Raw genomic sequence first — 61,889 nt, 5'->3', positions numbered from 1 at the left:
AGCTCGTCCTCCCAAAGTTCTGGGATTAGAGGCATCAGCAACCATGCCTGGCCATTTTTTTTTTTAAATTTTTGTGGGTAGATAGTAGGTGTATATATTTACGGGATACTTTGATACAGGCATGCAATGCATAGTAATCACAGAGTAAAGGGGGTATCCATCCCCTCAAGCATTTATTCTTTGTGTTACAAACAATGCAATTAGGCTCTTTATTTTTAAATTTGAGGCTGGGCACAGTAGCTCACGCATGTAATCCCAGCACTTTGGGTGGCCAAGGCAAGCGTATTGCTTGTGCTCAGGAGTTTGAGACCAGCTTGGGCAATGAGATAAAACCCCGTCTCTACTAAAAATACAAAAAATTAGCCTGGTGTGGTGGCGCATACCTGTGGTCCCAGCTACTCAGGAGGCTGAGGTGGGAGGATTGCTTGAGCCCAGGTGGAGGCTGCCATGAGCTGAGACTTTGCCACTGCACTCCAACCTGGGTGACAGAATGAGATCGTCTCAAAAACAAACAAAAACAAAGTACAATAAATCATTGTTGATTGTAGTCACCCTGTTGTGCTATCAAATACTAGATCTTATTCCTTCTAATTACATTGTTGTATCCATTAGCCATCCCTCCCAACCCCCACTACCCTTCCTAGTCTCTGATAACCATTCTTCAAATCTCTACCTCCATGAATTCAGTTGTTTTAATTTTTTTTTTTTTGAGACGGAGTCTCACTGTGCTACCCAGGCTGGAGTACAGTGGCACGATCTTGGCTCACTGAAACCTCCGCCTCCCTGATTCAAGCAATTCTCCTGCCTCAACCTCCCAAGTAGCTGGGATTATAGGCACCTGCCACCACACCCGGCTAATTTTTGCATTTTTAGTAGAGACGGGGTTTCGCCATGTTGGCCACGCTGGTCTTGAATTCCTGACCTCGTGATCCACCCCTCTTGGCCTCCCAAAGTGCTGGGATTACAGGCGTGAGCCACAGCCTGGTCAATTTTTATTTCTGAAACATTTACTATTAATGTGGTAGGAAAATTACACGGAATATATGTGCATTTCTTATAAAATTAAGTCTTCCAGAACCTGGTTTAACAAAAAACTGAGGCTAAATTCAGGTCTCAAATATAGAAACTTAAACTTTTCTTGAAATCCAATTAAAAATGTAGATCTAAATAAAGTCAGTTTTTTAAGAAAAAATCACACATTTTAGCTTCAGTCAGATTTCACTTTATTTGTATCCATGACAATATTAACTCTTCAGATTTATAAGATGACAAAACTTGATAATTACCTGGAAACAATTTATTATTAACTAGGTTAACCCTAAATCTATCGAGAAAAACCACCTAACATATTCAGTGTTAACAAGAGACATTACGACCAGCCTGACCAATATGGCAAAACCCTATCTCTACTAAAAATACAGATATTAGCAGGGTATAGTGGCGCATGCCTGTAGTCCCAGCTACTCAGGAGGCTGAGGCACCAGAATCGCTTGAATCTGGGAGGGAGAGGTTGCAGTGAGCTGAGATTGTGCCACTGCACTCCTGGGCAATACAGCGAGACTGTCTCAAAAAAAAAAAAAAAAAAAAGACAATAATGAGACAGATCGGCACACAGCACACATATGCCCTGAGAAATAAATCAACAGCTCCCAGTAAAATTCCCAATACCCTAGAGAGATTTACAAGTACAATCTGGTACTTTCATTCATTTTTTTGAGATGCAGTCTCGCCCTGTTGGCCAGGCTGGAGTGCAATGTGCGATCTTGGCTCACTGCAACCTCTGCCTCCCGGGTTCAAGCGATTCCCCTGCCTCAGCCTCCTGAGTAGCTGGGATCACAGGCATGCACCACCACACTCGGCTAATTTTTTTATATCTTTAGTAGCGAAGGGGTTTCACTATGTTGGCCAGGCTGGTCTTGAACTCCTGACCTCATTATCCGCCCGCCTCCACCTCCCAAAGTGCTAGGGATTACAGGTGTGGGCCACCACACCTGACCCTAATCTGGTACTTTCAATGTTGCCTATAAACAGATTTCAGCTGAATCCCAGATAGTATGGTTAAGATGCACGGAACTGCAATCAATTGCCTGGGGAGTGGGACGGATGGATGGGCAGGAGGGTTGGAAGAGTAGTAATCCCATTAGCATTGAAAATGAAAGACTACCAATTTGGAAAATCGAATGTCTACGATCATTTTCTTCCCTAAAACAGGGAAGACAGTGAATGTGGAAAATCCAATTTTCAGCAATATTCGCAGGACCTAAGGCAACAACCACATGCCTGGGGCAACTACACTTTCCAAATCCTGAATTCCTGAATATTAAAAAGGTTTTCACATGGTAATAATCTTACTTATTTTTTTTGAGATGAAGTTTCCCTCTTGTTGCCCAGGCTGGAGTGCAATAGTGCAATCTCAGCTCACTGCAACCTCCGCCTCCCGGGTTCAAGTGATTCTCCTGCCTCTGCCTCCCGAATAGCTGCGATTACAGGCATGCACCATCATGCCCGGCTAATTTTGTATTTTTTTTTAGTAGAGATAGGGTTTCTCCATGTTGGTCAGGCTGGTCTCAAACTCCTGACCTCAGGTGATCCTCCTGCCTTGGCCTCCCAAAGTGCTGGGATTATAAGCATAAGCCACCGGGCCAGGCTAATTGTGTCCTTTTTAAAGGAGCAAACAATTTGACTGTTGTGCAAATGAGGCTCACCTGGTCTCAATATGAAGCACCTGCCCTGGGCTGCTGTCTCAGGGCAGGAAAGTGGGGTGGTCAGGAAGGCAGCCAACACTGTTTCTGCTGCCACTGTCACTAAGCCTGGAATGCCTGTTTTCAACTGCAGTGATCTGGTCCCTAACATTTAGCCTAAACAGTGAGCTGGTAAACAAAGCCCCTGCCAGCAGAGAAAAGGGGCTCTAGAGCTGTTGAAGGATTGGCCAGGCCGGTTCTTTTCTTATCTCTGTTGTTCTCGAGGAAATTCCTCTAAGGTGAGCCAAGGTCAGTGACTCATTTTAACTTAGAGTAACTCTCTGGGGTTCTAACCAGATTCCCAACAGTGCTCTGAGCCCCTGTTTAGTAAGTTCCCAGGGAAGCAGATGAAACTAATTAGGACATGGCCCACCAAAGAAGACACAAGCATTTTCCCCGCTGTGTATAGAGACCTCCCCACAACTGGGGCAAAGGCTGTGGAGGAAATCTTTCAAGCACAGAGGGGTCCACGGTCACTGTCCCCACCTTCAGCTCTCTGCCCTGACAACCTCAGCCTGTCTTCACCATGTTTCTTCTCCCCAAGGCACAAATATTTCTTTTTAGCTTATTTTTGTGATGTACCCAACTAACCACGAAGCCAGCCAGGCCTGCCGGGATAGAGGGTATAATCAAATAAACAATCCTCTCAACATCCAGGAAACGGCTGCTGGGCCTTCTGACGTCATGAAATGCCAGGGCCAGCTGTGCTCTTCTACGCTGGGTCCTCTTCGTCCATTGCCACGTCGCTGTTGGTCTTCTTCTTCTGCTCAGCCTCTGGCCCTGCAGGCAGAATGCTGGTGACGGTGTGGAGAAGAGCTTCAATCTGCTCCTCCGTGAGCCGCTCTTCACTCTCTTCCACCATCTGCAGAAGAAAAGAAAATCCTCCAGGGTTACAAATGAAACTCACAGTCCTGGGCAGCCCTGCCCACTGTGCTCACAGTCTCAGCCCGGCCTCCTGGCACACAGATCTCACGGCCTGGGTCCTCGTGAGTCCTCTCCATCTTCCAGATGGAAGAGTGGAGCCAACTCACATCCTGGACTGAGCCAATGCGACTGATCAAAATGGGTCAGTAAAAACTGAGTTGTAGGATAGCATTTTTCTTTAAAGAAAAGGAAAACCCCCGGCCTGGGCAGCATAGAGGAACCCCATCTCTTAAAAAAATAATAATAATAATCAGTCAGGCATGGTGGTGTGTGCCAGTAGTCCCAGCTACTCGGGGGTCTGAAGTAGGAGGATCACTTGAGCCCAGGTTGAGCCAAGCACTCCAACCTTGGGTGACAGAGCAAGATCAACTCTCAAAAAAAAAAAAAAAAAAAAAAAAAAGGAAAACGCTAACAGTTATACAACCACCAACACGCACAGAGAGAAGTCAACAGGTTGCATATGCATCTCTGAGAAGTTATATGGCACTTTATGTACTTTTATATTTCACAAGCACATCTGTAATTTTTTTTTTTTTTTTTTTTTTTTTTTTTTGGGGGATGGAGTCTTGCTCTGTGCCAGGCTGGAGTGCAGTGGCACGATCTTGGCTCACTGCAACCTCCGCCTCTCGGGTTCCAGCAATTCTCCAGCCTCAGTCTTCCAAGTAGCTGGGACTACAGGCGCAAGCCACCACGCCCAGTTAACTGTTTGTATTTTTAGTAGAGACGGGGTTTCACCATGTTGGCCAGGATGGTCTCAATATCTTGACCTCGTGATCCACCCGCCTTGGCCTCCCAAAATGCTGGGATTACAGTGTGAGCCACCGTGCCCGGCACACAGCTGTAATTTAATGAACATCAACATAGTTGATGATGCCCACTGTGTGCCAAATGGTTTGGAGCCTTCTTTTTTTTTTTTTTTTGAGACGGAGTCTCGCTTTGTCGCCCAGGCTGGAGTGCAGTGGCCGGATCTCAGCTCACTGCAAGCTCCGCCTCCCGGGTTCACACCATTCTCCTGCCTCAGCCTCTGGAATAGCTGGGACTACAAGGGTCCGCCGCCACGCCCGGCTAGTTTTTTGTATTTTTTTAGTAGAGACGGGGTTTCACTGTGTTAGCCAGGATGGTCTCGATCTCCTGACCTCGTGATCCGCCCGTCTCGGCCTCCCAAAGTGCTGGGATTACAGGCTTGAGCCACCGCGCCCGGCTGGAGCCTTCTTCTAATCCTCACTCCCACTAGCAACAGCCCTGCGGGGAGGCCTCCTGTGTGCCTGGAGCTGCATCTTGCACTTCCCGTCCAGCATTTCCTTTCATCCTCTCAGCAATGCTGCCAAGAGGTAGAACTGGAATCCCCAGCCAGGCCTGCCCAGTCTAAAACCCACAGTCTCCCACACTCCACACCACATTGCCCATCAAAGGTCCACGCAAAACCTGGTTTCTGATGTGGTCCCAGAAATCTGAATCTAGAGATGATACCCACAGCCTGAGCCCCTAATTCTAAGCAGAATTAGGTCGTCAGCTGCCTTTTTAAAAGCAGCATGCAGGCAGTCAAGTTACTTAACCCTGTTTGCTTGGTGGCATCAACCATCGATCACAAACACCTTTCTCAGCTCAAGGTGGCCAGGTCCTATTCCACAGCATTCCCCACAGCAATCTCTGAAATTCGGCAAATGGAACCACAGGGAGTTCCAGAAAGAAATCCTGGCAGACTGAAGTAAAACAAGGTAATAGGACAGGCCTGCAATCCTGGAGAGGATCCCAGTCTGACCACCTCACTTTACAGACAACAGCACAGTTCAGGAAGTCATGTGACATGCCCAAGGTCACACCACGAACTCCTGGCAAAACCCTGGTCTCTCCACTCACTTCAGCCCAAAAGTGTTTCTGCAACTAGATAATAATTCTGGTGTCCCAGGATGGGGTGGGGGGATCCTGAACGAATCAATGGGGGCTACTCCCTATGACGCTGTGAAATAAAATAACCATTTTCTAAAGATTCCATAGCTCAGGAAAATGTAAATTCTCTTGGGAGAACGAAACAATCTTCAACCCCCGCCCCCCTTTTTTTTTTTTTTGAGACAGTTTAACTCTTGTTGCCCAGGCTGGAGTGCAATGGGGTGATCTCGGCTCCCTAGTAGCTGGAATTACAGGCATGCACCACCACGCCCGGATAGTTTTGTATTTTTAGTAGAGACAGGGTTTCTCCATGTTGGTTAGTCTGGTCTTGAACTCCTGACCTCAGGCGATCCACTAGCCTCGGCCTCCCAAAGTGCTGGGATTATAGGAGTTAGACACCATGCCCGGCCAAAAAGCCATGTTTAAAATTAGACATGCAAAGTTACAGTCTATAAAAAGCAGTAATCTAACATGTACTGCCCCCAAAGAATAAAGCAGAGAAAGGAGGAAAATAGCCAAGATTTGGTTATTTAATCCAGAGAAAAGATGATCTCCGTTTGAGGAAAGAATGTGCAGAAAAAAACTTTGCTAAATTCACTAACAGCCGAACCTTTTATCAACATCCAATCCTCAGGGTTAATTATAGTCAGGACCTTTTGTTTTTCAACCTAAGGTTCCCAGTCACAGGAAGAAACCCTACACTGCATTAAACTAAATGAAATATAAACAAAAAGAAACTTTCAGAAATAAAACACTAGCACCTCTTGGATCACTAGCATAAATGACAATGCCTACATTATCCCTCACCCCCGCCTTTTCTTTTCCCAAAGAGAGTGGGTCTTACTCTGTCACTCAGGCTGTAGCATACTGGCGCAATCGTCACTTACTGCAGCCTCAAACTCCTGGGCTCAAGCAATCCTCCTGCCTCAGCCTCCTGAGTAGCTGGGACTATAGCTATGTGGCACCATGTCCAGCTAATTATTTTTTATTATTTTTTGTAGAGATGGGGTTGCCCAGGCTGGTCTTGAACTCCTGGGCTCAAGCGATCCTCCCACATTAGCCTGCCAAAGTGCTGGGATTACAGGCATGAATCACTGTGCCTGACCCTTCACCCTTTCTTTCCAACAGAGGAGAAACATTCCAAGAGTAAAGTTCAAAGCACCATCTCAAGGTTCTCAGATACCAATCATTTCAGGTAGTTCAGAACATAAGGACAAATAAACGTAAAAGTCTGAAGTATCGACAGCTGAGTTAACACAAATGACAAACTTTCATTATTTCAGTCCCAGGAGCATCAAACTGGGTCGCTGATCTCCAAAAATGGCAACTCGAAGTTGCCAAACCTCATGTCCTACTTTCCTCAAAATGAGTCAAAGATCTGAGAGCAACAACGTACACTATTAAATATTTGATCCAGAACAGTTAACTAAACCTGGTTTTCTAAATTTCAATTTTCTCTAATGTAAAATGAAAGTAACGCCTACAGCAAGGACAAAAGGAGAACATATGTAACAGTGTTTTACAAGCAATAACACTCTATATGAGTCCAGACTTCATAATCACGAAATTACTAACAGGCCTAGATGGTAGTGCTGTTCAGGACAGTGGCCTGTGAGGTCACAGGATTCACTGACCTCAGCCCAGAGGGCTCACAAATCATTCCAAATCAATACACAACTGGGCACGACAAGTCCTAAGCCGGGTGGCCACCTCATTTCCTCACTGAGCCTCTGAGTCAGCAGGCAGTCATCAGAGGGCCACGGCAAATCACGGCTCAGGCGTAACTGAAGAGGTGAGGTTTCAGCCTCCAAAAGACACCTGGCTCCCAAGTGAATGGTAATAAATGTCGGACACTGGGACTGTTTTCTGGACCCAGGGAGAAAAAATGGCTCTAGTGTCGATATAGGGAACTTCTCACTCAAGTCCTTTGCGCTTTCCACTGTAAGTGAAACCTTTATTTCTTTTTGTTTTCTTGAGATGGAGTTTCGCTCTTGTCACCCAGGTTGGAGCGCAGTAGCTCAGTCTCGGCTCACTACAACTGCTACCTCCCAGGTTCAAGCGATTCTCTGCCTCAGCCTCCCGAGTAGCTGGGATTACAGGCTCATGCCACCACACCCAGTTAATTTTTGTGTATTTAGTAGAGACAGGGCCATGTTGGCCAAGCTGGTCACAAACTCCTGACCTCAGGTGATCCACCCACCTCGGCCTCCCAAAGTACTGGGATTACAGGTGTGAGCCACTGTGCCTGGCCATTTGCTTTTCTTTTTTTTTTTTTTTTTTAAAGACAGGGTCTTGCTTGGTCACCCAGGCTGGAGTACAGTGGCACTATCATAGCTAATTGCAGCCTTGAAATTCTGGGCTCAAGCAATCCTCTCACCTTAGTCTCCTGAATAGCTGGGACCACAGGTGTGCGCCACCACACCTGGCTAATTTTTTTTAACTTTTCGTAGAGATGGGGCCTTACTATGTTGCCCAGGCTGGTTTTGAATTCCTGGTCTCAAGCAATCCTCCCACCTTGGCCTCCCAAAGTGCTGGGATTACAGGCGTAAGCCACCATGTTCAGTCAAAGCTTTCATTTCTTATTTACTCTCTGGTGAGAAGAGATACTGCTACAAACCTTGGTAAACAATTTGCTACCTTTTGTAGCCAAATTCCAGAGTGGGAAGAATCTGGGTTTAAAATGGTTCAACTGCTGAGAAACAGCAGTTTCTACCAAGGCCTACATACTTTGTAGAAAGGAGAAGGAAACCATCTTAGGAGATGTCACACACATCTTTCGTCTTATCAAGCACGAGTACCTAGCTTGGAGGAGCAAAGTAAAGCTTCTGAATCAGAAGGTCTCAATCAGCCACTCATCAGCCCTCTGGGCTAAAATGGAGAGGACACTTGCCCCCTTCCAAGACTGTGGGGAGGGCATTCAAAGTGACAGACAATCACAGGCGCCAGGACCAAGGTCTGGCACACCCCACGCACTCTCTTTTTTTTGAGATGGAGTCTCACTCTGTCACCCAGGCTGGAGTACAGTGGTGCGATCTCAGCTCACTGCAACCTTGGCCTCCCGGGTTCAAGTGATTCTGCCTCAGTCTCCCGAGTAGCTGGGATTACAAGTGTGTACCACCATGCCCAGCTAATTTTTGTACTTTTAGTAGAGATGGGGTCTCACCACTTGAGCCAGGCTGGTTTTGAACTCCTGACCTCAGGTGACCCGCCCACCTTGGCCTCCCAAAGTGCTGGCATTACAGGCATGAGCCACTGCGCCCAGCCCACCCCAGGCATTCTCAATAGCAGCGAATTTTCCCCCAAGTAATGATAGCACTTTCCACAGGCTCTGGCTGAGGTCACGCTAACCCTCATCTCTTCTCTCTGCCTGTCATTAAGCCATGGGTAACATATGTTGCTGATTAAAGCTGGAGGAGACATGACATGTGATCTTTAACCCAGAGGGACAGGGATTCGTTTCTTGCTGTTCTGTTTGTTTTTTCTCTCCTCTAAGCTCTAAGTTGAAACTCCAACACAGCGTAAAGCATGAAAATAATCAGGACACATGAGAAAGGGGTTTCTATTTAGGCTACAGGCGGGTTCCCAGAGAAAAGCACCCTTCATGGAAGGAACTGTTCTAATTTAATTTTGGGTACATTCTGAAGGACAAAAACAATCCTAGAAAGACAATGAACAGCTTCTTTTTTTTTTTTTTTTAACTGGCAGTTAGATGGCCTGCTTGACACTTGTCACGTACCGATGCTCTCTGCCCTGTAATAAGAAGGCAGTGGCCACAACGTGCCCAGTGGTGGCCTGGGTATCTCCCTGGATCATTTCCCAGGCCCAATACCCCATCGCAGGCCCTCTACTCTGGCTGCCTCCTCCTGTTCCAAAGCCTATGCTCTCAGTGCAAAGCAGACTCCGCAAGTGATGAGGCTGCACTAAATAAATGGTTTCATGCAGGGAAACGGGATCACATTCATCATTTTAGATGTGATCTCTGACGGTGATGTGGGAGATGGACTTGGGGAGCCAGGGAGAATGGGGAGAGGACAACCACAAGAGCCGTGTAGAGACATAATGCAGAAATCAACGCAGTACAGGAGGGAGAGAAGCAAGAACAGAAGACAAAAGCAACAGAACTTGGGGACTCTGTGACTATGAGATGAAAGGAAGAGAATGGCTTGCAGGTTTCCAGCATGGGAGGCTAGGCCAGGAGATGAGCAAGGAAGGGAGCCGGTGGGACAGCGCACACATGCTCCCCTCACCCAGAAGGAGAGGAAGCAAGAGTGGGGTGAAGGGTGGGCGTGGGGGCAGAGAATGTTCACCAGAGACATGCTGAGTTTCATGTTTTTATGCAACATCTGGTTGGCAACAACCCCTACAGGGAAGCAACGGCCAGAATGGCCTGGACATCAGGGGAGACAGAGAGCTGCCAAGTCATCAGCCGAAATCCTAGGGGAGGAATGAAATCTCCTCCAGTGTTTTACGGTCCCTAAGTCCACATTAACTAGGATCAAACTGGCAAGGTCTCCTTTTCCTTAAAAAATGGGGTGGTTGGGCAGCTTCTTCAAAAAAAAAAAACAACAGTTCCTAGCTTGTCCACCACAGCCTTTCTACATCTCAGACCCACAGCAGCCTCCCCAGCGCAGGCGCCCTTCACTCACCAGCTGGATCTCCACGGCGGTCACAGGCCGGTGGTTCAACAGCTGGAGCTTCTCAGCTCTGTGGAGGGAAAGTACAGCGTTGAGAACTCGCATAGCCCTAAGTCCTGAGTCCTGACTGAGCTGCACAGAGAATACTTTGTCAGATAAAAAATGGGAAAACCACTGGAGTGTGGCTCTCAGTTCCTTCAACTGTAAACCGAGAGAATGGGAATAGGAGCGTGTGTGTGAGTGACTCCCAGCTCAGGGTACGAATGGGTATCAGAGGTGTGATTGTAGGAAACAAAGCAGCAGTGCATGTACCATTTTAAAAACAGGAGGGTCATTTTCTTTTTCCTTTTTTTTTTTTTGAGATGGAGTTTCGCTCTTATTGCCCAGGCTGGTTTGCAGTGGCACGATCTTGACTCACTGTAGCCTCCACTTCCAGGGTTCAGGCGATTCTCCTGCCTCAGCCTCCCAAGTAACTGGGATCACAGGTGCCCACAACCATGCCCAGTTAATTTTTTGTATGTTTTTAGTAGAGACGGGGCTTCATCATGTTGGCCAGGCTGGTCTCGAACTCCCAATCTCAAGTGATCCACTCACCTTGACCTCCCAAAGTGGTAGGATTACAGGCATGAGCCACCGCGCCCGGCCCAGGATGGTAATTTCTATCTGGAAAATGTGAAGAAAATAATGCTTTCTTCATCCAAATTACAGAAAGTACCAACTAACAAAATCACCTTGGGCCAGGTGTGGTGGCTCATGCCTATAATCCCAGCCAAGTGGAGGCCAAGTGGGAGGATCCCTTGAGGCCAGGCATTCCCGATCAGCCTGGGCAACATTAAAAGACCTTACCAAAAAATTAAAATAAATTAGCTGGGCATGGTGGGTTGTGCCTGTAGTCCCAGCTACCTGCAGTCCCAGCTACGGAAGGCAGAGGACAAGGGGGTGAGGCAGGAGGATCGCTTTAGCCTGTACTCCAGCCTGGGTCCCAGAGCCACACCCTATCTCTAAAACTAAAAAATTAAAACACACAAAATCATCTTGTGTGGCCATCTCTTAGAAATGGGTGAATTCCTTTTTGAGATTAATATTTCCCAGATTTGACCTATTATCTTAGTAAAGAGGGACTAAAAGAGGTGGGAGTTGGCCGGGCGCGGTGGCTTAAGCCTAATCCCAGCACTTTGGGAGGCCGAGACGGGTGGATCACGAGGTCAGGAGATGGAGACCATCCTGGCTAACACGGTGAAACCCCGTCTCTATTAAAAAATACAAAAAACTAGCCGGGCGAGGTGGCGGGCGCCTGTAGTCCCAGCTACTCGGGAGGCTGAGGCAGGAGAATGGCGTAAACCCGGGAGGTGGAGCTTGCAGTGAGCTGAGATCTGGCCACTGCACTCCAGCCTGGGCGACGAGCAAGACTCCGTCTCAAAAAAAAAAAAAAAAAAAAAAAAAAAACTAGCCGGGCGAGGTGGCGGGCGCCTGTAGTCCCAGCTACTCTGGAGGCTGAGGCAGGAGAATGGCGTGAACCCGGAAAGCGGAGCTTGCAGTGAGCAGAGATCCTGCCACTGCACTCCAGCCTGGGCGACAGAGCGAGACTCCGTCTCAAAAAAAAAAAAAAAAGAGGTGGGAGTTAATACACAGAAATACAAGGTACAATCCCTCTGCCCTGAAAGCACTTAACCCTGCTGGAGAAAGAAGGCAAATACATGCAACTTTTCACAACAAAAGATCTGAGTGACAGTTAGATATAGTGATCATCTACCTCAAAGAAAGACACAGCTCATTGCTGAAAGGGGGGCTGAATCGTGTGGACACTGAAAGACTACAGAACTTCGAGGAGATCAAACAACTGCAACGACCACCCCCGTGCAGGTGACAACTTCTATATTTCTCTCTCAATTTGACTCTGGGGCTGCAGATCCATCTTTCCAATCAGCTCAGTAAGTATTTATTGCGTTAAAGACCTTCTGGAGTGAAAACATGAAGAAGCCACGACTCCTGCAGCCATGTGTTGGGGGAAGCAGAACAATTACCCACTCTCCCTGAGCCTCAGTTTCCTCGTCTGTGAAATAGGAACGATAACAGTACTTACTATCTTATGAGAGGATGAAGAGGGATGAAAATCTTCCCAGAGGCCACCGCTACCATTTATTGCTTGTTTTCCATGTGGAAGTACATTGAATCCTCAGATTTCACTGACACTGAGATAGTAATTAACTTGTCCACAGTTGCAAAGCTAGTAAATGGCAGAAAAGCTCCTGTTCTTGGCCATCTGCTTCTAGTGTACATGTGATAATGGATGGAAAGTGTCATAATGCAATCTGTCCCACAATAATTTCTCCATAAATGGTAATCATTGTTAGGGCAGCTCTAGTCAAGTTCTACTGCTTGTAATCCCCCAAACATTTACTCTAGACTCAAGAAGGGAGACTCCACAGAGATGACACTTGCACTAGACCCTGATGGCTTTTCAACACAAAAGGGATGGGAGGGACAGCCAGCCAGGGCAGGAACAACACAAGGACATGCCCACAGGAAAGAAAGCTCCCGGAGTTTTAGGAAACAGCTAAAGAGGGGTGAGACATGGGGTGAAAGAGTCATTTGGGATAAGATCAAAAAGGGCTCTATCAAGCAGCTGGGTGTGACTTGGTCAGTACAGGAGAGCAACCAAGGAAGAGGGGCATGCTCTGGCTGGTGCTGCCAGCGATTCTGGAAGACCCACAAAAAATGGACGTAGATAGTGAAGTTATAAAGTTGGCCAGCAGCAACAGGCATGCCAGTAAGCACATGTGAAATGCTTCCCATCACCCTTAGGTAAAGTCAACAGTACTTTACAACTGCCTAGATTGGGTGGGGTGGGGGAGGAGGAGTGAGGGAATAGAGAGAGTCAAGGTTAGGTTGTTTAGAAAAAAATACATTATAGGCCGGGCGCGGTGGCTCAAGCCTGTAATCCCAGCACTTTGCGAGGCCGAGACGGGCGGATCACGAGGTCAGGAGATCGAGACCATCCTGGCTGACACGGTGAAACCCCGTCTCTACTAAAAAATACAAAAAACTAGCCGGGCGAGGTGGCGGGCGCCTGTAGTCCCAGCTACTCTGGAGGCTGAGGCAGGAGAATGGCGTGAACCCGGGAGGCGGAGCTTGCAGTGAGCTGAGATCCGGCCACTGCACTCCAGCCTGGGTGGCAGAGCTAGACTCTGTCTCAAAAAAAAAAAAAAAGAAAAAAAGAAAAAAAAGAAAAGAAAAAAATACATTATTTAAAATGAAATTTGAGTTTATAGTACCTTTATAACTCTGAAGAGGCTTCTGTCAAAAAGTGTGTCTAGTTTGGTCTAGAACTAAAGGAAAAAAACCAGCACTAGCTTTATTTGCAAGGAGTTACATGAAACCATGGAGTGGATATTATGCTCCAGAGACCAACTGTGGAGTGAGTGAACCAGGACAGAACACCATAAAGAGCCTCCATTTAAGGGGCCAGAAGCCAGACGCGGTGGCTCACATCTGTAATCCCAACACTTTGGGAGGCTAAAGTAGGAGGATCACTTGAGGCTACGAGTTCAAAAACAGCCTGGGCAACAAACTGAGACTCTGTCTCTACAAAAAATAAAAATAAAACAATTAGTCAAGCATGGTGGCAGACACCTGTAGTCCTAGCCACTCGGGAGGCTGAGGCAGGATTGCTTGAGCTCAGGAGTCTGAGGCTGCAGTGAGCTATGATCACACCACTGCACTCCAGCCTGGGCGACAGAGCGAGAAAGATAGGTAGACTGTGTCAATGTAGAAGTCACTGGATTTGCCAACCAAGAGGTCATCAGTGGCCTGCGCAGTTCAGTGGAATGACAGCTGTGCTGACAACTGGACTCTCGGGACTGAGGAATGACTGTGGAGGAAACAGCCTCTTGATAACACAGAAGTAAAAAAGCAACTCCAGCCGAAGTAGGGAGGGTCTGGAAGGAAAGTAAAGAATGGCCACCAGCTGGGGAGACAAACATGTGGAGAGGCTGAAATTCCAGGAGGGAAGAGTAAAGACCCTCAGAAACTGCTGCCCAAATCTCCAGCAAAGGGTCTCATGTTCCACCGAGACCATGGTGAGGGGAAAGCAGCGGCCAATTGGAAAGGAGATGAGTTCCCATCTGAGAGGTCTCCACGTGAAGAGGGAGAAGAGGGACTGCAAGGACTAAAAGCTACAGGGGATCTGGTAATGAGACGACCAGAATTAAGATCAGCAACGACATTCACAACCGCTCCCTGAAAAACTCCAGCTCGAGGTCGAACCACCAAGCAAGTTCTCTGTCCTACATCCAAGGAGCTGAGCACTGCTGTGGTCACGGCAGGCCCCCACACACTGCACACTCCAGTCTGGGGTATTGGGGCAGTTAAGGGGGTTGGGACACAAACATTCCCCGCTGGCTTCAGAACCAAGCCTCTTTCATTGTGTCTACTTTCTCCCCTTGCTTCTCAACTCCCCACACCCTAGCTCTTGCCCCAGTGATCACCAAAACTGTTCTTGCTTCAAGGGCCTGGTGTCCTCCACACATAGTGGCTGCTCCTCGGTCCCACTCCATCCTGTTGGTGACATGTGACACTGCTGATCATTCCCTCCTTGAAACTGTCTGCCTTCAGGGCTTCCATGACACCTTTCTCAATTCTTTTCTGATCCTTCCAACTCTCCCTTCTTCATCTCCTGGATTTTCTCTTCTTCAGCAAGGTTTAGGCACTCTCATGGTGCTGACTTTCATCCTCTGACCCTCCTACTGACGTCTTCACCCAGGCCTCAAAATCTCAGCTACCACTACAGGCTGTAACCAAGAAGTCCATGCTTTCTGGAGACAGACAGAGAAGAAGGACCAGAGAGTAGCAGACCAGAGGCGGGGACGGGCAGTGGGGTGGGCGAGGCAGGGGGAAGTGCACGTGGTTAATGACTATGAAAAAATAGAAAGAATCAATAAGCTCCAGTATTTGATAGTCCAACAGGGTGACTAGAGTCAACAATAATTTAATTGTACATTTAAAAATAACTACAAGAGTATAACTGGATGTGTTGCGCTCACAAATATAACAAGGGCTGCAAGTTCCCAGAGGAGGAGCCAGGCCTAGCTGCAGTGAAGAAGCCTGCCGCTCCCTCTACTGGCTGTTGGACAACACTGCCTGTAGCGTTTGCTCTTGGCAGAGTCATGGAACCAAGCTATTAATCAAAGGGTTGAAGTTAAAAGGTTTAGAAAGTCTTTTAAAAAGATTTTTTAAAATCCTCGATTTTAGGATCACTAATGGAAAAAAGGGAATCAAAATTAATCTTTCTTGAATTCTACAGTCTGCTTTAAATTTATATAGATCACAGCCAATCATGAATCGGCTTGCAAGACAATGCCTATATATTTGTAGGTTTTTTGAACAGTATTTGTCCATACTTATAGTAGAAAAGATGTTGGACTTAGGAAGCAATACATCAGCCCAGACAAAGAGCTGAAAAGAGGCCTTACAAATCAACTGTTAGCACTGCTGCTACAGGAGAAGATGAAGGAAGCCCACAAAAGCTTTTCTCTCTCCACAGATTACAATGAAAAACTTCCAGACAGCTGGGCGCGGCGACTCATGCCTGTAATCGCAGCACTTTGGGAGGCTGAGGTGGCGGATCACCTGAGGTCAGGAGTTGGAGACCAGCCTGGCCAACATGGAGAAACCTTGTCTCTACTAAAAATACAAAATTAGCCGGGCGTGGTGGCATGCGCCTGTAATCCCAGCTACTCAGGAGGCCGAGACAGGAGAATCGCTTGAACCCAGGAGGCAGCAGTTGCAGTGAGCCGAGACTGTGCCACTGCACTCCATCCAGCCTGGGTGACAAGAGTGAGACTCCATCTCAAAAAAAAAAAAAGAATCCCCAGACAAAAAACACAAAAATACCTGAGGACTCTGAAAAGCAAACAAAAGCAGGTGGTCTGGGAGGGAAACAAAACCTGAGAACCATCTGGAGTGGAGGATGGATGTGAGTTTCTTGGGGTTTTTTCCCCTCTTTTGTCTCAGGGCCTCAATCCTGGTGCAGCTGTGGTGGCCCCACAGACAGCTCCAACTCCAGGAGAAATCCAATCTTTCCGGCCAGGAGACTGAGAAAGGCTGGAGACCCAGGAGGAGCTCACAACTCAAGGGCAGCCCCCCAGGCGGGGACCAGCAGCAGGCGTAGCCTGGAAGCCCTCGCTGTCCACAGTGCCGAAGAGTCCTTTTTCCTTTTCCCTTTTCTACTTTCCCTGCTGTGCTCCAAGGACAGCTCTAGTAACAACCATACACAAGCCGGCAGGCAAACCTTTGAGAGACAATCGGAACTTGTGGCTAGAGGACCCAAAGAGGGGTATCATGTGGGCCAGAGAGTAGGGAAGTTCCAGAGAGGAGAGCTACAGAAGGGGACTCCTCCAAATTTGAATATCAATCAACACAAATTCTAGATTCACCTGAGCTATTTATGTGCAGAACAGCACCAAAACAGCAAGCATGGAACAGACCTAGAAGAGCAAAGACCCCGAATGAGAAGGGAGAGAGTTACACCACCAGTCCAGCCCCATATGCAAACACCCAGAGTGGCAGGGCAACGGTTTCAAAACCAAATAACACTGAAATCCTTGCCCCGGAAGGCAAGACTGACTTGAAGTCTGAACCTAATTGGATTGACAGCCTCCTAAAACACAAACCAGAGTTTAACAGGACCCAGAGTCTAAACAATATAATACTCAAATGCCCAGGATACAATCTACAATTACCCAGATCAGGAAAATATGACTCATTCTCCAGGGAAAAGATAATCAACAGGTGCCAAGCCCATGATACCCTAGATGTTAAAATTATCAAGATTCTAACTATTGTAACAACTGGGGGAAAAGGTAAACATCCCTGAAATGAATGGAATAATACAAGTTCTCAGAAAAGAGCAGAGTTATAACAACCAAATGGAAACTTTAGAACTGAAAAATACCCGAAATGAAAAATTCACTGGTAGGCTTGATAACGGAAGATGCCAGAACAATCTGTGCGTATACAGACAGATCAACAGAAATCATCTCATTAGACTTTGAGGCTGCAGTGAGCCTGATGGCGCCACCGCACTTCAGCTTGGGCAACAGAGTGAAACCCTGTCTCTATTAAAAAAAAGAGACAGGAAAAAAAAGAGAAATTACTCCATTTGAACTACAATTTTTTAGAAAAGGAACAGAGCCTCAAAGATCTATACAGCAGTATCAGAGGTTTACCAGTTGTATTTCTGGAAGTTGAAGAAAAGGAGGAGAAAGAGATTGGGACAGAAAAAATATTTCAAAAATAGGTGAAAACTTCACAAATGTAGTAAGAAACATAAATCTACATAATCAAGAAGCTCAGCAAAGACAAACTGGGGAAAAAAAGCTGAAACATATCATTATCAAATTATTGAAGACCAAAGACTTAAAGAATCTTTTTTAAATTTAATTTTAATTTTTTTTTTTTTTTGAGATGGAGTCTCGCTCTGTCATCCAGGCTGGAGTGCAGTGGTGCGATCTCAGCTCACTGCAAGCTCCGCCTCCCGGGTTCACGCCATTCTCCTGCTTCAGCCTCCCAAGTAGCTGGGACTACAGGCACCCAGCACCACGCCCGGCTCATTTCTTTTTTTGTATTTTTTTAGTAGAGACGGGGTTTCACTGTGTTAGCCAGGATGGTCTCGATCTCCTGACCTTGTGATCCGCCTGCCTCGGCCTCCCAAAGTGCTGGGATTACAGGTGTGAGACACCACACCCGGCCTAAAACATTTTTTTAGGCTAGTGAAGTGAAGCAGTGAGAGTACAGAGGGGATAAAAAAAAGTCTTGAAAGCAGCCAGAGGAAAATGACACATTAGGGTTAGGGTGATAGCAGATTTAAAAATTTTTTTTAATTAATTATTTTTCAAAATATAGAGACAGTCTCACAATGAAGCCCAGGCTGGTCTCAAACTCCTGGCCTCAAGTGATCTTCCTGTCTGAGCCTCCCAAAGGGCTGAGATTACAGGCGTGATCCACTGCATCTAGCCTGATCACAGATTTCTAACCAAAAACTGTGACAGCCAGAAGTCACTGAAATGACATCTTTAAAGTTCTGAAGGAAAAGATCAATCAATCCAGGGAAATTATCCTTCAGGAATGAAAGAAAATAATGACATTCTCGGCTAAATGAAAATAAGAGAATTTGTAGCCAGCAGACCTGTTCTCAGAAAAGTGCCAAAGGAAGTTCTTCCTGGTGAAGTAAATGATAAACAGGACACAGGGCACTTCTGAAATAGACAGCAAAAGAAATGATGACATTTTGGGTAGACATAAAAGACATTTTTGTTCTCTTAAGTTCTTTAAAGTATGTAAGAATATAGAAAGTAAATGTACCCTAGAACTTAAAGTATAATAATAATAATAATAATAAAAAGAAGTAAAAAAAAAGAAAGTAAATGTTAAAACACCACTAATAGTATGTAGATTATATGTTTCAATGTATGTAGTTTATATGTTATAAATATAACCATAACACAAAAAGAAGGTAAAGAGACCTATATACACTAATTGGTAAAACATTAACTCCGGACTATAAATGGTCAGGCATGCATATTATTAACCCTACTAGTAACCCAGTAGGGATCCCTAGAGTAACTACTAGAAAGTAAATAAAAAGATACAGCCAAAAGGCTACAAATCTTTTTAGCTTTATAGATATAGAAAAAGCAAGTGGGAGAAATAGGAACACTTTTACACTGTTGGTGGGATTGTAAACTAGTTCAACCATTATGGAAAACAGTATGGCGATTCCTCAAGGATCTAGAACTAGATGTACCATATGACCCAGCCATCCCATTACTGGGTATATACCCAAAGGATTATAAATTATGCTGCTATAAAGACACATGCACACGTATGTTTATTGCAGCACTATTCACAATAGCAAAGACTTGGAATCAACCCAAATGTCCATCAGTGACAGATTGGATTAAGAAAATGTGGCACATATACACCATGGAATACTATGCAGCCATAAAAAAAGGATGAGTTTGTGTCTTTTGTAGGGACATGGATGCAGCTGGAAACCATCATTCTTAGCAAACTATCACAAGAACAGAAAACCAAATACCGCATGTTCTCACTTATAGGTGGGAACTGAACAATGAGATCACTTGGACTCGGGAAGGGGAACATCACACACTGGGGCCTATCATAGGGAGGGGGGAGGGGGGAGGGGAGAGGGATTGCATTGGGAGTTATACTTGATGTAAATGACGAGTTGATGGGTGCAGCACAGCAATATGGCACAAGTATACATATGTAACAAACCTGCATGTTATGCACATGTACCCTAAAACTTAAAGTATAATAATAATAAAAATATATATATTAAAAAAAAAAAAAAAAAGAATGTTGAAATAAAAATGGCATCCAACCAAAAAAAAAAAAAAAAAAAAAAAAAAAGAAAAAGCAAGTGACAACATTCAACATCCAGTCTCAGCAATTTGAACTTCCTAAACCTGGTAAAAGACATCCATGGAAAACCTAAACTAGCATCATACTTAATGGTGAAGGCCAAACTGTATTCCCTTAATATCAGGGACAAGCTGAGGATGTCTGGTCTCACCACTCCTACTCAACATCATCCTGGAGGCCCGAGCTGGGGCAATGAAATAAGAAAAAGAAGGAAAAGGCATACAGATGAGAAAGAAGTAAAACTCTGTTTGCAAACACCATGACTGTCTGCATAGAAAATCCTAAAGAATACACTAAAAAAGTTCCTGGAACTAATAAGTGGATTTTTCAAGGCTTGAGGGCATAAGATCAATATAAAGTCAGCTGTATTTCTACATCAGCAATCAACAACTGGAAATGAACACCACTTACAATAGCATGCAAAATTATGAAATAGGTATAAATCTAAAAAAATTTGTGCAGAACCTGTATGCTACACTGTTTTCATGGACTAGAAGGTTCGGTATTGGTGGGTTGTTTTTTTTAACCTTTGACTGATCTTAAATTATTATTATGAGTTTTTTTTGTTTGTTTTTTTTGAGACAGAGTCTCGCTGTGTCACCAGGCTGGAGTGCAGTGGTGCGATCTCAGCTCACTGCAACCCCCATCTCTCGGGTTCAAGTGATTCTCCTGCCTCAGACACCCGAGTAGCTGGGACTACAGGCGCCCCCGCCAACACTCCTGGCTAAGTTTTTGTATTTTTAGTAGAGACAGGGTTTCACCATGTTGGCCAGGATGGTCTTGATCTCTTGACCTTGTGAGCCACCTGCCTTGGCCTCCCAAAGTGCTGGGATTACAGGCGTGAGACACTGCGCCTGGCCAATCTTAAATTATTAATATTGTCAAAATGTCAATTCTCCCCCAAAACTGACCTATAGATGTAATACAATCCCAATCAGAATCTCAGCAGGATTTGTTCCAGATATCAACAAGTCAATTCAAAAATGCATACATAGGCCAGGCACGGTAGCTTACGCCTGAAATGCTAGCACTTTGGGCGGCTGAAGCAGGAGGATCACCTGAGGTCAGGAGTTCAAGACCAGCCTGGCCAATACAGTGAAACCCCATCTCTACTAAAAATACAAAATTGGGCCTGGGGGCGGTGGCTCACGTCTGTAACCCCAGCACTTTGGGAGGCCAAGGCGGGCGGATCACAAGGTCAGGAGATCGAGACCATCCTGGCTAACATGGTGAAACCCCGTCTCTACTAAAAATACAAAAAATTAGCCAGGCTTGGTGGTGGGCACCTGTGGTCCCAGCTACGTGGAAGGCTGAGGCAGGAGAATAGCATGAACCCAGGAGGCAGAGCTTGCAGTGAGCCGAGATCGCACCACAGCACTCCAGCCTGGGCGACAGCGAGATTCCATCTCAAAAAAAAAAAAAAAAAAAAAATTAATTAATTAAAAAAAATAAAAACACAAAATTGGCCAGGCACAGTGGCTCATGCCTGTAATCCCAGCACTTTGAGAGGTCGAGGTGGACGGATCATCTGAGGTTGGGAGTTCGAGAAAAATCTGACCAACATGGAGAAACCACGTCTCCACTAAAAATACAAAATTAGCCAAGCGTGGTGGCGCATGCCTGTAATCCCTGCTACTGTGGAGGCTGAGGCAGGAGGAATCACTTGAACCTGAAGGTGGAGGTTGCGGTGAGCTGAGATAGCGCCATTGCACTCCAGCATGAACTCACAAGAGCGAAACTCCATCTCAAAAAAACAGACAAAACAAAACAAAAAAAACTGGGCTAGTTTTCTTCTCATGTAAACCCTTGGTCTATGACATTTTTGATTTTAATAGATTAACTCATTCCAGACCAAGAAAAGGAAATGGACACTACAAGAACTCACAGAATACGATCAAGCCACTTTTGCCTCAAGCAAACACAAACATCGAAGGACTTCATCGATCAACTTTATAAAAAATACTTTTAACTTGTAAACCCTACTTTTTATTCAATTTGGTCTGAATTCTGGGAGTAGGGGTAATGCGATAGGTCATACAAACTGGGACTCCAAGAAAAGATTATTTATTTATTTTTTGAGATGGAATTTTGCTCTTGTTGCCCAAGCTGGAGTGCAATGGCATGATCTTGGCTCACCACCAACTCACTGGCTCACCACAACCTCTGCCTCCCAGGTTCAAGCAATTCTCCTGCCTCAGCCTCCCTAGTAGCTTGGATTACAGGCATGTGCCACCACGCCCAGCTAATTTTGTATTTTTAGTAGAGACAGGGTTTCTCCATGCTGGTCAGGCTGGTCTCGAACTCCCGACCTCAGGTGATCCGCCCGCCTCAGCCTCCCAAAGTGCTGGGATTACAGGCATGAGCCACTGCGCCCGGCCAAGAAAAGATTTTTACACCCCATTAAGATGTGTTCCTCATGGCACATGTACACATATGTAACAAACCTGCACGCTGTGCACATGTACCCTAGAACTTAAAGTTAATAGAAATAAATAAATAAATAAATAAGGAAGGAAGGAAGGAGGTCTTCTCCTGCATTTACCCAGTCAAACCAGAGTTAGTACTTGATTAATATAATATTTGAATTCTGTCTTGTTTTTTCCCCATTTCTATCACATTATCACATTTCCTTCCTTTCAAAACAATTTAACTTATTTTACTAACATTTTGAGATCAGCTCGTGACATTTAATGTTCTCAATAATTAGAGAAGAATTAATTTCATTAGCCTAGAATACACTCACTTGTGTTTCTAAATTAGTAAGCTCATTTTCATCTAGATAATGGAAGGCTAGATGGGTCCCGCTTTAAGAGTAGAACTATTGGTTCTACCAATTTTGGTTTCGAGGCACTGTGTAGGTAAGAATCAAGTGGCCCTGATCCTCAGCTCTTGGAGTGAAGTGCTCTGTAAAGTTTATCTGAATTGAATCGTTAGGGTAGAGGCAGTGTTAATAATATAGAAATGTTTGGCCCTGTTCACAGTAATGATTAATAAATAAGGTTGCATCATTTATGGCTTCTGGAGTCCAAAAAGGACATCTACACATATTATTTCCATGAAGACACCACCCTTCACCCTTGCCCCAGCCTTGTGAGTTTAGCAGATGATCCTTATCTCAGTGGTGAGGATAATGAAACTCAGAGAGGTCAAATACCTTTTCCAAGGTCATAGTGCTAGTAAGGGGCAGAAAATGGACTAGAGCCCAGGTTCCCCGATTCCAATCTTGTCATGCTGTGGTCAGATGCTAGCAGTTGGGAGTTAGCAGATATAAATAAACTGTATTTTGGCTCATTTGATTGAGATCTCTACCCATGACCTAAATTTGCCTTCTTTTCCATGAGGCATTTCCATTTCCCCTCACTCATCTTTTTTGAGAATGTAAATTATCTCTGCTAATTTTGCCGAATAAGCAGGCACACTAATACAGTATCACTAGGAGAAATGAACTTTCTTCATTGATTTAAAAAAAAAAAAAAAAAAAAAGATTTGTTCCTTACTCTAGTCCCTATGTCTAACTTTCAGTTGTTTCATCTACAATACTATAATCCTTCTTTAAATCCAAACCCAGATGAGTATCAATACACCGTAGCTTCGAATGGCTTTCCTCAGCCATCATTTCACCGTGTGTCACTCTCTTCCTACTTAAGAGATTTACTTACTTGGTCAACTTGTGGCTTTTCATTGCTGTGAGAAATTCCCTGACAATCTCAGGACTCTGGTGCCTGCATGGTGTTTTTGATATGTATTTTAACGTCTGGAAAAAAAGAAAAAAGCCAAGCATAAGACAACCCTGAATGAGAAAAAACGAAGGAAATGGCTGTAATTAAAATTCTAAAATTTTGTTTTTAAAAATCCTGTAGAGGTTGGGCACGGTGGCTCACACCTGTAACCCCAGCACTTTGGGAGGCCGAGGTGGCCAAATCACCTGAAGTCAGAAGTTCGAGACCAGCCTGGCCACCATGGTGAAACCCCATCTCTACCAAAAATACAAAAAATTAGCTGGGTGTGGTGGTGCATGCCTGTAATCCCAGCTACTAGGAAGGCTGAGGCAGGAGAAACACTTGAACCCAGAAGGCAGAGGTTGCAGTGAGCCGAGATTGCACCATAGCACTCCAGCCTGGGCAACAGAGTCTGAGACTCTGTCTCAAAAAAAAAAGGAAAGAAAAGAAAAGAAAATCCTATATAAAACAAAGAGGCATTCAGGAGAACCAATCTTCATGTAATTGGAATTCCTGAAAGAGAAAATCAGTAGCTAGAACAGGAAGAATAATTAATGAAATTTTAGAAGAAAATTTTTCTGATTTCAAAAAAAAAAAACTCAATCTGACAATTGTGCTATCATATTTTGAACAATTTTTTAAAAGAGGGGGAACCCAAAGAATAAAATAAATTGCCATGAGTCCACATGGATATATATGAGTGAATAAAATAATGGGTAGGAAGAGACAACTTTTACTTTTTTTTTTTTTTGAGACAGAGTCTCAGAGTCTTGCTCTGTTGCCCAGGCTGGAGTACAGTGGTGTGATCTCCGCTCACTGCAAGCTCCACCTCCCGGGTTCACGTCATTCTCCTGCCTCAGCCTCCCCAGTAGCTGGGACTACAGGCACCTGTCACTACACCTGGCTAATTTTTTTCTATTTTTAGTAGAGCCGGGGTTTCACCTTGTTAACCAGGATGGTCTCAATCTCCTGACCTCGTGATCTGCCCGCCTCAGCCTCCCAAAGTGCTGGGATTACAGGCGTGAGCCACTGTGCCCAGCCAGAAGAGACAACTTTTTCTTATGGAAGAATTCTAACTCATATGAGCTGGGTACAGTGGTGCACACCTGTAATCCCAGCACTATGGGAGGCCAAGGTGGGAAGATCACTTGAGCCCAGGAGTTTGAGACCAGCCTGAACAACACAGTAAAATCTTGCCTCTTAAAATAAAAAAAAAAATTGTATCTAATAAGCATAGAAAGAATGAGAAAAATTATAAATCACTCTCAGGCAATTGTACCATAGTCATAATTACTGCAGGAAAGATCCACCAATGAGTGCTAAAATTGATGGTTAAAAGCTTAAGGAAGCGTAGGCTGTTTTCATAGCCTCAAAGCATCTCCCACAAAATATTTTTTAATTACTGTGGTGGTTTTAACACACATCCACAAATTCTTTGACATCCTTCCCTTCAAGAGGTGGAGATTAACCTCCCCCTTCCCCTTGAATATGGGCGGAACTTGGTGAATCCTTTCTAACATAATATGGAAATGAAGAAACGGTAGCTTTACAGTGGAGAAACCGGGCAGATACCATCTTAACCAAATGACCAAAGTTAACAACATTAGCCATAAGAAACATCGACATCATGTACCCCGAGAAATCATGACACAAGAAGGGGAGATCACCTCTGTGGTACTCTTCCTCAAAAGCCATAGGTTCTGTGTAATCATAAGAAAACATCAGACAATCACAAATCAAGGGACATTCTACAAAATACTTGACAAGCCCTTTAGAAGTGTCAAGGTCATGGAAGACAAAGGAAGAGTAAGGATACAGATCGAATGACATTATGGAGACATGTTAACTAAATACAAAATGGTATCCTGAATTGAATCCTGGAACCCAGAAGACAGCAATGGGAAAACAAGGTATTCAAATAAAATTTTAGCTTAGTTTAGCAGTATGTACCACTGTTAATTTCTTGGTTTTGATCACTGTACCATGGTTATGTAAGATGTTAACATCAGAGAAAACTATGGGAAGGGTACATGAAAACTCCCAGCACTGTCTCTACAACTTTTATGTAAGAGAAAAATGGCTGGGTGTGGTGGCTCACACCTGTAATCCCAGCATTTTGGGAGCCCGAGGTGGGCGGATCACCTGAGGTCAGGAGTTCGATACCAGCCTGACCAACATGGAGAAACCCTGTCTCTACTAAAAATACAAAATTAGCTGGGCAAGGTGCTGCATGCCTGCAATCCCAGCTACTCGGGAGGCTGAGGCAGGAGAATGGTGTGAACCCGGGAGGTGGAGCTTACAGTGAGCGGAGATCGTGCCACTGCAATCCAGCCTGGGTAACACAGGGAGACTTCGTCTCAAAAAACAAACAAACAAACAAACAAAATCAGGTTAGAGTAAAACTATTCAGATCATATAAAAAGTGATCTTGATTTCGGCAGCCAGTCACTGGGAGAATAAACCCCTCTCCCTCAGTGGTACTTTAGGTAGGTCTGCCAGAAGCCCAGGCTTACTTCATAGGTGATGGTGTTCAAGTTCTGTTGTCCAGAGCTGTGTTTATTCTTTCCACTTTCTTTACGCTGCTCCTTCAGATCAGTTAGTAACTGAAACACCTAGAAGGAGATACAAAAAAGATGTTTATGAATACATTCGAGAAATATATCTATCCAAGGTCAGTGGTTTGGAAGGATAAACAGGAAAGTGTAGTACTTCCTTTCACCCGCCCATTACGCAGCTTCCAACTCTTGGATTTGAGCAAATGAGTCCTAGAGGCAGATGACATTTTACAAAAATGCTCTTATATAAGCCAAATAATCCAAATTCATTAATTTATTTAAAATATTTCAAGTATTTCCTATCAATATATACATCACTAATCTCCTCTGATCTCAAAACTATACTATTTGAAAGCAGATTTTCTTAAAACAAATATTTTGCTAAAAAAGAATTATGTGACCAGGCACGGTGGCTCATGCCTGTAATCCCAGCACTTTGGGAGGCCAAGACGGGCAGTTCACGAGGTCAGGAGATCAAGACCATCCTGGCTAACACGGTGAAACCCTGTCTCTACTAAAAATACAAAAAATTAGCTGGATGTGGTGGCACGTGCTTGTAATCCCAGCTACTCGGGAGGCTGAGGCAGGAGAATCACTTGAACCTGGGAGGCAGAGGTTGCAGTGAGCCTGGATGGTGCCACTGCACTCCAGCCTAGGTGACAGAGCGAGACTCCCTCTGGGAAAAAAAAAAAAAAAAAGAATTCTGCTTCTCTAGTATAAAAATCTAATATAATGATTTCTTTCTGGAAAATAAAAATTTTGAGGCAAGTGATAAGACAGAGTTTACCCCCCCAAAAAAAAGAAAGGAAAAAATACTACGGATCTTTAGAAGTAAACTTTCCCCACAAGGATAACACATACAGGCATTAGTGCTGGGGGCAGGGGGGATCTCAATCTCATTCCTGTTTTAGAGATTCTACCAGAGAAGTGAAGAAAATGCAGGCTCACACACCATTACTAGATACAATGGAACCCCTTTCGTCTGCTGTTCCTTTCAGAAATAGTGACATGAGATCAATGAATGCAATGTTTCCCCAACGGATAAAACACCCAAACACCTAGCAAAGTCCAAACTGGACAAGGAGTCTCCTAAAAGCCAAAGGCTTGGCCAATGACCATTCAACCATTTCCTTCCTGTTCTAAGCTGCAACCATTTACGATTGAGCCTTTAGGGAGGAAAGAATACGGCCAACTGTGTTTATTCTACTACCTTCTAATTTGTGGGGCGGGGTGGGGGGCACAAGGGGGAGGTTTCTTTCTTTCTTTTTGCTGTCTTCAACTCTGGGAGCTTTTTTTGGGGACAGGGTCTCAAAGGCTGTCTCCCAGGCTGGAGTACAGTGGTGATCACTGTAACCTCAAACTCCAGGGCTCAAGGGAACCTCCCCTCTGTCTTCCAAGTAGCTAGGACCATAGTAGGTGTTTGCTACCATGCCCAGCTAATTTTTTTTTTTTTTAAAGAGATGGGGGTCTTGGCCGGGCGTGGTGACTCAAGCCTGTAATCCCAGCACTTTGGGAGGCTGAGACAGGCGGATCACGAGGTCAGGAGATCGAGACCATCCTGGCTAACATGGTGAAACCCCGTCTCTACTAAAAAAATACAAAAAACTAGCTGGGCGAGGTGGTGGGCGCCTGTAGTCCCAGCTACTTGGGAGGCTGAGGCAGGAGAATGGCATGAACCCGGGAGGCGGAGCTTGCAGTGAGCTGAGATCCGGCCACTGCACCCAGCCTGGGCGACAGAGCGAGATTCCGTCTCAAAAAAAAAGAAAAAAAAAAAAGATGGGGTCTTGCTATGTTTCCCAGGCTGATCTCTAACTCATAGCCTCAAGTAATCCTCTCTCCTTGGCCTTCCAAAGTACTGAGATTATAGACGTGAGCCACCGCATTTAACCTACTACCTTCTAGACCTCCTCTGAGTCTTCCTGAGTTTAGACTCTGGCACATGGAAAATTCACAATCAAGGTAGAAATGGTTCTTTCTACACCTAGAGTTAGCCTATCAGATGGTTTTGCTAGTGCCAAATAGGAGGCAAAAATGCTGGAATATCTCCTCTCTTACCAACCTTTTTCCTTCTTTTCCTTTCTCCAGCAATCCCACCCTAAGCCCCAAAAATTCTACATTTCTTAATTTCTACTATTCAGAAAGGTGAGTCAACTAAACTCACTTTTATTTATTTATTTTTTTTAAGTAGGGACGGGGTTTCACCATGTTGGCCAGGATGGTCTTGATTTTCTGACCTCGTGATCCTCCTGCCTTGGCCTCCCAAGTGCTGGGATTATGGGCGTGAGCCACCGCGCTCAAACTAAACTCACTTTCAAAATAAGGATATGAATACCCATAAGACTATTTGCAATGTATAAAAGCATTATAAATATATAAATATATCAAGGGTGATAATTAGGAAAAAGCATAAAAAATGTAATGTGAAATTTTGCAGACAGAAACAGCCTTAAAATACTTTTAGATATTAGACATAGCTTCTATACTATGACTACATCCCAAATGATGATCTAGAATCTTTGAGATTTAAAGAAGGTTGCCACCTCTAAATTAGAGTCTTCCCAGCTTCCCTGAAGTACTATGTATAACGTATCAAGCTTACACTATTCCAAGGTCCACCAGATGGTGCCATATGTCTTGTTTTAAAGTGGAAAATCCAAATAAATTCAGTCATTTCTTTTTTCTTTTTCTTTTTTTTTTAGACGGAGCCTCGCTCTATCGCCCAGGCTGGAGTGCAGTGGCGCATCTTGGCTCATTGCAACCCCTGCCTCCTGGGTTCAAGTGATCCTCCTGCCTCATCTGGGATACCAAGTAGCTGGGACTACAGGCACGTGCCACCACACCTGGCTAATTTCTGTATTTTTAGTAGAGACTAGGTTTCACCATGTTGGCCAGGCTGGTGTTGAACTCCTGACTTCAAGTGATCCACTCGCCTCAGCCTCCCAAAGTACTGGGATTACAGGCATGAGCCAATGCGCCCAGCCTGAATTCAGTCATTTCTAACCAAAATGAATTTAACAATCTTAGTTACAAAGGGCAAACTATCAGAGAGGAAAATGTAACAGTCCAATTTACCTCGTAGTTACTGAGAAGCGCAGAACTGGCATCCTTCCTGAAAAAGAAAAGTAAGCTATCATCAGTCTGCGCTCACACCCCTTTCTGGGTATCAAATATCTGTAAAAGAATTCCTGTCAAGATGTAGTAGTCCACTTTTTGAATTTAGGGCCTACAACCTAAAATTGAAATTGAGAAATGTCTTAAGTCCAACATGGTTTAGCTAGCTGTGGGCAATTTCAGAGCAGACTTGGGATCAAAGTGCTGTCCCATCACACAGCCATGTCCTCTCCCCATTACTGTCTGCCTCCCATCAGCTACTGACATCCTGGGCTAGCCACGTCCTCCTGCTGAATCAACAGAAATGGGCCACTTAACACTAACGTCACCACTGGGAATTCCAGCCATGGTCAAGTATCCTGCCAAATATCCACTGTGCTCCAAGGGTGTTCCCACCTACATCAACTCAACAGGCAGAGTCAGGGTGGCAAGCAGCGGCCAAAAGCCTGGTTCCCTGTGTAACAGTTAATCCAGGCAATATGCCATCTTTCCTGAGTGAAGAAACACAACGATGTTACATATATTAAATCACAATCAATCCACCCTACAATAGCACAACAGAAAGCATTGTTTCAGCAGTCTGGAGGCAGTGGAGTATGACAAAGAGCATAGTTTTGAAATCAAGACTTGGGTTCATATTCTAGCTCTGCCATTTATGTGCTGTGAGAATTTTAGTTAAGTTAATTACTCCCTAAGTTTTCCTTCTACAATAAAAATGGGATGAAACTAGTATCTAAAAGTATGGCCTGGATTCTAAATCCAGCTCCTGAATTCTTTGGCTGTGTGAATCTGGGCAAGTTACTTAATCTCATTATGTTTAAATTTCCTATCTATGAAATGGCAATTATAGCATCGGCCTTGTAAGACTGTTCACAGGGTTCACTGGAAACATGTAAAGTACCTGGAACATAATAAGTGCTCAATAAGCGCCAACATTATCATTACCACTACCTGTGCAACTACCACTACCACCAGCTCCTCCTACCTCATCAAACTGTTATGATGAAGTGAGACAACAAATTTTAAAAGTTTAGAATAGTTCTTGGTACTTGTATTAACATTTCCATAATGGAAGACTATTATTTTTAAAAGATGTTATCTCAGCTAATTCTCATTAAAACCTCTCTGACGTAGGAGCTATTCATATGATCCCTACTGTATAGAGAGGAAGCCAAGGTTCAGAAATTAAATAACTTGCTCAAGGTCACACAGTAAGAAGCCTAAACAAAGTGGAAGGTAACTATGGAATTGTGGGAAATGAGACTGGACTGGATGAATGGAAATTCGTAATGCAGAATCCTGAAAAATCAGGTAGAGGGGTCTGCACTTGACATAATGTGCAACAGAGACACCTGTATTTTCTTAAACCAGGAGTGCAGCGAGATGATGCAAATGATGACCCAGGATTTCAAAAGCACGGACCAAACAGAGAGGTGATTTCCCAGCCAATAAATAAAGCAAAACCAACAAGGCTCGACCTAGGCCTTAGGTCATCAGCACAGTGATGTCAGCACTGTAATCAAATCAGCTCTGTGCTACCAGTGATCCAAATGCTACCAGTGATTCAAGCTACGATTTCACAAAAGTGCTGCTTTGCCCAAATGACCACAAACACACTCAGGTCACAGAGTATCATATTTGAAAGGAACCTAACACAGGAAGGACAATGCATAATTAGTGCATGTGATGCAGTTCATTTAAAATTGAAAATGACAAGTGAAACCACATGTCATCTTTGCCTACTTAATCAGGAAATCAGCCCACTGGCTTCCTCCTATCTTTGCTTGAAATTGAGTTATAACTTAACTCCCTGTGCTCTACACAATATGAGACATTAAGACATCTCTTCCTGGAATACTTGACTGGAGAAAAAAATATGAATGTTATTTCTCTTTGGGGCCAATGGATCCATCCCAGGTGCACTGTTACAACTTCATTTCCAAATCATGGCCCCTTCTCTGTCACTCAGAACATTCCACGCTCTGGGAAATTTGTCCTTAGCCATTCCAAGTTACTACCCCACTAAACAAGTCAATATTGTAATGCAAGAATCCAAAGAACAGCCTCTGCCTCTTCTAGAACAAATATAAAGGAGGAAAACTCTCTTTCACATAAGTTTTAATGAATCTGTGTTTTCGGATCAAGAGAACAATCGATGTTTACACACGTACTGCATTTTGCAGACTCTGGCTGACAGAAGCTGATTTATCCATTGATTTTTATCAGGAAGATAAATTGTTTTTTAAACCCAGCCAAATACTCACAGTATAAATGCCCATGTATGCCAGGCCTTTCTTTATTTAATAAAATGTCAAGAGGTACCTTATCTACCTTTTATGAAGTCCTAAACGAGCTGTATGTATGGGAAATTTTTTTAAAGGCAGTTTTTATTCTTGAGAAGTGACTGTAACCACCACTAAATGACAGATTGTTGGCAACAGGATACGGTGAAACCAGACAGACATCAACTTAATCAAGTTATCCAATTTCACAGCACCAATGATGTGACGCATGAGAAAGACACATCTCTCAGAGTAATCCAGCCCCAACATGTTTCATTCAAATCTATCCATGGGGATACAGTCAGAGAATTCCAAACTGAGGAAGAGTCTTCAAAACAACTGGGTTAGATTCAGACTCTTCAAATATCAATGTCATCTGTCAGAATGCCAATGTCACAAAAAGAAGCTAAGGAAATTTCCAGAGGAAAGAAAATTAAAGAAACATGACAACTAAATGCAATGTGCAGTTCTTCACTGGATCCTGAATTGGGAGGAAAAAGAACACTATTAGGACAACTGAAAAAATATGAGTTTACATTGTTTGTCTTAGTAATAGCAGATAAATTAGCGCTAAGTTTCCTGAGTGTGATAAGGCAATTAGAGCTCCACAGAATGCCCTGTTTTTTCAAGAAGGGGTGAAATGATCTGATATCTACAACTCTCTAACGGTTCAGTTAAGTAAGTGTGTGCACCTGTGTATGGAGAGAAAGCTTATGCCTGTGCAAAAGAAATAAGGGAATGCCAGGCATGGGGGCTCACACCTGTTATCCCAGCTATTCCGGAGGCTGAGACAGGAGGAAGCTTCAGCCTGGAGTTTAGGTCCAGCCTGGGCTCAAGTGTCTCTAATCAAAAACAAAGAAAGGAAGAAAGAAAGGAAGGAAGGGAGGTAGGGAGGGAAAGAGAGAGGGAGGGAAAAGAAAAAAGAAAAGAGAAAAAGAAAAAGGCAGCAAATATCCGAATCAAAACGTTAACAAGTGGTGACTCTAGGTAACAAGTATACAAGTATTTGTGGCACTCTTTTTGCAGCTGTTTCATAGGTTTAAAATTTTTCATGCTAAGAAGTTAAGGAATATGAAAATGTGAAACTATGGCCAGGTGCGGTGGCTCACGCCTGTAATCCCAGCACTTTGGGAGGACAAGGCGGGCGGATCACGAGGTCAGGAGATCGAGACCATCCTGGCTAACACGGTGAAACCCCATCTCTACTAAAAATACAAAAAATTAGCCGGGCGCAGTGGCGGGCACCTGTAGTCCCAGCTACTCGGGAGGCTGAGGCAGGAGAATGGCGTGAACCCGGGAGGAAGAGCTTGCAATAAGCCGAGACTGCGCCACTGCACTCTAGCCTGGGCAACAGAGCAAGAGTCCGTCTCAATAAAAATAAAAAATAAAAAAAAAAGAAAATGTAAAGCTAAAATAAAGAATGCCATAAGGTTAAAAAAAAAAACAACTGTAACTTATAATTGAGGATGTAAAATACATTTTCCCCCAAAGTTGTTTTTTTTTGTTGTTGTTGTTTTTTGAGACAGAGTTTCACTCTCGTTGCCCAGGCTGGAGTGCAATGGCATGATCTCAGCTTACCACAACCTCCACTTCCCGGGTTCAAGCGATTCTCCTGCCTCAGCCTCCCAAGTAGCTGGTATTACAGGCATGAGCCACCACACCCGGCTAATTTTGTATTTTTAATAGAGACAGGGTTTCTCCATGTTAGTCAGGCTGGTCTCGAACTCCACCTCAGATAATCTGACCGCCTTGGCCTCCCAAAGAAGTGAGATTACAGGTGTGAGCCACCACACCGGGCCTCTAAAAGTTTTTTAGAGGTACTAGAACTTACTAGACACATCTAGCAATTATAAATGTACAAGCTGTTGATCTCTACAAAGCAGAACTGTCTGCTCTACAGCTAACACTTCAGTATTATATAATATATTCACACGCAATCAGACTTCCAGAAACTGCTTACCTATACAAAAACTTCATATTCTCCTGTAGGACTTAAAATAGTACTCATTTTATTTACATGTGTTTAAAGCAAATACTCCAAATGCATTTTAAAGACTGTCTAGAAAAAAGTTCAGGGACTTGTGCTCATAGAGGAGAGACCATGTGAGAACACAGCAAGACGTATGCAATCTGCAAGCTAAGGCAAGAGGCCTCAAAAGAAACCAAACCTGCTACACCTTGATCTTCGACTTCCAGTCTCCAGAACTGTCAGAAAATAAGCTTTTGCAGTCAAAGCCACCCACTGTGTGGTGCTTTCTAAAATCAGCCCTGGCAAATTAACATGGCAATGCTTGAGTAAAAAAACAAAACAAAAACAACTGTCTAAATCAATACCACAGGCAGGCAGTTACTTAATTTCCTCAAGTAATGAATTAGATGACTGAAGCTGACGTTCTATTTGACACTTAACTTGTAAAATTTGCTTAAAACGGTGAGTCAATTAAATGGATGTAAACAACTAGTTGGGGAAACTGAATTCGAAATAAACAGAACAAAAAAATCTCTCAGTGAACTTTCCTTAGAAGCAAACACATACACAAATGGCCCATGCAAACAGTGCCTATTATTTATTTATTTATTTTTGAGACGGAGTCCCACTCTGTTGCCCAGGCTGGAGTGCAGTAGCACGATCTTGGCTCACTGCAAGCTCCGCCTCACCGGTTCACGCCATTCTCCTGCCTCAGCCTCCAGAGTAGCTGGGACTACAGGCGCCCGCCACCACGCCTGGCTAATTGTTTGTATTTTTAGTAGAGACGGGGTTTCACTGTGTTAGCCAGGATAGTCTCAGTCTCCTGACCTCGTGATCCGCCTGCGTGGGCCTCCCAAAGTGTTGGGATTACAGGCGTGAGCCACCGAGCCCGGCCAAACAGTTCCTATTAACTGCCACACAGTTAACTCTTATGCAGGCAATGATTAAAAGAATTGTTCAAATTCTCCTATGCCCAACCTATGCTATCAAGTCATGCTCTGAAAAACTAAACTCTGGTACAAGCAAACTGGGCAGCTTCTGAAATCAATGAACAAATTAACCTGTAGCATTCTCTTGGGATCTAGCACATGGGTATCCTCTTTTCAGTCCTGTTACTGGGTTCTTATAGTACCTATTACCTACCTTTTATAAATATCAGTATTTTCGGCTGTAAAAGGAAAGAAATCCTGACACTACCTCAAAAAAATGGTACAGAGGATAGTGTCCACTTTGCTAATTATACATATTATGTTCAAGAATAAAAGAGTGGACACAAACCTTTCTAGCATATCAATGATCATTTATAGACAAAGCCAAACAGCAAATACCTTATATATAGACATACCTAACTTTGCTATATAAATATTTTGCATGGTGGCGCATGCCTGTAGTCTCAGCTAGTGAGGAGGCTGAGGCAGGAGAATCGCTTGAACCCAGGAGGTGGAGGTTGCAGTGAGCTGACATCGCACCATGCACTCCAGCCTAGGTGATGCAGCGAGACTCCATATTAAAAAAAAAAAAAAAAGAAAAAATTGTAACCTTTTACTTGAGGAAAATACATTTCCAAGTAATGGTCAAGAAGTTTTTATTTTTAAATTGTCAATCAAATAAAGCATAAGTATTCCTCCCCTTTAATAAATTTCTGGGCCGGGCGCAGTGGCTCATATCTGTAATCCCAGCACTTTGGGAGGCAGAGGCGGGTGGATCACCTGAGGTCAGGAGTTCAAGACCAGCCTGGTCAACATGATGAAACCCCATCTCTACTAAAAATACAAAAATTACCCAGGCAGTTACTCCGGAGGCTGAGGCAGGAGAATTGCTTGAACCCGGGAGGCGGAGGTTGCAGTGAGCCAAGATTGCGCCATTGCACTCCAGCCTGGGTGACAAGAGCGAAACTCTTTCAAAAAAAAGAAGAAATTTCAGGTATTATTATTATTATTGGTACTATTATTATTATTCTATACTATTTACTTAGTAGGTATTTACTCAATAAGAATTTTTAAAGTAGCAAAAACTTAGGGGAGTTGTTCATTGTACCTCCTCACTTCAGGTTCTGGGAGTGTCTGATGAGGTACAATATACAGTCATCCCCTGGTATTCATTGGAGATTGGTCCCAGGACCCCCACATATACCACAATCCGAACATGCTTGTCTCCCAGAGAGCCTTGCAGAACCAGCAGCTAGGAAGTCAGCTCTCCACGTACGCGGTATATTCTCAACCCTCAAATATGGTTATTTTCATTCTCTGCATTGGGTTGCAGATTTGGAACCTGCAGATAAGGAGGGCCAACTGCATTTATTTTTTAACACCTGCGTATAAGGAGATCCATGAAGTTCAAGCTTGTGTTGTTCAAGGGTCAACTGTATCTGCAACTCAAGGTTCTGCTAAAGATCCCACGGAGCAGACTTCCAAACGCCACACCTCCTGTTGATGACCAGGTAAGGACCAGAAGTTAGGCTTCCAGACCTTTCCACTCCAGGGCCCTTCACTCCCAAATCACATGTCTATATTAGGAAACCTCATTTTCCCATGAATTACTGGCTGCAAAATTCTGGATTGGTCACCAGAAGTCACTGACTACTTGGCAGAAGTGGACAGGCTGTTACAAGAACAAAAACCCCTTGATTCAAACCATTTCACTTGGGAAAGTCAGAAAATATACACGCCTAGCAACTAGGATGCTAGCTAATGAATTCCTATACAGTCGGTCCTCCTTAGCCTCAGGTTCCACATCCTTAGATTCAACCAACTTCAAATGAAAAACATGCAAAAAAAAATTTTAAGAAAATGCTACACTGTTGCTGACATGTACTATGTAGTTAGGCCTAGGATGGCTGCCTCTGTACTAAACATGGACAGACTGCTTTTTGTCATTATTCCCTAGACAACACAGTACAATAACTATTTACACAGCCTTTACATTGCATCAGATATTATAATTTGGTTGAGAATCAAAGTTTTTCCTCTGCTCTCACCTGACAACAATCTATACAGAAGACTTCTGTGACCAGACGCGTGGGGATTTCTCTCGACCAATAAGCAGGCAATCAACTCTGCAGCCAACACCAGCTGGGTATCTTCCCATCCAATTCAATCCGGACACTAACTACCTGGAAACAGTGTCAGATTCCATGGGCTGAGGGCTCAGTCCCAGAAGACTACCCCTACTTCAGACACCAGTCACACAAGTCAGGGCCTCCAGAACTTCTCAATGACGGGCTTCAAGCTGCAGTTCCCAGGACCTCCTTTTCGGGTTTCATTAATTTGCTAGAATGGCTCACAAAACACTTACTTAGGTTCACTGGTTTATTATAAAGGATATTACCAAGGATACAGATGAAGTGGTGCACAGGGTGAGATGGAGAGGGGACGCAGAGCTCTATGCCCTTCCCAGGCGTACCACCCTCCAGAAACATCTACCTATTAGGCTATCTAGAAGTTCTCTTGGGCGTTTTGCAGAGATTTCATTGGAGAGAGATGATTGAAGCATGGCCAACCTCATAGTAATTGATTGAACAAAGAGTGTGATCTAATACTAGCAGACTGAGTGCAGAAACCCAGCAAGGCCTGTCCAGATTCTCCTTGGCCTCTCTGTGCGGTATTCCTTCCTCCTGGGTAAGGGGCAGGACCCCCTCTGAAACAATCAGACAAGACAGGTCAGAGATTTTATCGCCAGCTCTAAGACAGAAAGGCAGCGGATGATTAGAGAGCAAGAGACGGACAGAGCTTCTGTTTTCTGAGGCCTGCTTCTGAGGCTTACAACACCCCAACATTCTTTTTTTTTTTTTTTTTTTGAGACAGTCTCACTCTGTCACCCAGGCTGGAGTGCAGTGGCACGATCTTGGCTCACTGCAAGCTCCGCCTCCCGGTTCATGCCATTCTCCTGCCTCAGCCACCCGAGTAGCTGGGACTACCGGCGCCTGCCACCACGCCCGACTAATTTTTTGCAGTTTCAGTAGAGACGGGGTTTCACTGTGTTAGGATGGTCTTGATCTCCTGACTTCATGATCCACCTGCCTCGGCCTCCCAAAGTGCTGGGATTACAGGCGTGAACCACCGTGCCTGGTCAGAGCATCCCAACATTCTAACAAAAGACTGTCTTTTACCTTTACTGCTCTGAAGCTGTTCCAAGGCCGCTTCAGGAACTATGGACAAAGGACAAATACTTTAACAAAAGTTATGCTTACTATTTTAGTCACTCAGGAAGTAACAAGGACTATGGCAGTTGTGAGCCAGGAACCATGGACAAAAACTGGTATTATGTGTCATGAAATCACAATAAGTAATCTAGAGACAATTTAAAGTATATGGGAGAATGTGCACAGGTTATATGCAAATACCACACCATTTTACATAAGGGACTTGAGCATCTGTGAATTTTGGTATACGCAGGGGGTCCCAGAACCAGTCCCTCAAAGACACTGAGCGATGACTATATTTATGAAGCTAATAAAGTATTGTTATATTACTTTATTGAACAAGTATTTGCTGAATGCCTACTGTGTGCCAGATGCAATGCTAAGCACTAGGTGAACACACACTGGTCCCCACCCTCCAAACAAGTAAACATACATTTATTATTGCAACTTGTAATTATTTAAGGGAAAGTAAATCAAGACGATATGAGAGACAAAAAGAACTTATGTTAGACTTACTGAAGAGGAAAGGCAACTTTGAAAAGGGACACAACCTTCAAGATGAGAACAGGTGGCCAGGTGTGGTGGCTCACGTCTGTAACCCCAACGCTCTGGGAGGCTAAGGCAGGCACATAACCTGAGGTCAGGAATTCAATACCAGTCTGGACCAGTCTGGCCAACATGGAAACCCTGTCTCTATTAAAAATACATAAATTAGGCCGGGTGCGGTGGCTCAAGCCTGTAATCCCAGCACTTTGGGAGGCCGAGACGGGCGGATCACGAGGTCAGGAGTTCGAGACCATCCTGGCTAACACGGTGAAACCCCGTCTCTACTAAAAAATACAAAAAACTAGCCGGGCGAGGTGGTGGGCGCCTGTAGTCCCGGCTACTCGCGAGGCTGAGGCAGGAGAATGGCGTAAAAACCAGGGAGGCGGAGCTTGCAGTGAGCTGAGATCCGGCCACTGCACTCCACCCTGGGCGACATAGCGAGACTCCGTCTCAAAAAAAAAAAAAAAAACATAAATTAGCTGGGCATGGTGGCACACACCTGTAATCTCAGCTACTTGGTAGGCTGAGGCACGAGAATCTTGAACCCTGGTGGCACAGGTTGCAGTGAGCCGAGACTGCGCCATTGTACTCCAGCCTAGGTGACACAGCGAGACTCCATCTCAAAAACAAACTTTAAAAATACAATAAAAAGAAGAGAACAGGGTGAGGGCGAGGAGGAAAGTATACCAGACAGAGGGTATCGCAAATGCAATTGTCCTCAGAAAGTGCTTAGAAGGTTAGAGGAGAAGGAAATACCTGTCAGTGGAGTGTGTGTCTGGGAGGTTGGGAGAGTGGCAAGTGGTCAGGCTGGGGAGTAGGTGAGGTTTCACAGGGTCTTGCAGGTCCTGGTAAGAGATGGAGATTTCCTCTACGTGCAATGGAAAGTCAATGAAGGGTTTTACCCAGGGGGTGACATGTTCCAGTCATTACTTAAGATCACTCCAGTTGCCATGTGGAGAACAGAATGGAGGCTGGGGAAGAGTGAACACTCAAAGGCTATTGCTTAATCCAGCCCAGAGGTGATGGACTATAAAGCTCACAGTGGAGACGGTGAAAAGTAGCTGCATTCAAAATACATTCTAGGGTGGAGACAACAAGACCACTGATGGACTAGATTTACGGAGTGAGGAGAGAGGGCTAGATTTTTGGTCTATGCAATTGGATAGATGATGAGAAGAGGCTAGAAACACACCTTTGGGAACCATCAGCACACAGATGGGTTAAATGACAGAGCGTGGAGAGAAAGGGTCCCAGGACTGAGACCTAAGATACCTCAACACTTAGACATCCAGCAAGGGAGGAATGGGACCCAGGGAAGGACACTGTGAAGTAATCCTTGATGTAGGAGGAAATATCACAAAGGAACATGTAACATGAAGAAAGGAAAGTTTCTAGAGTTTCTGTATTAACCACTGCTGAGAGATCAAAAAAGTTGAGGCCAGAAAATCAACCTCTGGATTTGAAAAGACGGAGGGATGGAGGGATCAGGGTTTTTTTTGTTGTTGTTGTTGTTGTTTTGGAGATGTAGTCTTGCTCTGTCGCCCAGGCTGGAGCGCAGTGGCACAATCTGGTTCACTGTAACCTCTGCCTCCTGAATTCAAGTGATTCTCCTGCCTCAGCCTCCTGAGTAGCTGGGATTACAGGCACCCAAAACCACACCTGGCTAATTTTTTAATTTTTAGTAGAGACAAGGTTTTGCCATGTTGGCCAGGTTGGTCTCAAACTCCTGACCTCAGGCGATTCGCCCATCTTGGCCTCTTAAAGTGCTGGGATTACAGGTGTGAGCCACCGCGCCCCCTGGATCAGGTAATCTTAACATTCATTTCTGTAGACCAGTGAGGAAGAAAGCCCAACAGAATGGTTGAGAGAAAGAGGGGCTAATCAGCACTTTCAAGAAGTTTTGTTGGGATGGGAAGCAGAAATGGAGTAAGAGGTGGACATGTATGTGGGGACAGGGGATTTTCTAAGATGAATACATTAAAGCAGGGTTGTATGCTCACAGGAAATGCTCCAGTAAAGAGGGAAAAATTAGTAATGATGGCTTGGACTAGAGTAAATTATATGAATAGTTTTTCAGGTTGCAGATGAAATCCGATCCGTGGGTTGCAAAATTAATTCAGTGGGTCAACCTTTTTTGTTCTGTTTTGTATTGTTTTAGACAGAGCCTTGCTCTGTCACTCTGTCAGGAGTGCAGTGGCTCCATCTGAGCTCACTGCAGCCTCCTGGTCTCAAGCGGTCCTCCCATCTCTGCCTTGTAAGTAGCTGAGACTACAGGCATGCACTACCACACCCAACTAGCTTTTTAATTTTTTGTAGAGACAGGGTCTCCCTATGTTGCCCAGGCTGGTCTCCACCTCCCAGGCTCAAGTGATCCTCCTGCCTAAGCTTCCCAAAGTGCTGGGATTACTGACATGAGCCACCATGCTTGGCCCCCTTCATCTTAAAAAATAGACAATATGAGAGTGTACTCCATACATTATTGTTTCATGATCCTTTCATTTCAGTTACACAGACATATTGTGTTAAGTTAAAAAAAAAAAAAATGGGAAGGGACCAGGTGAGGTGGCTCACGCCTGCAATCCCAGCATTTTGGGAGTACAAGGCAGGAGGATCACTTGAGCTTAGGAGCTGGAGACCAGCCTGGGCTGTAGTGAGATCCTGTATCTACAAAACTTTTTAAAAAAATTAGCCGTGAGTGATGGTGTGGGCCTGTAGTCCCAGCTACTGGAGGGGCTGAAGCAGGATTGCTTGAGTCCGGAAGGTGAGGCTGCAGTGAACCATGATTACACCATTGCACTCCCGCCTGGGGGACACAGCAAGACCCTGTTTCTTAAGAAAAAACAATTAAGAATGTAAAAATCTGAAATGCCATCGTACATATAACCATTAAACACGAGGCAAAAGAACATAAAGGAAACTGAATCAAATAATCAGTGCACAGAGAACACAAGATAGGTAAATACCTACAAGTTAATATCAACCATATAAAGCCCACATTCGGAGTAGATGCAAAAACTTCCATTTGCACGACGTGCAACGAGCAAGCATGGAAAAGACCACGTGGAGTTAAATTGTCAGAAAATCTTTTACCCTCGCCTGTACACACCCACACACCCCGTGCTGTTTCTCCGGTCCCAGTCCTGGCTCACATCCTTCCCTTCTCCCCACAAAAACCAGCCCCTTCCCTCACAGCGTTGACTGCTCCCATCAAACTCTGAGAGCAGCTCTTCCGAGTGAGAGCCCCCCAGGGGCCCAGTGCTGCAAGCAGAGCTCTACCCGGCCCTGATTCATCTTTTCTCCAGGTACTTTCAGGGCGAACAGACTCAGGCCTTTATAGCCTTCTAAGTCCTGGCTCGGATACCAGGCTGGGCTCCACTCCCGCACTGTGACCCAAAAACGCTGGTAAATGAATGAGAGAAGGAGGGCGCACACTGAAAGGCAACCAGACCCGGAGGTGTTCGGCCGCGCACCCCAGACACAGGGTGTGGAGGGGAAGCGAAGGTTCGGAGGGGCAAAGCGAGAGTCCCGTTCGTCCCCGTCCCCACCCCGCGGCCCTCCCGGACAGGGCCGGCCCGCTGCCCTCACTTCCGTACGAGGGTCGCCAAGTTCCCAAGGATCTCGGCTCTCAGCGGTCAAACCGATGGGCTCCTCGGCCGAAAAGGGACGTGCCCGGGGAGACTTACACTTCCATGACGTCCCGCCTCGTCGCCCCTAGCTGCCAGCAGACCAAGAACCTCACACGTCACAGCTGTCCCCGCCGCCGCCGACCGCGCCAAGGTGCCAGCTCCGCGCGCCAAGGTGCTCGCCGGGATTGCAGCGCTGCATGCCGGGAGCCTGGCGGACCCGGAACCTCGCGCTGCGCGTTCGCCTTTCTCGGGGGCGCGGGTGGGGGAGTGTTCCTGCATCCTTTCACCAGGCCTACGTAAGACTGCTATGCGTTTGCGGACAGGATTATCTCTTGTTTTCTTTTCTTTTCTTTTCTTTTTTTTTTTGAGACGGAGTCTCGCTCTGTCGCCCAGGCTGGAGTGCAGTGGCGCGATCTCGACTCATTGGAACCTTCGCCTCCTGGGTTCAAGCGATTCTCCTCCTGCCTCAGCCTCCCAAGTAGCTGGGACTATAGGCGCTTGCCACCAAGCCCGGCTAATTTTTTGTATTTTTAGTAGAGACAGTGTTTCACCGTGTTAGCCAGGATGGTCTCGATTTCCTGACCTCGTGATCCGCCCGCCTTGGCCTCCCAAAGTGCTGGGATTACAGTTGTGAGCCACCGCGCCCAGCCTCTTTTTTTCTTTTTTGAAACAGAGTCTCGCTCTGTCGTTTCTTTTTTGAGACAGAGTCTCGCTCTGTCGCTCAGGCTGGAGTGCAGTGGCGCGATCTCGGCTCACTGTAACCTCTACCTCCGGTGTTCAAGCAATTCCCTGCCTCAGCCTCCCGAGTAGCTGGGATTACTGGCGCCCGCCATAATACCTAGCTAATTTTTATATTTTTTAGTAGAAACGGGGTTTCACCATCTTGGCCAGACTAGTCTTGAACTCCTGACCTCGTGATCCACCCGCCTCGGCCTCCCAAAGTGTTGGGATTACAGGCGTGAGCCACCTCGCCGGCCTATCTCTGTTTTCGTGGTCCAGGTTTTAACAAAGTATTAATCAGCTCAAGTTGCAAGATGTGATCGGGTTAGTGGGCCTTTGCATGTTAAAATCCCACCCCTCAGAGAGTAGTGAGGCTGGTGGCATCTGGGCTGCCAGAAACATTGTAGTTTTTTTTTTTTTTTTTAAGAGACAGGGTCTTCCTCTGTTGCCCAGGCTGGAATGCACTGGTGCAGTCAGAGCTCACTGCAGCCTTGAACTCCTGGGCTCAAGCAATCCTCCCATCTCAGCCTGCCAGAATAGCTGGGGCCACAGGTGCGCTCCACTACACCTGGTTAATTTTTTTTTTTCTTTTTGAGACGGACTCTCGCTCTGTCACCCAGGCTGGAGTGCAGTGGCCGGATCTCAGCTCACTGCAAGCTCCACCTCCCAGGTTTACGCCATTCTCCTGCCTCAGCCTCCCGAGTAGCTGGGACTACAGGCGCCTGCCACCTCGCCCGGCTAGTTCTTTGTATTTTTTAGTAGAGACGGGGTTTCACCGTGTTAGCCAGGATGGTCTCCATCTCCTGACCTCGTGATCCACCCGTCTTGGCCTCCCAAAGTGCTGGGATTACAGGCTTGAGCCACCGCGCCCGGCCTAATTTTCTTTTTTTTTTTTTTTTTTTTTGAGATGAGTCTCACTCTGTTGCCCAGGCTGGAGTGCAGTGTCGCCATCTTGGCTCATTGCAACCTCTGCCTCCCGGGTTCAAGCAATTCCCTGCCTCAGCCTCCTGAGTAGCTGGGATTACAGGCACCCGCCATAACGCCCAGCTAATTTTTGTATTTTTTAGTAGAGACGGGGTTTCACCATCTTGGCCAGGCTGGTCTTGAACTCCTGACCTTGTGATCCACCCGCATCAGCCTCCCAAAGTGTTGAGATTACAGGCGTGAGCCACCGCATCCAGCCACCTGGCTAATTTTCTAAAATAAAATTCTTTATTGTCCAAAGGGTCAGCTAGAAAATTTTTAAATTTTTTTTGTAGAGATGGGAGTCTCACTATGTTGTCCAGGCTGGTCTTGAACTCCTGGCCTCAAGTGATCCTCCCATCTCCACCTCCCAAAGTACTGGAATTACAGGTGTGAGCCACTGCAATAGCCTCTGTTGCCTACTTTGTAAATAATAAATGTGTTACACAATCCTTATAAAGTGCCTGGCACTTTATTAATTACTGTGGCAATACAACCATGACTCTCTATGAAGTAGATTCCATTATTATTGACATTTTATAATCGAAGTAACTGAGGCAGACTTGGGGAGATTATGATTTACCAAAAGTCACTCATCTAGGAACTTGTCCAGTGGGTATTGAACCCGTCAATCTGAACAAATACTAGGGATGCATTAACTAGAGACTGATGAGTGGATGAATAAAATGTGCTACATTTGTACAATGGAAAACTACCTAAAAAGGAGGCCCGCCGGGCGCAGTGGCTCATGCCTGTAATCCCAGCACTTTGGGAGGCCGAGGCAGGCGGATCACAAGGTCAGGAGATTGAGACCATCCTGGCTAACACAGTGAAACCACATCTCTACTAACAATACAAAACAAAATTGGCTGGGTGTGGTGGGGTGTGCCTGTAGTCCCAGCTACTCGGGAGGCTGAGGCAGGAGAATGATATGAACCCAGGAGGTGGAACTTGCAGTGAGCGAGATCATGCCACTGCACTCCAGCCTGGGCGACAGGGCAAGACTCTGTCTCAAAAAAAAAATAAAAATAAAAAGGAGGCCAGGCTTGGTCTCAACACTTTGGGAAGCAGAGGCAGGAGGATTTATTGAGACCAGGAGTTCCAGACCAGCCTGGAAAACATAACCAGACCCCTATCTACGAAAAGTTAGCCAGGTGTGTGGTGGTGAGCACCTGTAGTCCCAGCTACTGGGGAGGCTGAGGTGGGAGAATCGCTTGAGCCGGCAGGTCGGGGCTGCAGGAGCTATGATCACACCACTGCACTTCAGCCTACAGAGTGAGAGACCTTGTTGCAAAAAAATATATAGATAGATAAATGCTGTGAGATGGATAACCTCCCAAAACATGGTGCTATTAATAAGTGAAAGAAGCCAGACACAAAATAATACATATCACCTGCCTGGGTGGCTCATGCCTGTAATCCCAGCACTTTGGGAGGCCGAGGTGGGCGGATCATCTGAGGTCAGGAGTTCAAGACCAATCTGGCCAACATGGTGAAACCCTGTCTCTACTAAAAATACAAAAATCACCAGGCGTGGTGGTGGGCACCTCTAATCCCAGCTACTCGGGAAGCTGAGGCAGGAAAATTGCTTGAACCCAGGAGGTGGAGGTTGCGGTGAGCCAAGATCACACCACTGCACTCCAGCCTGGGTGACAGAGTAAGACTGCTTCTCAAAACAAAAGGCCGGGCACAGTGTCTCACGCCTGTAATCCCAGCACTTTGGGAGGCCCAGGCAGGCGGATCATGAGGTCAGGAGATCAAGACCATCCTAGCTAACACGGTGAAACCCTGTCTCTACTAAAAATACAAAAAAAAAAAAATTAGCTAGACATGGTGGCGGGCGCCTGTGGTCCCAGCTACTTGGCAGGCTGAGGCAGGAGAATGGCGTGAACCCAGGAGGTGGAGCCTGCAGTGAGCGAAGATTGCGCCACTGCACTCCAGCCTGGGTGACAGAGCGAGACTCTGTCCCCACCCCCCACAAAAAAAGAATACATATAGTATGATTCACTTTATATGGAATGTGCAAGAAGAGGCCAATCTATGGATACAGACAAAAGGCTAGGTTGGGGGCAGGGATGGGAAGTGACTGGTAATAAGTAAGGAGTTTCTCTTTGGGAAACAAAAATCATCTAAAAGTATTATAGATGGGCCAGGTGCGGTGGCTCAAGCCTGTAATCCCAGCACTTTGGGAGGCCGAGGCGGGTGGATCACGAGGTCAGGAGATGGAGACCGTCCTGGCTAACACGGTGAAACCCCATCTCTACTAAAAATACAAAAAAACTAGCCGGGCGTGGTGGCGGGCGCCTGTAGTCCCAGCTACTCAGAGGCTGAGGCAGGAGAATGGCGTGAACCCGGGAGGCGGAGCTTGCAGTGAGCCGAGATCGCGCCACTGCACCCCAGCCTGGGCGACACAGCGAGACTCCGTCTCAAAAAAAAAAAAAAAAAGTATTATAGATGGTGATGGTGGTTGCACAACCCTGTGAATATACTGAAAACATTGAGTTGTACACTTTATTTTTATTTTATTTTATTTTTTTGAGACGGAGTCTAGCTCTGTCGCCCAGGCTGGAGTGCAGTGGCCAGATCTCAGCTCACTGCAAGCTCCGCCTCCCGGGTTTACGCCATTCTCCTGGCTCAGCCTCCCGAGTAGCTGGGACTACAGGCGCCTGCCACCTCGCCCGGCTAGTTTTTTGTATTTTTTAGTAGAGACAGGGTTTCACCGTGTTAACCAGGATGGTCTCGATCTGCTGACCTTGTGATCCGCCCGTCTCGGCCTCCCAAAGTGCTAGGATTACAGGCTTGAGCCACCGCACCCGGCCGAGTTGTACACTTTAAATGGCAAATTGTACAGCATATGAGTCTTATATTAATAAAGCTGTTAAACATTTTTTACTTGACTAAGTGTGGTGGCCCACACCTATAATCCCAGCACTTTGGAAGATGAAGGCAGGTGGATCCCTTAAGCCCAGTCTGAGACCAGCCTGGGCGACATGACGAAACATCATCTTTACCAAAAAAATAGAAATTAACCAGCGTGATGGCTCGCGCCTGTAATCGCAGCTACTCGGGAGGCTGAGGCAGGAGAATCGCCTGAAACCGGGAGGAGGAGGTTGCAGATCACGCCACTGCACTCCAGCCTGGGCGAAAGAGCGAGACTCTATCACAAAATAACAAAAAAAGTACATAAAATGCCACCCGGACCCAGCTGGCCTGGTTAGTGCGGAAAATTCCCTGTACCTTCATTGAGGAGACTAGATCCCACAAAGAAACGCTAAAGATGCTCCTTGTGTTACTCACTCAACCAATAATGTAGCCATGGCCCATCGGGGGCTGATGATACAAATGTGACTAATACACACCCTCTGCACTGGCTAGCTGACAGCCTAGTTGGGGAACCAGCTCTGGACATAAATAACTACAATGCATTGTGTTTCGACGGGATGGGGCAGGAGAGGGAATGACTAATGAGGTGGAGAGGCGTCCCAAAGCCACGGGCCTTTGAACTGGGTGAGGGGAAAAGTACACAAGATCTAGGAATTGGGTACAGGCTTCAGTGGAAAAGAGCAGTGCCTCTGACAGCCCCCATGATAAAATGGCTCAGGTGTGACTTAGTGTAGGGAGTTAGCTGGGTGTTCAAATGGTACCCACTAGGCCGGGCATGGTGGCTCATGCCTGTCATCCCAGCTTTTTGGGAGGCCAAGGCAGGTGGATCACTTGAGTCCAAGAGTTCAAGACCAGCCTGGCCAACATGGTGAAACCTCATCTCTACTGAAAATACAAAAATTAGCCAGGCATAGTGGCGGGCGCCTGTAATCCCAGCTACTCAGGAGACTGAGGTTAGAGAACCACTTGAGCCCGGGAAGCAGAGGTTACAGTGAGCTGAGTAAAAATTCTTTTTACTGTCTGCACCTCTGGCCCTGGACAGTTGCTGATCACCATGACAATTAAGAGTATGGACCTTGGGATGAAAAGAAAAGATTATCCTGGATTTTGTATATGGTATCAGTGTAATCACATGGGTCATTAAAAGCATAGAATCATTCTCCCCTGATGTCAGAGCCCAAGAGAGGTGTGGCTAGGGAAGAATGGTCTGAGAGATGCAATGTTCCTGCCTTTGAAAATGGAGGAAGGAACCATGAGCCAAGGAATGTAGGGAACCTCTAGAGGCTGGAAAAGGCAAGAAAACAGATTCTCCTTTGAAGCTTTCAGAAAGGACTGCAGCCTGGCTGGGTGCAGTGGCTCACACCTGTAATCCCATCACTGGGAGGCCAAGGCAGGTGGATCCCTTGAGGTCAGGAGGTCAAGACCAGTCTAGCCAACATGGTGAAACCCTGTCTCTACTAAAAATAAAATAAAATTAACTGGGTGTGGTGGCAGGCACCTGTAATCCCAGCAACTTGGGAGGCTGAGGTAGGAGAATCGCTTGAACCTGGGAGGGGTAGGTTGAGGTGAGCCAAAATCGTGCCACTGCACTCCAGGCTGGGTGACAGAGCGAGACTCGAACTCAAAAAACAAAAAAAACAAAAAAACCAAAGGACTGCAGCCCTACCAACACCTTGATTTTAACCCAGTGAGATCCATGTAGGACTTCTGTATTGCTCCGTTTTCACACTTCTATAAAGAAATACCCGAAGGCAGCCAGCTGCGGTGGCTCACGCCTATAATCCCAGCGCTTTGGGAGGCTGAGGCGGGTGGATCACTTGAGGTCAGGAGTTTGAGACCAGCCTGGCCAACATGGCGAAACCCCATCTCTACTAAAAGTACAAAAATTAGCCAGGCATGGTGGCGGGCGCCTGTAATCCCAGCTACTCGGGAGGCTGAGGCAGGAGAATCACTTGAACCCAGGAGGCGGAGGTTGCAGTGAGCTGAGATGGTGCCACTACACTCCAGCCTGGGCCACAGAGCGAGACTCTATCTCAAAAAAAAAAGAAATACCTGGCCGGGCGCAGTGGCTCAAGCCTGTAATGCTAGCACTTTGGGAGGCCAAGACGGGCGGATCACGAGGTCAGGAGATCGAGATCATCCTGACTAACATGGTGAAACCCCATCTCTACTAAAAATACAAAAAACTAGCCAGGCGAAGTGGCGGGCGTCTGTAGTCCCGGCTACTCGGGAGGCTGAGGCTGGAGAATGGCATAAACCCGGGAGGCGGAGCTTGCAGTGAGCTGAGATCCGGCCACTGCACTTCAGCCTGGGCGACAGGGCCAGACTCCGTCTCAAAAAAAAAAAAAAAAAAGAAAGAAATACCTGAAGGCGGGGCACGGTGGCTCACGTCTGTAATCCCAGCACTTTGGGAGGCTGAGGTGGGCAGATCATGAGGTCAGTTTAAGACCAGCCTTGCCAATGTGGTGAAACCCCATCTCTACTAAAAAAATACAAAAAAATATTAGCCGAGTGTGGTGGCGCACATGTGTAATCCCAGCTACTGGGGAGCCTGAGGCAGGAGAATCGCTTCACCCAGGAGACAGAGTTTGCAGTGAGCTGAGATTGTGCCACTGCACTCCAGCCTGGGCAACACAGCAAGACTCCATCTCAAAAAAAAGGAAAAGAAAGAAAAGAAAAAAATAAAAATAAAGAAATACCTGAGACAAAAAAAAAAAAAGAAAAAGAATACCTGAGACTAGATAATTTATAAAGAAAGGTGGTTTAATCAGCTTACAGCTCCACAGGCTCTAGAGGAAGTAAGGCAGCATCTTCTGGGGAGGCCTCAGGGGTCTTCTACTCATGACAGAAGGTGAAGGGGAGCACGACCGAGAGGAGGGGAGGAGCTACACACTTTTATTATTACTACTTTCTTTCTTTTTTTTCTTTTTTTTTTTTTTTGAGACGAAGTCTTGCTCTCTCACCCAGGCTGGAGTGCAGTGGTGCGATCTCGGCTCACTGCAAGCTCTGCCTCCCAGGTTCACACCATTCTCCTGCCTCAGCCTCCTGAGTAGCTGGGACCTCAGGCGCCCGCCACCACATCTGGCTAATTTTTTATATTTTTTAGTAGAGATGGGGTTTCACCGTGTTAGCCAGGATGGGCTCGATCTCCTGACCTCGTGACCCGCTCGCCTCGGCCTCCAAAAGTGCTGGGATTATAGGTGTGAGGCACCGTGCCCAGCCAATTTATTTATTTATTTTTTGAGACAGAGTCTCACTCTGTCGCCCAGGCTGGAATGCGGTGGCACAATCTTGGCTCACTGCAACCTCCACCTCCGGGGTTCAAGCGATCCTCCTGCCTCAGCCTCCTGAGTAGCTGGGATTATAGGCATGCACCACCACACTCAGCTAATTTTTAGTAGAGACGGTGTTTCACCGTATTGGCCTCGCTGGTCTCAAAGTCCTGACTTTGTGATCTCTCTGCCTTGGCCTCCCAAAGTGCTGGGATTACAGGCGTGAGCCACTGCGCCCAGCCAATTTATTTATTTATTTTTTTGAGACAGAGTCTCACTCTGTTGCCCAGGCTGGAGTGCAGTAGGGCAATCTTGGCTCACTGCAACCTCCAACTCAAGGGTTCAAGCAATCCTCCTACCTCAGCCTCCTGACTAGCTAGGATTACAGGCACACACAACCACACTTGGCTAATTTTTGTATTTTTAGTAGAGACAGGGTTTTTCCATGTTGACCAGGCTGGTCTCCAACTCCTCACCTCGGGTGATCTGCCCACCTCAGCCTCCCAAAGTGCTGGGATTACAAGCATGAGCTGCCACGCTGGGCTGGATCTGCACACTTTTAAACAACTAGATCTTGTGAAAACTCTCTGACTATTAAAAACAGCACCAAAGGGATGGTGCTATACCATTCATGAGAACTTCACCCCCATGATCCAATGACCTCCCACCAGGTCCCATCTCCAACACTGGAGATTACAATCTTCATGAGATTTGTGTGGGGACACAGAACCAAACCATATCAGCTCCTAATCCAGTGGTCCCCAACCTTTTTGGCACCAGGAATCTGTTTTGTAGAAGATGGTTTTTCCACTATCTTCTGGACTGGGAGACAGGGAGGTTTCGGGATGGTTTGAGCATGTTACATTAAATGTGTACTTTATTTCTTCTATTATTGCCTTGTAATAGATAATGAAATATTTATACAACTCACCATCATGTAGAATCAGTGGGAGCCCCGAACTTGTTTTCCTGCAACTAGACAGTCCCATGTGGGGGTGATGAAAGACAGTGACAGATCATCAGGCATTAGATTCTCATAAGGAGTGCGCAACCTAGATCCCACGCATGTGCGTTTACGCTCCTATGATAATCTAATGGAATCTAATGCTGCCACTGATCTGACAGAAGGCAGACCTTAGGTGGGAATGCAACCAATGGGGAGCTGCTATAAATACAGAAGCAGCTCCTCTCACTCGCCTACCACTCACCTCTTGCTGTGTGACGTGGTTCCTAGCAGCCCACAGACTGGTACTGGTCTGTGGTCCAAGGTTTGGGGACCCTTGTTCTAACCTATAGAATTTTAATACAATAAATTTGTGGGGTTTTGTGCAGTAGTATGTTACTGCAGTAAGAGAAAATCAGTACATTCCCATACACATCTGTTGTTCTGTGCAGACTGTCTCCTGCTTACTCAGGGTCCAAAGTTACAAAATGCTACTTCTCCAGGTTTGTCCCTACGTTTTCTGCAGGAAGCCGAGTACCCCTCAGATACTTCCTAGATAGATCCAGGTGTCTCAAAATGTCATATGCGCACCCGCGCACACACACATACACACACACACACGCATGCACGAGCACCCCCAGAGTCTGTGCCCCCAATGGTGGCTGCCACTGGCCTCTGCAGTAGGGGCTGCTACCTTGCTGCAGCAGGCCAGGCTGCTGTTATTCCTGTGCTCTGAGGCATGGCCTCCTGCCTGACACCGTGTCTGCAGATGCCTTGAGCTGCTTTAATTTATTAGTATTTTCATTCTCTGCCTGCTGGAGTCCGTGGGGCCTTGTAGGGAGACAATCAGAGTGACAGTCACAGTGTTCCACTCAGGATTGCCCCTTGGACCTTCCAACCAAGCAGGAGCCTTAGCTCTGCACCCTTGGGAGGAGGGACTCTTTCCTGGAGGCTCCCTGGTCCTGAGGGGGCCTGCTCTTCACTCCCAACCCAGCCCTCCAGGCAGGCCTGTCTCCTGGGGCCTCTGCCTTGGGCTTTTTCCCATAAACATATGCAGTCCCCAGAAAAGTGCTTGAGATAGCGCTTGGCACTTAGTAAACGCTGCGTAAGAATGCTTATTGGCCAGAGGCCATGCCTATGCCTGTCATCCCAGCACTTTGGAAGGCCAAGGTGGGAGGATTGCCTGAGCCCAGGAATTCAAGACCAGATGGAGCAACACAGTGAGACCATGTCTCTACAAAAAATTAGCCAGGCAGGGTAGCATGTGCCTGTAGTCCCAGCTACTCAGTAGGCTGAGATGGAAGAATCACTTGAGCCTCAAGGTTTGAGGTTACAGTGACCAACACTGCACTCCAGTCTGGGCGACAGTGTGAGATGCTGTCTCTCTTTTTTTTTTTTTTTTTGAGATGGGTTCTCGTTCTGTCACCCAGGCTGGAGTGCAGTGGCCCGGATCTCTGCTCACTGCAAGCTCCGCCTCCTGGGTTCACGCCATTCTCCTGGTTCAGCCTTCCGAGTAGCTGGGACTACAGGTGCCCGCCACCACACCTGGCTAATTTTTTGTATCTTTTTAGTAGAGACAGGGTTTCACCATGTTAGCCAGGATGGTCTCGATTTCCTGACCTCATGATCCGCCCGCCTCGGCCTCCCAAAGTGCTGGGATTACAGGCGTGAGCCACTGAGCTCAGCCGAGATGCTGTCTCTTAAAAAAAAAAAAAAAAAAAAGAGGCTGGGCGTAGTGCCTCACGCCTGTAATCCCAGCACTTTGAAAGGCCGAGGTGGGTTGATCACCTGAGGTCAGGAGTTCGAGATCAGCCTGACCAACATAGTGAAATCCCCGTCTCTATTAAAAACACAAAAATCAGTCGGTTGTGGTGGCACGTTCCTGTAATCCTAGCTACTCAGGAGGCTGAGGCAGGAGAATCTCTTGAACCTGGCAGGTGGAGATTGCAGTGAGCTGAGATTGCACCACTGCACTCCAGGAGACCAAGACACATCTCAAAAAAAAAAAAAGAGAAGGCCAAACGTGGTGATTCATGCCTGTAGTCCCAGCACTTTGAGAGGCTGAGGCTGGCGGATCACCTGAGGTCAGGAGTTCAAGACCAGCCTGGCTAACATGGTGAAACCCCGTTTCTACTAAAAATACAGAAAATTAGCTGGGTGTGGTGGCGCATGCCTATAATCCCGGCTACTTGAGAGGCTGAGGCAGGAGAATTGCTTGAACCCGGGAGGTGGAGGTTACAGTGAGCCAAGATTGTGCCATTGCACTCCAGCCTGGGTAACAAGAGCGAAACTCCATCTCAAAAAAAAAAAAAAAAAAAAAAAGTGCTTATTAACAAATCCCAGCCGGACACAATGGCTCACTCCTGTAATCCTAGCACTTTGGGAGCCCAGGGCGAGCAGATCACCTGAGGTCAGGAGTTTCAGAACAGCCTGGTCAACATGATGAAACCCTGTCTCTACTAAAGATACAAAAGTTAGCTGGGTGTGGTGGTGGGTTCCTGTAATCCCAGCTACTTGGGAGGCTGAGGCAGGAGAATCACTTGAACCTGGGAGGCAGAGGTTGCAGTGACCCGAGACTGTGCTTCTGCACTCCAGCCTGGGTGACAGAGCAACACTACGTCTCAAAACGAAACAAAACACGAAACAAATCACCTTTATATTTCTGTCTAGTATAATTTCTATAGCATAGGGATTAAGAAAACAAGTCCTGGCCGAGTGGGTGGCTCACATTTGTAATCTCAATACTAAGGGAGGCTGGGGTGGGCAGATGACCTGAGGTCAGGAGTTCAAGACCAGCCTGGCCAACATGGTGAAACCCTGTCTCCACCAAAAATACAAACATTAGCTGGGCATGGTGGTGGGAATCTGTAATCCCAGCTACGCAGGAGGCAGAGGCATAAGAATCCCTTTAACCTGGGAAGCAGAGGCTGCAGTGAGCTGAGATCGCGCCACTGCACTCCAGCCTGGGTGACAAGAGTAAGACTCTGTCTCAAAAAAAAAAAAAAAAAGAAAAAAGAAACGGAAAAAAAAAAGAAATGGACACTTTTGGTAATAAAGCTTGAAACGTATATTTATTTTACCTGAGTTCCTTCCTCAGGAAGGGATCCCCAGGCCTTTCAAAGATTATCAAAGAACTAACCAGGTCATGGCATCCTGACAATAAGACTCCAGACCCCTCATTCATCATGATTGCTTCCTTACCCGTCCTGAGTTCCTGTTTTCCCACATATAGTTGCATTTCTTCCCTGCTGTATAAACCCCTAATTTTAGTAGTCAGGGAGATGGATTTGAGACTGATCTCCCAATCTCCTCTGCTGCAGCACCCAATTAAAATCTTCCTTGGCAATAATCACTGTCTCAATGATTGGCTTTTTGTGCGGCCAGCAGCTGGAGCTAGGCTGAACCCCGCTGTTTTGGTAACGCTAAAATTATGAAATGTGATCATAAACATGCAGTGGTTCTAAAACATGTCTGCAAATTCTTTTTTTTTTTTTTTTTTTTTTTGAGACGGAGTCTCGCTCTGTTGCCCAGGCTGGAATGCAAGAGTGCAGTGGCGTGATCTTAGTTCATCACAACCTCCGCCTCCCGGTTTCAAGCAATTATCCTGCCTCAGCCTCCTGAGTAGCCTGGATAACAGCTGCCTGTCACCACACCCAGCTAATTTTTGTATTTTTAGTAGAGACAGGGGTTTCACCGTGTTGGTCAGGCAGGTTGCTAACTCTTGACCTTGTGATCTGCCTGCCTTGGCCTCCCAAGTGCTGGGATTACAGGCGTGAGCCACCGCGCCCAGCCCATGTCTGCAAATTCTCTGACACCCCTCATGGAGTGGAGTCTAATTCCTCCCCACCTTGAACATGGTCTGGTCTTCATGACTCACCTCCTTTTCTTTTGAGACAGGATCTCACTCTGTTTCGCAGGCTAGAGTGCAGTGGTGCAATCACAGCTCACTGCTGCCTCGACCTCCTGGGCTCTGGCTATCCGCCCACCTTAGCCTCCTGAGAAGCTGGGACCATAGGTGCTCACCACCACACCCAGCTGATTTTTTTTTTTTTTTTTCGAGATGGAGTAATGCTCTTGTTGCCCAGGCTAGAGTGCAATGGCGTGGTCTCAGCTCACTGCAACCTCTGCCTCCTGGGTTCAAGCGATTTTCCCGTCTCAGGGTCCCAAGTCGCTGGAATTGCAGGTGCCTGCCACCACACCTGGCTAATTTTTGTATTTTTTAGTAGAGATGATGTTTCACCATGTTGACCAGACTGGTCTCAAACTCCTGACCTCAGGTGACCCGCCCACCTCGGCCTTCCAAAGTGCTGGGATTACAGGTGTGAGTCACTGCTCCCAGTTGATTTTTGTATTCTTTTGTAAAGATTGGAGTTTCACCACCGTTGCACAGCCTGGTTTTTTGTGCGGCCAGCAGCTGGAGCTAGGCTGAACCCTGCTGTTTTGGTAACACTAAAATTATGAAATGTGATCATAAACATGCAGTTCTAAAATATGTCTGCAAATTCTTTTTTTTTTTTTTGAGACGGAGTCTTGCTCTGTTGCCCAGGCTGGAATGCAAGAGTGCTCGGCTCAAGTGATTCTCCCATTTCAGCCTCCCAAAGTGCTGGGATTATATGCGAGAGTTACTGTCCCTGGCCAACTCACTTCTTCTAATTCTTTTATTTTTATTTTTATTTTTTTGAGATGGAGCCTCCCTCTGTTTCCCAGGCTGGAGTGCAATGGTGCGATCTTTGCTCACTGCAGCCTCTACCTCCCGGGTTCAAGCGATTCTTAGGCCTCAGCCTCCCGAGTAGGTAGGACTGCAGGCATGTGCCACCACACCCAGCTAATTTTTGTGTTTTTACTAGAGATGACGTTTCACCACGTTGGCCAGGCTGCTCTTGAACTCCTGACCTCACTCAGGTGATCTGCCCACCACGGCCTCCCAAAGTGCTGGGATTAGAAGTGTGAGCCACCATGTCTGGCCCTGACTCACTTCTAAGAGGTAGAATGTGGTCAAAGAGACTGCATGGCTGCTGAGGCTGCTTCAGAAAAGGTAACGCAGCTCCGACCTGGCTCTGGGGGATATGGGCCTTTGGAGCATGGAGCCAGCCTATAAGAAGCCCAGCTGCCTCCACGCCACCATGCTGGAGGGATTACATGGAGAGACCACACAGTTATACTGTGAGATGTCCTGTCTGTTCCAGCCCTCAGTCATTTGAGTCTTCCCAGTCTAAATACAAGACGTGACTGAGGAAGCTTTTGAAATGACCCCACATGGTGGTGCGCACCTGTAATCCCAGCTACTCGGGAGGTGAGGGAGAGTTGCTTGAACCCAGGAGGTGGAGGTTACAGTGACCTATGATCAAACCACTGCACTCCAGCCTGGGTGACAGAGCAAGACTCCATCTCAAAAAATAATAATAATAAAATAAAAAATAAAAATAAAAACATGGTCTGGTCTTCATGACTCACTTCCTTTTGAGACAGGATCTCAACCAGTACTGTAACCATATGAGGAACCATAAGCAAGACCTCCTAGCTAATTCAACCCCCTGAATTATCAGAGGTAATAATTGTGACAGTTGTTTTACAACCTGGGATGTCTCCTTACACAGCAAACGACAACAGGTATACACTTATAGTACTTTGCACATAAAAAACATTGAAAACATAGCAGTCCTGGCCAGGCGTGGTGGCTCACATCTGTAATCCCGGCACTTCAGGAGGGTAAGGCGGGTGGATCACCTGAGGTCAGGAGTTCGAGACAAGCCTGGCCACCATGGTGGAACCCCCGTCTCTACTAAAAATAAAAAAATTAGCCGGGTGTAGTGATGGACGCTTGTAATCCCAGCTACTTAGGAGGCCGAGGCAGGAGAATTGCTTGAACCTGGTGGTGGAGGTTGCAATCAGCCAAGATCGTGCCACTATACTCCAGCCTGGGGAACAGAGTGAGACTCCATCTCAAAAACAAAAACATAGCAATCCTAATTGTTATTATTTCAAACCAGCTTTATCTTGACCCACTAGGCCCTTATGTATTAATCATAGCAACTATTATTTATTGAACACTTAGTATAAATCAGACACAGCACATACGCGCACACCTTGTTATATTGCACTTTGATTTATCGTGCTTCACAGAAACTGCATTTTTTACAAATTGAAGGTTTGTGGCAACCCTGTGTTGAGTAAGTCTGTCAGTGGCATTTTTCCAACAGCACATACTCACTTCATACCTCTGTGTCACGGTTCGCTAATTCTTGCAATATTTCAAACTTTTTCATTATTACTGTATCTGCTGTGGTGATCTGTGATCAGTGGTCTTTGATGTTACTACTGCAGTTGTTTTGGACATCATATACTGTGCCCAAATAAGATGGTGATTCAATCAACAAATGTGTGTGTTCTGACTGCCTCTCTGACCAACTGTGCCTCCGTCTCACGCCCTCTTGCCCTCATGAGTCTTCCTATTTCCTGAGACAGAACAATATTGAAATTAGGTCAATTAATAACCCTACAATGGTCTCTAAGTGTTCAAGTGAAAGGAAGGGTCCTGTGTATCTTACTTAATGTCAAAAGATGGAAACATCGTGAGGCAGACATGTTGAAAACTGAGATGAACAAAAGCAAAGCCTCTTGTACCTGTTAACCAGGTTGTGAACACAAAGGAAAAGTTCTTTTTTTAATCTCTCTTGAGATGGAGTCTTGCTCTGTGGTCCAGGCTGGAGTGCAATGGCGCAATCTCGGCTGCCTGCAACCACTGCTGCCAGGGTTCCAGTGATTCTCCTGCCTCAGCCTCTCAAGTAGCTGGGATTACAGGCACGTGCCACCACAACCAGCTCATGTTTTGTATTTTTTAGTAGAAACGGGCTTTCACCATGTTGGCAAGGCTGGTCTTGAACTCCTGACCTTTAGATGATCTGCCTGCCTTGGCCTCCCAAAGTGCTAGGATTACTGGCATGAGCCACCGTGCCTGGCAGGAAAAGTTCTTGAAGGAAATTAAAAGTGCTACTCCTGTGAACACACGAATGAGAAGAAAGCAAAGCAGCCATATTGCTGATACAGAGAAAGTTTGAGTGGTCTGGATAGAAGATCAAACCAGTCACAACATTCCCTTAAGCCAAAGCCTAATCCGGAGGAAGGCCCTAACTCTCCTGAATTCTATGAAGGCAAACAGGGGTGAGGAAGCTGCAGAAGAGAAGTTGGGGCCGGGTGTGGTGGCTCATGCCTATAATCCCAGCACTTTGGGAGATCAAGGTGGGTGGATCACCTGAGGTCAGGAGTTTGAGACCAGCCTGGCCAACATGGTGAAACCCTATCTCTACTAAAAATACAAAAATTAGCCAGACATGGTGGCAGGTGCCTGTATTCCCAGCTACTCAATAGGCTGAGACAGGAGAATCACTTGAACCTGGGGGGTGAAGGTTGCAGTGAGCCAAGATCATGCCACTTCACTGCAGCCTGGGTGAAACAGCAAAACTCCATCTCAAAGAAAAGAAATATATTTTGTGGCTGGGTACGGTGGCTCAAGTCTGTAATCCCAGCACTCTGGGAGGCTAAGGTAGGTGGATCATGAGGTCAGGAGATCGAGACCATCCTGGCTAGCCCGGTGAAACCCTGTCTCTACTAAAAAATACAAAAAAATTAGCTGGGCATGGTGGCAGGCGCCTGTAGTTCCAGCTGCTCAGGAGGCTGAGGCGAAATCATGGCGTGAACCTGGGAGGCAGAGCTTGCAGTGAGCCGAGATGGTGTCACTGCACTCCAGCCTGAGCGATGGAGTGAGACTCTGTCGGAAAAAAAAAAAAAAGAAAGAAAATTATGTTTACACTCTTCTGTAGTCTTTTATTAATTAATTAATTAATTAATTAATTTTTTGAGAGGGGGTCTCGCTCTGTCACTTGATCTTGGCTGATCTTGGCTCACTGCAACCTCCACCTTCTGGGTTCAAGTGATTCTCCTGCCTCAGCCTCCCGAGTAGCCGGGATTACAGGCACATGCCACCCTGCCCGGCTAATTTTTATATTTTAGTAGAGACAGGGTTTCACCATGTTGGTCAGGCTAGTCTTGAACTCTTGACCTCAAATGATCTGCCCGCCTCTGTAGTCTCTTAAGTATGCAATAAAATTATGTCTATAAAAACAATGTACAGGTCAGGCGCGGTGGCCCACGCCTGTAATCCCAGCACTTTGGGAGGCCGAGGCGGGCAGATTACCTGAGGGCAGGAGTTTGAGACCAGTCTGGCCAACACAGAGAAAACCCATCTCTATGAAAAATACAAAAATTACCTGGGCGTGGTGGCACATGCCTGTAATCCCAGCTACTCAGGAGGCTAAGGCATGAGAATTGCTTGAGCCAGGGAGGCGGAGGTTGCAGTGAGCCAAGATCGTGCCACTGCACTCCAGCCTGGCCGACAGAGCGAGACTCTGCCTCAAAAAAAAAAAAAAAAAGAAGGACATACCTTAACTTAAAAATACTTTATTGCTTAAAAATATTAACGATCATCTGAGTTTTCAGTAAGTCTTTACAGTTTTGTTAATGGAGGGTCTTGCCTTGATGTTGGTGGCTGCTGACTGATCAAGGTGGTGGTTCCTGAAGGTTGAGATGGCTGTGGCAATGACAGGGCGTGCACTACCACACCTGGCTAATTTTTGTATTTTTAGTAGAGATGGGGTTTCACCATGTTGGCCAGGCTGGTCTCGAACCCCTGACCTTGTGATCCACCTGCCTTGGCCTCCCAAAGTATTGGGATTACAGGCATGAGCCACTGCGCCCAGCCTTAATACACCATTTTATAATTTTTTTTCTTAGACATGGTCTCACTCTGTCAGCTAGGCTGGAGTACAGTGACGTGGTAAGAACTCTCAATGAAGCCTCAAACTCCAGGGCATAACAGATCCTCCTGCCTTACCCTCCAGAGTAGCTGGGACTACAGGCATGCACCAACATGCCCTTCTAATTTTTGAATTTTTAGTAGAGACGGGATTTCACCATGTTTGGCCAGGCTGGTCTCGAACTCCTGACCTCAGGCTATCCACCCGCCTTGGCCTCCCAGAGTGCTGGGACTACAGGTGTGAGCCACCATGCCTGGCCTCATTTTGTTTTTAACTTCACTTTGTTGCACTTCACATATATTGCATTTCTTAACATTTTTTTTTTTTAACTGAAAAATACAAATAGGCTGGGCGCGGTGGCTCAAACCTGTAATCCCAGCACTTTGGGAGGCCAAGGCGGGCGGATCATGAGGTCAGGAGATCGAGACCATCCTGGCTAGCACAGTGAAACCCTGTCTCTATTAAAAATACAAAAAAAAAATTAGCCAGGCGTGGTGGTGGGCACCTGTAGTCCGAGCTACTCGGGAGGCTGAGGCAGGAGAATGGCTGAGATTGTGCCACTGCACTCCAGCCTGGGAGACAAAACAAGACTCCATCTCAAAATAATGAAAATAATAATAATAATAATAATATTTAAAACAATTGAGATGGAGTCTCACTACGTTGACCAGGCTGGTCTCGAACTCCTGGCCTCAATCTATCCTCCCATCTCAGCCTCCCAAAGTGCTGGAGTTACAGGCATGAGTCACCATGCCTGGCCCATTTCTTAACATAGAGGATTGTGGCAACCCTGTGTTGAGCTAGTGTATTGGTGCCGTTTTTCCAACAGCATGTGCTCATTTGGTGTCTTTGTGTCACATTTCGGTAATTATTATTGTATTTCAAACTTTATTACTATTATTTTGAGACAAAGTCTTACGCCATTGCCCAGGCTCAAGTGCAGTGGTTTGACTGGGCTCAAGCGATTCTTCTGCCTCCAGAGTAGCTGGGACTACGGGCGTGAGTCTCCAAGCCCGCCTGGCTGTTTCTTTTTCCTCCTCCCTCTTTCCTCTTTTCCTCCTCCTCCTCTTGTTTTTCTTCCTCCCTCTTTCCTCCTGCTCTTTCTTTTTCCTCCTCCTTCCTTCCTCCTTGCTGCTGACCCCGAAATTGCTAGGATTACAGGCATGAGCCACCGCACCTGGCCGTTTCCCTCCCCCTCTCCTCCTTTATAGGCCTGAGTCACCGGGCCTGGCTGTTTCTGCCTCCTGCTCTATAGGTGTGAGCCACCACGACAGGCTGTTTCCTCCTCCTCCTTTTCCTCCTTTATAGGCTTGAGCCACCGAGCCAGGCAGTTTCCTTCTCCTCCTCCTCCTCCTTGTCCCCCACTTCCTCCTTCTCCTTGTCCCCCACTTCATCCTCCTCCTTCTCCCCCACTTCCTCCTCCTTCTCCCTGTCCTCCTCCTCCTTTACTGGCATGAGCCAACGCAACTGGCGTTCTTCCACCTCCTCCTTTACAGGCGTGAACCACCCAGTCTGGCTGTTTTTTTCTCCTCCTTTTTATCCTTCTTCTTCTCCTCCTCCTCCTCCTTTCCTCTCCTCCCCTCCTCCTCCCCCTCATCTCCTCCTCCTCTCCTCCTTCTCCCCCTCCTCCTCCTCCTCTTTACAGGCATGAGCCACCGCAACTGGCTATTTCTTCCTCCTCCTCCTCTACAGGAGTGAACCACCCAGTCTGGCTGTTTTTTTCCTCCTTTTTCTCTTCCTTTTCCTCCTCCCACTGGTCTCCTCCTCCTCTCCTCCTTCTCCCCCTCCTCCTCCTCCTCTTTACAGGCATGAGCCACCGCAACTGGCTATTCCTTCCTCCTCCTCCTTTACAGGAGTGAACCACCCAGTCTGGCTCCCCCTCCCCCTCCCCCTCCCCCTCCCCCTCCCCCTCCCCCTCCCCCTCCCCCTCCCCCTCCCCCTCCCCCTCCTCACAGGCATGAGCTTCCGTGCCTGGCTGTTTCTTCCTCCTCCTCCTTTACAGGCGTGAACCAGCCAGTCTGGCTAGTTATTTTTTCTCCTCCTTTTTCTCCCCCTCCTTTACAGGCGTAAACCACCGCTCCTGGCTGTTTTTTCCTCCACCTCCTCCTCCACCTCCTCTTCCTGCACAGGTGTAAGTCACCATGCCTGGCTGTTTCCTTCTCCTCCTCCCTCCTTCACAGGCATGAGCCACTGCGCCCCGCTGTTTTTTCCTCCTCCTCCTCCTCCTTTACAGGCCTTAAGCTGCCTCGCCTGGCTGTTTCCCCCTCCTTCTCCTTTACAGGCTGCGCCACCATGCCTGGCTGTTTCTTCCTCTTCCTCCTCCCCCTTTACAGTCCTGAGCCACCTCGCCTGGCTGTTTCCTCCTCCTTCTCCTCTTCCTCCCTTACAGGCATGAGCCACCCTTCCTGGCTGTTTCTTCTTCTTCTTCTTCCTCCTCTTTACAGGCATGAGCCACCGCACCTGGCTGTTTCCTCCTCTTTTACAGGCGTGGGCCACCGCACCTGGCTGTTTCCTCCTCCTTCTCCCTCCTTTACAGGCATGAGCCACTGTACCTGACTGTTTTTCCCTCCTCCTCCTTTTCCTTTACAGGCGTGAGCCACCTCGCCTGACTGTTTCCTCCTCCTTCTCCTCTTCCTTCTCCACCTCCTCCCTTACAGGCATGAGCCACCGTTCCTGGCTGTTTTTTTTCTTCTTCTTCTTCCTCCTCCTTTAC

The 61,889-nt window shown here is 46.2% G+C and overlaps 1 protein-coding gene across 3 annotated transcripts; it reads right to left on the bottom strand.

The window, feature by feature from the left end:
- Nucleotides 1–1,199: 1,199 nt before the first annotated feature.
- On the bottom strand, nt 1,200–41,876 carry LOC105466318 (DNA-directed RNA polymerase III subunit RPC9). Of its 3 annotated transcripts, XM_011715300.3 has the most exons (6): nt 41,640–41,763; nt 28,980–29,016; nt 25,866–25,964; nt 23,293–23,387; nt 10,202–10,259; nt 1,200–3,603 (listed from the first exon to the last, which is right to left on the bottom strand). In XM_011715300.3, exons 1-6 carry the CDS (start codon nt 41,645–41,647, stop codon nt 3,454–3,456), a joined length of 447 nt encoding a protein of 148 aa, XP_011713602.3. In that variant the 5' UTR covers nt 41,648–41,763; the 3' UTR covers nt 1,200–3,453. The 3 variants fall into 3 exon arrangements, with proteins under 3 accessions (XP_011713602.3, XP_070951398.1, XP_070951399.1); XM_071095297.1 differs by lacking the exon at nt 28,980–29,016 and having other exon boundaries at nt 41,640–41,876; XM_071095298.1 differs by lacking the exon at nt 25,866–25,964 and having other exon boundaries at nt 41,696–41,796.
- Between the last annotated feature and the right edge of the window lie 20,013 nt (nt 41,877–61,889).

Source organism: Macaca nemestrina, chromosome 4 (genome assembly GCF_043159975.1).
Source record: "Macaca nemestrina isolate mMacNem1 chromosome 4, mMacNem.hap1, whole genome shotgun sequence".
NCBI lineage: Eukaryota > Metazoa > Chordata > Mammalia > Primates > Cercopithecidae > Macaca > Macaca nemestrina.
Note: the sequence above shows the minus strand (reverse complement) of the source record. Positions and strands in the feature narration are given on the sequence as shown.

Excerpts from the sequence above, each read along its gene's own strand:
- LOC105466318 (XM_071095297.1), bottom strand. The coding sequence starts at position 41,861 with ATGCAGGAACACTCCCCCACCCGCGCCCCCGAGAAAGGCGAACGCGCA. Across the intron at positions 25,965-41,639 it reads AGGCGGGACGTCATGGAAGT|GTGTTTCAGTTACTAACTGA; the intron begins GTAAGTCTCCCC and ends ATCTCCTTCTAG. Across the intron at positions 10,260-23,292 it reads AAAAGCCACAAGTTGACCAA|AGCTGAGAAGCTCCAGCTGT; the intron begins GTAAGTAAATCT and ends TTCCCTCCACAG.